We start from the raw sequence: 72,089 nt of genomic DNA, 5'->3' as shown, positions 1-72,089 counted from the left end.
GTAAATCTTGTTTTTCATAAGGCCAATTCTGCTTTTCTATGGTGTAGGAAAGAGAACTGCTCAATGGACAACTTGACAAGGCCTTGAAACTTAAAATGCTGACAGATAGCAGCAAAACCATTCGAGAGATGAAACATCATCTGATCCAAGGACATCATAATATTTTGGTACATAACAAAGGTTACAGACTCTCATAGCACAAAATGTTGTTATTTTGCTTTTTCATGTATCACTGATACTACAAAAACACTTTTTTAATCCTTTCTCTCCTGCTGGCCTTATAGATTATATTGTTGCTTGTTTATATGAATTGTTTTGATTTTAAGCTTAAGTATTTTTATTTGTGCTTTGTGATAGAACCTAATGTTCTGAATGACAAGCTTTCAGAAAGGGCTGAGGTGTTTTATGCAATTTGGCTAACCACTGTAAAATAATGATGACAGGCAGCTTGAAACAAATCTAAATCTTAATGACATTTGTTATTTATGACAACATAAAATTGTGGAAATGTACATCAGGACTGAAAATGTGATTCATTAATAGCACATTCTAGTGCTTTTTAAATTGACTTTCTTTGTAGACTTAACACAAATCAATGGTTATTCAAAATATTTACGATCATATGCTTGTATGTCAGATTGTCTACAGCTTCAGTGGTGCTACATACAGTAATAAGTTATACTGAAGAAAATATTTCAGCACTGTGTCTCCCAAGGGTATACGTGTAGCAAACCGTAATTGAGTACCAGTTTGCATGATGGGTGCGAATCTCCAAAAAGGTCAAATTCTGTTCAGACTCGCTTAGTATTTTAATGGGTGTTTTAATATGTCAGACATTTCTCTCAGGATAGTGATATCTGTACAGAACTAATAAGCTATCCTGGTTAAATGATCTGTGTGGGATGGATTTTTGCGCTAATTTGATCAATTACTTTGTGATACAGAGGTCCCCAGATGAGACAGAAGCCAGTGTACACTCTTTGGCAGATGACGAATCAGTGCAGTCAACACATGCTGTCAAGGTAATGAACACTCTTCTTCTTGTCATTTTTCTTCTTTATCTTTTAAAACAGAGTAACATACAGTTGGCCCCAGAGAGAACTTAAGATGTGTTTCAGTTATATGTTATGCAGTTCAAGTCTGGGAGCAACTGTTAAACTCCCAACTAACTGGATATTTAATGTTTCTTATTATATTTGCGTGACATTAATAGTGGGAAAATCTGGGATTTGTATAAATGTACTGGATAAGTATTTCTGATGTCTGTACTGTAATAACAGTATCACTAGCTTCTTAAAGTTAGGCTTATATGTTTATTTTCATTAAAAAATATGTGTATATATAGAAGTGAGTGACATTTAAACTGCACAACAAAAAACAATTTAATCTGCTTTTTACATCTATGTGAGAACAACATGTTCACTCATATCCTACCCCGCACTTAGTAAGATATCTTCTAGTCTGTAGATCTCCTGCATGACATAAAATCTACATCTCCCATTAATATAGTTGCATATAGGCAGTGAAGATTTCCTCAGAGGCAGCCCTTTCCCTTTGTTTTGCATTTCCCTACTTGACAGAGATCAGGAATTCATCATGGATGCCCTATATAGCAATGTGCTGCACTAGTGCACTATCTACTAATATCTGTTAAACTCCACAAGAAATTGCAATAAAAACAACTTGCACTTGTATAGCACTTTTCACATGGAAGAATATCTCAGAGCACTTAACAAGGCAGTGAGATGGACTAACCAGGAGATGGGAAGAAATTTAGATGGGGAGAGACCAAAGATGCAATCAGAGAAATGGATTTCTATGGGGCTTTTGAAAGAAGGGAGGTAATAAGACAAAATAGTTGACGGAGAGAATTCCCAGAGGACAAATGTGTAATGACTGAATGATGTGGTGAAGTGGAAGGAGCAGGCAACAATTACTAATCTGGAGTTAGAGGAGTGTAAGGTGCAGTCGGGATTTATAGATCGAGGCGATCACTCAGATAGGGCCATGGAGTGATTTGGAGATGAATTGAGGATCGTTAACTCAATTCGCTAGAGGACAGGGAGCCAAAGGAGTTTTGGCAGGAAGGTACATATAAAGTTTAAATCCATATTACCATAAATACATAGGAACAGGAAAAGGCCATTCAGCCCCTCGAGCCCGTTCTGCCTTTCAATTAGATTATGACTGATTTTTATCCTAACTTCATCCAGCTGCCTTGGCTCCATGGGCTAGAAGCTCCAATTTTTTTACATGCTTAATGCCCTCTTAACGCCCATTTTACCACTGAAATGGCGAATAACGCCCATATATCGCTCATTCTGGCACAAAATGGAAACTGACGGGCTTTTTTAGGAGACGTATCGCCGAGCCTTATTTTCCCAATGAGCTTAACGCCTAAAAAAAAAGTCACCGCCCGCCCACTTTTTGGGGGGCGGAATCAGCAAAATGGGCGAATTCAACACCCATAATATCGCCCAGCATTATTTTCCGCAGGGAATTAATGCCAAGATTCAATATTAACGCCTGCTCACTGTTTTTTGTCATAAAGAGCATATTTACCCAAACTAGTGGCCATGGAGATCGCTCATCTTCAATTTCACCATCTCGCACACATATCACCCACAATATCGCTCACTCAAAAAACCGGCCACAAAAAGTGGAACTAACCGGAACGAATGCCAGCGATGTGGCTGGCAATTGTTAAATCCCACTCTTATGTGAGGAGCTGATATCAGAAAGATTTGACTGGAAGAGCGCTGATGTGAGTGACAATGCTGACACACTGCTGTATGTGTGCAGCTCAGACATCAATGGTGCCCATCACCTTGGTGCCAGTTAAAATTTACGTTGATTGATGTTAAGTTGTATTTAACCCTTTTATGGTAAGGAATCACCGGTGTGTAGCGGTCCAGCTATCTGAGACAATGCGCAACAAGGTTATGTTCAAAACCAAAAGTTTAATACCAACATTAGTCTGAAATCATAAGTATCACAGCCAATAACACCCAACTCCCACCCACATCCTAGTTTTTCCACCATTGACATAATTCACATGTTCAACATGACCAGCAACACAGAATACAAAGGCAAAGCAGAAGTGTGGTCCCCAGCCCCCATACATTGCAACAAATAGATGGAGATATAACACAGCCATCACCTGCGCACATGCACCTCACTTTCCTTCCCCCCTCTCCTTCTCCCCACCTCTACCCCTTCCCCTCCTCGCTCCACGGTGCCTGGCCGAGGAGCTCCTCAGGCTTTGCCTCATTGAGAGGGGGGGATGAAGGCAGATGCGGTGGTTGGACGGGTACGGGAGCGGGGGGTGCCAAGGGGGCAACATTCTCTGATGCAGAAGCAGGATCTTGGTCCTTGCTCTCATCTGTCGTTCGCAGTGGTGGTGTGGAACCTAGGGGTGGAGTGCTGTGCTCTGGGACCACTGGGAGGGCTGTGGCAGCAGTGTTCCTGGCTATCGCATCCAGGGACTCCGCCATGCGCAGAATATACTCGGTCATGGTGGCCAGGTGTCAGGATATGCCCCCCTAAAGCTTCGATGAGCTGGTCACCAATATCTACAGTCCTCCTGGACAACTGTACCATCACTCCGCTGTCATGTCGCGCTCGTGGAACAGACCTGCCATGTCCACGAGGCCTCTGCGGGGCGGGGTCAGCGCTGTCCTGGGGACAAATAGAGTGCCCTGTGGAGTGGTGCTTGGGGCCGGTACCTCCAGTGGAGGCGGGAATGACCGGAAGACCAATAGATGGCTTTGGGGTGGCATGGCTTCTGGAGTGTGGCGATGCAGGTTCTTCGAAGTCCGCGCTCTCATCCATCGAGAACAGACCCAGCGGATTAATGGGCGACAATCGGAGCTCCTCAGCACCAGCTGTAATAGGCTCATCCGCCGACTCCTGCCCCGCACCCCCACATTCTGGCCTCTGTGGCCTTGCCTGGGGCTGCACAGCTGGCTGAGCTGCAAAACACAAATGAGGTTGTTAGAGGAGAAACGGGTGCTAGTGTAAAGTCCTTACTCTACAGTATGAAACCACACGAGGCACAATCTGGGGACAAGGTCACTCTGTGACCTGAACACTTTATTCACAGGACTCCAAAAGCAGTGACCCTGCATGGGACCTCCCTTTTTATACCTGAGTGATCAGGTAAGGAGTGTCTCCCACAAGTTCACCCCTTGTGGTCAAGGTGTGCGTCTAGGTTGAGTGTATACAGTAATGCAGTGGTGTTACATTGTGGTTACATACATGACATCACCTCCCCCCACAAAGTCTTATTGGAATCATAGGTTTAGTCTTTCAGGTGGTCTACACTCCCTCGTGGAGCGCCGCAGTTGGGGCTCTGGTTGTTGGACACTGACGTGAGTGTCTGTCACCTGTGGTGATTCCGGCCTGTCCGGGCTGACCGCAGGGACTGTGCATTCTTCTGATTGCTCTTGTTGCTCGTTCACTGGTGGTGTGGTGAGCTCCATCTCATGGTCTTCTTCAGGAACCTCTGTGATGATGCTGAACCTTTTTTTTCTTGGTCCAGATACTTACGGCATATCTGATCATTGTTGAGTTTTACCACGATGACCCTATTCCCCTCTTTGTCAATTACAGTGCCCTCAAGCTATTTGGGCCCCATGGCGTGACTGAGGACGAATACAGGATCATTTATTTCTATACATCTCCCCCTCGCATTACGGTCATGGTACTCATTTTGTGACTTGCGCTTGCCCTCAACTATGTGAATGAGGGACAACCGAGTTTTGAGTGTCCGTTTCATTAGTAGCTCTGCAGGTGGGACCCTTGTGAGCGAGTGCGGTCGGGATCTATAGGCCAGCAGGAGGCGCGATAGGCGGCATTGTAGGGAGGGCCCTTGAATCCTGAGCATATCTTGCTTAATGATTTGGACCGCACGTTCCACCTGGCCATTGGAGGCCGGCTTGAATGGTGCAGTCCTGACGTGGTTGATGCCATTGCCCGACATAAACTCTCGGAATTCGTAGCTTGTGAAACATGGGCCATTATCACTAACCAGGATGTCCGGCAAGCCGTGGGTTGCAAAGATCGCACGGAGGCTTTCCACGGTGGTGGATGACGTGCATGAATTCAGAATGATGCACTCGATCCATTTCGAGTACGTATCTACCACAATAAGGAACATCTTACCCATGAACGGGCCCACGTGGTCAACATGAATGCGTGACCATGGCCTGATGGGCCAAGGCCACGAGCTGATCGGGGCCTCCCTGGGGGCATTAACCAGCTGGGCACAGGTCGTGCACCTGCGAACACAGTGCTCCAGGTCTGAATCAATTCCAGGCCACCAAACGTGTGACCGGGCAATGGCCTTCATCAGCACGATGCCTGGGTGCTCGCTGTGGGGTTCCCTGACGAATGCCTCCCTGCCCTTCTGGGGCATAACTACCCGGCTGCCCCATAGTAGGCAGTCGACTTGGATGAAGAGCTCATCCATCCGCCTGTGGAATGGTCTGACCTCCTCAGGGCATGCTCCGTGTGCGGGCACACAATCCCCAGTCAGGACACATTGCTTCATCAGGGATAGGAGAGGATCTCTGTTTGTCCAGATTTTGATCTGGCGGGCTGTGATGGGGGAGCCTGCGCTGTCAAAGGCATCGACAGCCATGACCATCTCGGCGCTTTGCTCCGCTGCCCCCTCAGTGGTGGCCAGTGGAAGCCTACTGAGCACGTCAGCACAATTTTCAGTGCCAGGCCGGTGCCGGATGGAGTAGTCATAAACAGCCAGCGTGAGAGCCCATCGCTTTATGCGAGCTGATGCGTTGGCATTGACAGCCTTGCTGTCTGACAACAGGGATGTTAATGGCTTGTGGTCCATATCCAATTCAAACCTCCTACCAAATAGGTACTGATGCATTTTTTTTACACCATAGACACATGCAAGCGCTTCCTTCTCGACCATCCCATATCCCCGTTCTGCTTGAGAGAGCGACCTGGAGGCATAAGCCACAGGTTGTAGTTGACCCTCAGCACTGCCCTGCTCCAACACGCACCCAACCCCATAGGACGATGCATCACATGTCAGAACTAATTTTTTGCAGGAGTCGTACAAGGTCAACAACTTGTTTGAACAAAGTAGGTTTTGCACCCAATCAAAAGCCCATTCCTGACAGTCCCCCCAAAACCAATCGCAACCCTTACGCAGGAGCATGTGTAGCGGCTCCAACAACGTGCTCAGGTTCGGCAGAAAGTTCCCGAAATAGTTCAACGGTCCCAGGAATGAACGCAACGCCGATGTGTTGCAGGACCTGGGTGCTCGTCGAATCGCCTCTGTTTTGGATTCGGTGGGCCGAATCCCATCTGCAGCAACCCTCCTGCTCAGAAACTCAACCTCAGGAGCTAAGAACAAACATTTAGACTTTTTGAGTCGCAGGCCTACCCGGTCCAGTCGGCGTAGCACCTCCTCCAGGTTGTGGAGGTGTTCCTCAGTGTCTTGACCCATGTTGAGGATGTCGTCCTGGAATACAATCGTTCCAGGAATGGATTTAAGCAGGCTTTCCATGTTTCGTTGAAAAATCGCGGCCGCTGATCGAATGCCAAACGGGCACCTATTATAAACGAACAATCCCTTGTGTGTGGTGATGATGGTCAATAGTTTAGATTCGTCGGCCAGTTCCTGGATCATATAGGCTGAAGTGAGGTCCAACTTTGTGAACAGCTTGCCACCTGCCGGTGTGGCAAAAAGGTCCTCCGCTCTCGGTAGCGGGTATTGATCTTGTAGGGACACCCGATTGATGGTGACCTTGTAGTCGCCACAGATCCTGACAGAGCCATCTGCTTTTAGTACGGAAATGAGGGGGCTTGCCCAGTCACTGAATTCGACAGGTGAGATGATGCCCTCTCTCAACAGCCGGTCCAGTTCGCTCTCAATCTTTTCCCGCATCACATACGGCACCGCTCTGGTGTCCGGGGTGATGTGTATCACTACTTTAGTGCCTTTGAAAGTCCCGACGCCAGGTTGGAATAGTGAATCGAATTGTTGTAGGACTTGTGAGCATGAACTTCGCTCCACAGATGACATTGCGTGACCATCCCCCCATTTCCAGTTCATCTCGGCTAACCAGCTCCTCCCCAACAGTGCGGGACCATTGCCCGGGACAATCCAAAGCGGTAGCCGATTCACTAACCCATTGTTTGTGACAACCAACATTGCACTGCCTAGCACTGGAATGATTTCTTTCATGTAAGTCCATAATTGTGTGTCAACACGTGCTAATTTGGCTGGCTTCTACTGGCTTTAAGTGGCCATAGCTTCTCAAATTGCTGAACGCCCATGAGTGACTGGCTGGCCCCAGTGTCCAGCTCCATGCGTACAGGGATACCGTTTAATAAAACCCTCATCATCATTGGTAGCGTTTCGGTGTATGAACTGTGAATATTCGCCACATGGACCCGCTGAACCTCAGCGTCCATCGATTTGCCCCAAAGTTCATCCTGCCTCAAAGAACCCACTTCTGGTCCATCCGCCTCATATACTAGTCTGGTTGCAGGCTTCCTGCACATTCGAGCTAAGTGGCCACTGAGATTGCAGTTCCTGCAGACAAACTGTTGAAATCTGCAAGATCTAGCTGAGTGTTTTCCCCCACACCTCCAGCATGAGTTAAAGTTTCCATTGTTGGGAATAAAAGGGCTATGGCCAGGCATTCCGCACTAACTGCCCCTTTGACTGCTCTTAAGTACCCGATTAGTGGGTGTCAATGGCCCCATCCCGGGCCGCATTGTCCACTGTGATGGCGTGAATGTCCGTTCAGCCTGCCTTTGTCTTTGTTGAAGTCCTGCTCTGGGGTCTATTGCTTCGGACTGCCCCTGCCTGCCTGCGGGGCTCTGAGTCGCATTGATGATGTTGACTCCCTGATCCATCGCTGCGTTAGAGGCAGAATTGCGCGCGTATGTTATTTTCGTCTCTTCCTCCCCCGCCATGAAAGTTTGAGCCATCAATGCCGCTGCTTCCAAGGTCAAGTCCTTGGTCTCAATTAATTTGTGGAAAATTCCCATGTGACCAATACCCTCGATAAATAAGTCCCTTAGCATCTCCCCCCTGCAAGTGTCTGTGAACTTACAGAGGCTGGCCAAACGCCGGAGGTCCGCTACGAAGTCCGGTATGCTCTGTCCTTCATGACGTTGGTGAGTGTAGAATCTGTGTTGGGCCATATGTATGCTACTCGCCGGTTTGAGGTGCTCCCCGATCAATTTGCTGAGTTCTTCAAAGGTTTGGTCCGCCGGCTTTTCGGGTGTTAGTAAGTCCTTCATGAGCGCGTAAGTCTTTGGTCCGCAGCTGGTCAAGAGACGAGCCCTTCGCTTGTCGGCCACGGCATCCCCCAGCCATTCTTTCATAACGAAGCTTTGCTGAAGCCTCTCGACAAAATCGTCCCAGTCTTCCCCAACACAATACCATTCCTCTGTGCTACTGGTGGCCATTCTCATGGGTCGTGAATTCCCGTTTCTCGTCGCCAATATAAAGTCCTTACTCTACAGTATGAAATCACACGAGGCACATTCTGGGGACAAGGTCGCTCTGTGACCTGAACTCTTTATTCACAGGACTCCAAAGATGATGACCCTGCATGGGACCTTCCTTTTTATACCTGAGTGATCAGGTAAGGAGTGTCTCCCACAAGTTCACCCCTTGTGGTCAAGGTGTGCATCTAGGTTGAGTGTATACAGTAATACAGTGGTGTTACATTGTGGTTACATACATGACAGCTGGGGTGACAAGGCGAGTCCAGCGCTACACACAGCATATGCACGAGAAAAGTACCACCGCTCTCAAAATCATCGCAGACATCACATTTCATGACCATCAACACATTATGCATTGCAATGATTTTCATTAGGCCAGCATTATTTCTATGACACTTTTAGAAATCATCTATCATATATGATTGGTCGGATATGAGTTGGTGTGGCATCTATTGACTTTACATCATGCAATGGTGTAAGCTTTATTCAAGTGCATCACTTCAGGGTCTGCAGATGTGTCCGTGGCTGTCCGGGTGTGCTTCCCCATGAGTGCGAGCACCCGCTCCTCCATCTCTGTGATGTCGCTGGGGACTGGTGGCCCCCCACCAGTTCACCTCTGCATTGACCTCATCGTCGATAGTTTCTTCTGTAAAAGGTCACAGGACGACATGGCATGAGATCATTGCATGATATCATTGCTAGGTACTGTCACAGACACTGATACAACACATAACCGACAGACGTAATCATGATTATTATGATTATTATCATTTTTTACCTAAAGACGTACACCGTGACCGCAGGCTTTGACTAAAACATTCCCGGTAAAAGTGCAAGACCTCACATCTGCTGATAGTCACGCATGACATAGAAACATAGAAACATAGAAAATAGGTGCAGGAGTAGGCCATTCGCCCCTTCGAGCCTGCACCACCATTCAATAAGATCATGGCTGATCATTCAACCTCAGTATCCCTTTCCTGCTTTCTCTCCATACCCCTTGATCCCTTTGGCCGTAAGGGCCATATCTAACTCCCTTTTGAATATATCAAACGAACTGGCCTCAACAACTTTCTGCAGTAGAGAATTCCACAGGTTAACAACTCTCTGAGTGAAGAAGTTTCTCCTCATCTCAATCCTAAATGGCTTACCCCTTATCCTTAGACTGTGTCCCCTGGTTCTGGACTTCCCCAACATCGGGAACATTCTTCCTGCATCTAACCTGTCCAGTCCCGTTAGAATTTTATATGTTTCTATGAGATCCCCTCTCATCCTTCTAAATTCCAGTGAATACAGGCCCAGTCGATCCAGTCTCTCCTTATATGTCAGTCCTGCCACCCCGGGAATCAGTCTGGTGAACCTTCACTGCATGCCCTCAATAGCAAGAACATCCTTCCTCAGATTAGGAAACTAAAACTGAACACAATATTCCAGGTGATGACCGTTACAAATCAAATTATATAAATACATAAGTACATGTAAATCAAAGTAATACTTACTCTTGCGGATCCTACAGGTCGTTCCATCGTTTGCGGCATTGGTTGCTCTCACTCACCTCGTTGGTCACCGATGAGACCACCTCTGCTATCTCAGTCCATATCTTCTGGTATGCCTTTGGGGTGGGCTTCCCACACCCTCCCTGTGTCAAATCACCCCAGCGTGACTCGACCTCCTGCAGGAGGGAGGCATTTGCCTACTCCGAGAACCTCCTGGCTCTTTTGCGGCCTCCAGTGTGCTCCTCTCCCACCTCACTGGTCTCTCCAGCGTCAGTCTCCATAGCGTGCTGTGATGCCTCCTCCTCTCCCTCCATTATAGAGCAAATTCGGTCAAACATGTGGCTGATGTAAAGGGGGTGTGGTCTCTATGAGGGGGTCAGGTTCCCTTCTGACCAACTTGAGCGGTTTGAATCGCTCCCACTCCCTTGGATTCTGTACTCTGGATTTATTTGGGGGTTGTGACAAAAGTGCAAAGGACACTGATTTGATGCAAAGAATTTTGGCTTTATTACAGTCAAGGTAATACAGGCTTATTACTCTAGTAAGAAAATACAAGGCCAAACTTATAATCACTCTAATAAAGAACAATACAAGGAAAGGTACAATATCAAACTTAAAATCACAAATCACTCTAATAAAGAACCATGCATTACACATTCAAAGGGGGTCACAGTAAATTATACTTCACACCTCCCAATATCTAATTCTAGCTAGGTTAGATTCCAGGGCAGGCAGGGACTATGCTTACCAATCCTTTTGATAGTTAATGGTAGATCGCGGTTGTGTTTTCCCTGATACCACGTTGACTGTGGTCGGTCGCTGCTGCAATGGTGATATTCTTCCTTCCTTCAGGACTTCGAGGCTGGAGAAGTTAGTTTACAATTGTCGTGTTGGCTTCTCTCCTTGCCTTGATGACACAGCGTAGTGTGGTACTAGTCTGTCAGTCAAAATGTCATCTGAGGTGGTAGCAGCCTTGAAGCTACCTAGCAACCAACTAATCTCTGTTGAAAACAGGGGTCAATTATACGATTTTAGTGTTCTAATCTTGCCGCCAAATCTGTTCAAAACCCTTTGTATAATTTTGGCGGGCTTGGTTCTTCTTTGTAATATTTTGTCGGGCTCGTTAAAAGTTGATATGTCTTGGGTGGGTTGATGTTCGAAAACTGTTTCCTGATGGAAATATTTGTTTGGTAATTGCAATGTCCTTTTGTGCATAATCTTTCGCATACAGGCTGGATTGGGCCTCTTTGCGATGTATATGCTGAAATGGTTGACCAGACCCATGTTGATGGATAGCTACCTGTGAGTGATTTTGTGATGTTAATGACTCTTGTGGAGAAGGATTTTCAAATACTCATTCTTCCAGACAGGTTAACTTAGTTCTCACACCCAGGTAGCTTTACTTAATTAGGCTGTCTCTTGCTAATTCGGTGGGTCCGCCCACAGCCTTGAGTTTGTCTTTTAAAATCCCAAATTCTATTAAAGTTCGTAGTTTCTTCCATAAGCACTTTAGAGTTCCAAACTTTTCGGTAGATAGTCCCAAATTAAATTTCCTTTTGAATAAGACCAAACACAGGGATGGTTTCTTGTGAATTTTGCATTCCTTCATTGGTAACAGCTACTTTTTGTTTGCCTACTTGCAGTGAAGCTCTAAAGTCTCCCTCTTTCCTCCCAAAGCAGCCACACCACACCCACACACGCCTTCAGTCCCTCTGAGCTCCCTTTCTCTCTGTCTCCTCTTCTGCGCATGTCATGGTGACCTTTGACCTCCAGAATTGCGGGAATCGAGCGTTGCCATGCCGTTGCTAAGGACGGCCACATTTTATGGCAGAAGGTCAAAAAAAAATTACGTTACCGCCCATTTGATATCGCTGACGGTAACGGCCACTTTCAAAAATGTAAACTAGGTGTTTTGAGAATGGTCGAGAAGCCGGCGATCTGAACACCCTTTTTTGCCGCCCACGCCAGAAATAATGCCCATTTTTGGGCAATAAGCACAAAAGTGGAAGTTCTAGCCCCATATCCCTTAATACCATTGACTAGCAAAAATATGTCAATTGCAGATTTCAAATTATTAATTGAGCTGGCCTCTGCTGCTTTTCTGGGAGTGAGTTCTACACTTCTACCACCTTTTGAGTGAAGAAATGTGGATCCATAAAAAATAACTCGTATGGGAGCAAGGAATGAAAGCGCAAGGAGGTTAGTAGGGAAGACTATTCATGTATACCCTGTAAGTAGGTTCAAGAGAAAATTAGATGCATTTCTAGAGATATAGGAATTGAATGACATGTTAATAGGGCAGGCAGATGCGGTTGATATCTGAAATAGGTTGCCACCATTGAGACAACAACACTACAGTCATTTTCGATGCTCCAGGCCCACACAATTCAAACAAAACAAGAAAATAGGCACAGATAGGACTGAGTTACTTGAGCTTTGAAGGATAGGTTGTCAGAGGCTCCGGGGCTACAAGTTGGTACACCTGCACTTGGCCATCAGGAACAAACAGATCATTAGATCGCTGAAGGTTGACTGCCATCCAATTATAAGTCATCTGGAAAGTTACCTTATTTAATGATCTTCAAACACCAAGGGCTGGATTTTCGGTTGCCTAACTTCTCATTTAGCGGCCATAGGGGGCAATAATGGGAGCGTATGAGGTTATTGACCAGGAGCGCAGCTTTTAGCACCCCGACCGAAAATTCATTAGAGGCTCACAGAAGACGCAAACCATTCATGCCTAGCTGCTGACGATCAGTGCGATCCTGATATATTCCTGGTGCACTGCTTACACATGCGCCCTGGTTGGAAAATTATGTGCGGCCGCCTCATTTAATGGCCACCAAGAACAACTTCTGGAATAAAGTCGGTACAGACTTGCAGAGTCGCTAACTGCTGGCTACTTAAAGGGATGAGGAATCGCTTCCCTTGCAGGTCACAATCAGTGCAACATTTATACACAGCACAGTGGTGAGTCTCCGAGTTTGCAGTGGCAGACAGACATAACAGTTGAGCTTGAGAGAAACTTATTTCTGAAACTTTAATGGAGCCATTACTTGTTCGCCAGTGTCGCATTCTACATGCTCCAGCAAGGCTTTGTGAAGAGAGAAGGGCTATTGGCCATATCGGCAGCCGAAGGAGGAGAGACCCTGAACCTCAGAGCAGGAGACCTTAGCCACTATGGCTTTACCAGCAGCATTGCTCATACCTGGACCTGTCCAAAGAGCAGTGTGTCAGAAGGCTGCGCTTCCGAAAGGAAGTCGTTACAGAGACATGCCATCTCCTATCCTCCAAGTAGATTTGCAGGATCTTGCGGAGGCATCGTTGATGGTATTTCTCCAGCACTTTGAGGTGTCTACTGCATATGGTCAACGTCTCTGAGTCATATTGGAGGGCGGATATCACTACAGCGCTGTAGATCATAAGCTTGGTGCCAGATTTGAGGTACTGGTCTTCAAACACTTTTTTCCTCAGGCGACCGAAGGCTGCGCTGGTGCACTGTAGGCGGTGTTGGACCTCGTCGCGATGTCTGCCCTTGTAGATAGTAGGCTCCCAAGGTATGGAAAATGATCCACATTGTCCAAGGCTGCGCTGTGGATTTTGATGACCGGGGGGTGCAGTGCTGTATTCGGAACTCCTACACGGCAAGCGAGCCCCAGGTGGGCAGAGGAAATGTTTCAAGGAACCTTCAAAGCCTCCCTGATAAAGTGCAACATCCCCACCTGCACTTGGGAATCCCTGGCCCAAGACCACCCTAAGTGGAGGAAGAACATCCAGGAGGGCGCTGAACACCTCGAGTCTCGTTGCCAAGCGCATTCAGCAACAAGCGCAGACAGCGGAAGTAGTATGCGGCAAACCAGACTCCCCACCCACCCTTTCCTTCAACGACTGTCTGTCCCACCTGTGACAGAGACTGTAATTCCCATATTGGACTGTACAGTCATCTGAGAACTCATTTTTAGAGTGGAAGCAAATCTTCCCCGATTTCAAGGGAGTGCCTATGATGATGATGCCATCTCCTGCAGGAAGACCTACAGCCTCACATTGACACCAAGACTGCGCTGCCCGTTGCAGTGAAGGTCACGGTGGCAGTCACCTTCTATGCCTCCGGCTCCTTCCAGGCTGCATCAGGGAACGTATGCAGCCTCTCATAATTTGCAGCACATCGTTTCATCCGCTACGTCACACAGGCTCTGTACAGCCTTCTAATGGACTTCATTACCTTCCCGATGACCATGGAGAAACAGGATGAGCGCACATGGGTTTGCCAGGATAGTGGGCATCCCGAGGGTGCAAGGGGCAATTGACTGCATGCACATGGCCTTGCGAGCACCATTCCAGAATGCAGAGGTCTTCAGAAAGTGATACCACTCTCTAAATGTGCAACTGGTGTGCGACCACTTGCAGCGCAGCCTCGCAGTCAATGCTCGCTATCCTGGAAGTGCACATGATACCTTTATCCTGCAGGCGAGCATTGTTCCTCGACTTTTTCAGCCACCACGGGAAGGCCGAGGATGGCTACTCAGAGACAAGAGATTTGGCCTGGCAACCTGGCTAATGACCCCCCCTCCGCAACCTCACCACAGAGCCGAAGGAACGCTACAGTGAGAGCCATGCCACCACCCGCAACATAATAAAGGACTTTAGGGCTGCTGAAGCATCGATTCTAACCTGGACCACTCTGGAGGCAGCCTTCAATACTCTCCTCAACAGGTCTCACTATTCATTGTGGTGTGCTGCATGTTCCACAACTTGGCCACCAAGTGGACGAGGAGGAGGGGGAGGAGGAGCAGGAGGAGGAACAGGAGCCTGCCAACATCCCTAATCTGCAGTGAGATGGCGATGACCAGCATCAGCCATGGAGGAGGCAGCGTGCCAATGTTGTTGATGACAGGGCTATTCAATGGTGGCTCATAATGGAACGTTTCAATTGAATGGAGTGTGCTGAGAAATGCAGCTAATAATGAACGCGTATTGAGGCACACTAATGCCACCTCTCTGTTACAAGGCAACAGACATACACTAGTGGTTGTAAGAAACGTTCAACGTAACATTTTATTGCAAACACATCCAACAGCGCAGACTTCCCCCAGGTGGATGAATTAACTGTGCAGATAGCTGTTAACGGATATGATGTAATTGGGATTACGGAGACATGGCTCCAGGGTGACCAAGGCTGGGAACTCAACATCCAGGGGTATTCAATATTCAGGAAGGATAGACAGAAAGGAAAAGGAGGTGGGGTAGCCTTGCTGGTTAAAGAGGAGATTAACGCAATAGTAAGGAAGGACATTAGCTTGAATGATGTGGAATCTGTATGGGTAGAGCTGCGGAGCACCAAAGGGCAGAAAACGCTAGTGGGAGTTGTGTACAGACCACCAAACAGTAGTAGTGAAGTTGGGGATGGCATCAAACAGGAAATTAGGGATGCGTGCAATAAAGGTACAGCAGTTATCATGGGTGACTTTAATCTGCATATAGATTGGGCTAACCAATCTGGTAGCAATACGGTGGAGGAGGATTTCCTGGAGTGTATTAGGGATGGTTTTCCAGACCAATATGTCGAGGAACCAACTAGAGAGTTAGCCATCCTAGTGTTGTGTAATGAGAGAGGATTAATTAGCAATCTTGTTGTGCGAGACCCCTTGGGGAAGAGTGACCATAATATAGTCGAATTCTTCATTAAGATGGAGAATGACAGTTAATTCAGAGACTAGGGTCCTGAAAAAGAAAGGTAACTTTGATAGTATGAGATGTGAATTGGCTAAAATAGACTGGCGAATGATACTTCAAGGGTTAACGGTGGATAGGCAATGACAAACATTTAAAGATCACATGAATGAACTTCAACAATTATACATCTCTGTCTAGCGTAAAAATAAAACGGGGAAGGTGGCTCAACCGTGGCTAACAAGGGAAATTAGGGCTAGTGTTAAATCCAAGGAAGAGGCATATAAATTGGCCAGAAAAAGCAGCAAACCTGAGGACTGGGAGAAATTTAGAATTCAGCAGAGGAGGACAAAGGGTTTAATTAGGAGGGGGAAAATAGACTATGAGAGGAAGCTTGCAGGGAACATAAAAACTGACTGCGAAAACTTCTATAGATATGTGAAAGGAAAAAGATTAGTGAAGACAAACGTAGGTCCCTTGCAGTCAGATTCAGGTGAATTTATAATGGGGCACAAAGAAATGGCAGACCAACTGAACAAATACTTTGGTTCTGTCTTCACTAAGGAAGACACAATTAACCTTCCGGAAATACTAGGGGACCGAGGGTCTAGCGAGAAGAAGGAACTGAAGGAAATCCTTATTAGTCAGGAAATTGTGTTAGGGAAATTGATGGGATTGAAGGCTGATAAATCCCCAGGGCTTGATAGTCTGCATCCCAGAGTACTTAAGGAAGTGGCCCTTGAAATAGTGGAAGCATTGGTGATCATTTTCCAACATTCTATCGACTCTGCATCAGTTCCTATGGATTGGAGGGTAGCTAATGTAACCCCACATTTTAAAAAAGGAGGGAGAGAGAAAACTGAGAATTATAGACCAGTTAGCATGACATTGGTAGTGGGGAAAATGTTGGAATCAATTATTAAAGATGAAATAGCAGCGCATTTGGAAAGCAGTGACCAGATCGGTCGAAGTCAGCATGGACTTATGAAAGGGAAATCATGCTTTACAAATCTTCTAGAATGTTTTGAGGATGTAACTAGTCGAGTGGACAAGGGAGAACTGGTGGATGTGGTATATTTGGATTTTCAAAAGGCTTTTGACAAGGTCCCACACAAGAGATTGGTGTGCAAAATTAAAGCACATGGTATTGGGGGTAATGTATTGACATGGATAGAGAACTGGTTGGCAGATAGGAAGCAAAGAATAGGAATAAATGGGCCTTTTCAGAATGGCAGGCAGTGACTAGTGGGGTACCGCAAGGTTCATTGCTGGGACCCCAGCTATTTACAACATACATTAATGATTTAGACAAAGGAATTGAATGTAATATCTCCAAGTTTGCAGATGACACTAAGCTGGGTGGCAGTGTGAGCTGTGAGGAGGATGCTAAGAGGCTGCAGGGTGACTTGGACAGGTTAGGTGAGTGGGCTAATGCATGGCAGATGCAGTATAATGTAGATAAATGTGAGGTTATCCACTTTGGTGGCAAAAACAGGAAGACAGAATATTATCTGAATGGTGACAGATTCTGAAAAGGGGAGGTGCAACGAGACCTGGGTGTCATGGCACATCAGTCATTGAAAGTTGGCATGCAGGTACAGCAGGCAGTGAAGAAGACAGATGGCATTTTGGCCTTCATAGTGAGGGAATTTGGGTATAGAGCAGGGAGGTCTTACTGCAGTTGTACAGGGCCTTGGTGAGGCCACACCTTGAATATTGTGTACAGTTTTGGTTTCCTAATCTGAAGAAGGACATTCTTGCTATTGAGGGAGTGCAGCAAAGGTTCACCAGACTGATTCCCGGGATGGCAGGACTGACATATGCAGAAAGACTGGATCGACTAGGCTTATGTTCACTGGAATTTAGAAGAATGAGAGGGGATCTCATAGAAACATATAAAATTCCGACGGGATTGGACAGGTTAGATGCAGGAAGTATGTTCCCGATGTTGGGGAAGTCCAGAACCAGGGGTCACAATCTTAGGATAAGAGGTAAGCCATTTGGGACCGAGATGACGAAAAATTTCTTCACTCAGAGAATTGTGATCCTGTGGAATTCTCTACCACAGAAAGTTGGTGAGGCCAGTTCGTTAGATATATTCAAAAGGGAGTTAGATATGGCCCTGGACCAGCTCTGGGCTTGGAAGTCCTGGCTGTTGACAGCCCCACCTGAGAATGGGTGGCAGTGGTATGGGATGGCTACAACGGTGGAATTTGCTCGTTCCTTACAAGCCAAAGGGCACGCCACTGATGGAGATTCTAACCAAGTTAGAACAGCACTGCAGTCCTGAGCCCCTGGAAATTGGTGAAAGTTAATCGTTTTGGAATTCTAGATCAATTGATTGATGAGGGTATCAGTGAGTATATTGTAACATTAAAAAAGCTATCCATTCACTGTCATTTTGGAAACTTTCAGGACCGAGCATTGCATGACCACTTTGTTTGTGTGATGAAAAATGAACAATCAGAAGGAAGTTGTTGACAACCCTTAACTTGACTTTTGATTTAGCTTGCCAGACAGCTATGGCGAGGATATGGCCGACCAATACTCTCGAGAATTTCGAGCCATTTCCAGTAATCAGACAACCGAGGTGAATCGCCTTCAGGTTCAAGTAATAGGCAGTTGGGCCCCAAGGCCTCAGCAACTGGCCATGGTAACAGTACAATGAAGTCGTGCTGTCAGTGCCTGGAACTACACATTGCTCAGAACTGTCCATATGTGAAGGCAGAGTGTTTCTTCTGCAAGAAAACTGAGAATCTTGCGAAGGCACGCCGACTGAAGAGTAAACAGACTTTCAATGCTAGAAGTAGAAATTGGCAGACACTACATAGCATTTAAGAGAAGCAACAGAATGAGAAGGTTCTGGAGACACATGTCATCAGGAGCACGTGGGTATCTAACAAAGATTCATGATGTATTGTCATCAAAGTCGACGTTGCAGGAACCAGGGTACCCATGGAAATCGGCACTGGTGCATCCATGATCGTTGTACCAGAATCGCCATATCGCGACAAGTTATGTGATTTTTGACTGGAAAAATCGAAGATAGAGCTGTGAGGCTACTCAGGAGAGCAAATTCCTGTTGTTGGATGTATCACCATACCGGTGAAATACAAAGGCTCAGTTTCAGAGTTTGCCTCTCATAGTAGTGGCAGGAGACAATTCTGCCTTGATAGATAGAAATTGGTTGGGATCACTGAAGCTGGATTGGAATGAGATTTTTCGTGTGGAAATGAACTTTGCATTGAAATATGACGTCATCAAGCAGTATCCGAAGGTGTTCCGTGAAACAGGCAGTCCAATCCAAGACGTCAAGGCGAGTGTCAGAGTGCAGAAGGATACAAGATCAGTTTACTGCAAGCCACATCCCACGCCATACACGTCCAAGGAGAAAGTTGAGCAAGAACTCAAAAGGCTAGAAACTGAGAACATTATCTCTCATGTAGATCTAAGTAATTGGGCTAAACTCAATGTTGTTGTACCTAAGTCAGATGCTAATGCTGATGCTATGTCCAAGTTGTCATCCCCATCACAAGTTACACCTAATAGGGAAAAGATGTTCTATTTTTCATACATTGATGAACTTCCAGTCACAGCTGAAGAGATTGGTAGAGCAACCAAACGTGACTCAGTTATGTCCAAGGTATATGATTACATAGCAAATGGCTGGCCAAGCCAGAGAAAGATATTCATCAATATTCATTTATAGGAATGAATTATCAGTGGATAAAGATTGTATCATGTCGCGTGCAAGAGTAGTTATTCCAAATAAATTCAGGTCCAAATTATTAGGAGACCGTCATGATCAGGACCTGGGAATGTGCTTGACCAAGAGATTTGCACGCAGTTACTTATGGTGGCCAGGTTACATAAAGATATAGAACACATCGTTAGTCACTGAACAACATGTTAATCGGTAAGTAAGAATCCACCATCAGCATTACAACCATGGAAATGGCCTCGCAGGGTGTGGCAAAGGTTACATATAGATTTTGCTGAGCTACAAGGACAACAATTGTTCATTGTGATTGATAGTCATTTGGGTAGAGGTGTTTATGCTGTGAAAAATAACAAGTAAAACCCGAGACTGTTTACGAAGATTGTTTTCTTCATATGGCCTCCCAGAGGAAATTGTGTCTGATAATGGGCCCCAATTTTGCTCAGAAGAATTTGCACAGTTCACGAGCAGAAATGGTGTGAAACATACCAAAGTTCCACCATACCACCCTGTTTCAAATGATGCAGCTGAGTACATAGTACAAATTGTAAAACGTGCCCTCATCAAATAAATGTTGGATCCAAATCCAAAGAAACGGCAGTTGTCATTGGACCACAAACTAGCAAATTTTTGAATTACTTATCGTAATACTCCTCGTCCAACTACTGGTAGAACATCAGCAGAGTTATTTCTCAAATGATAGCCACGAACCAGGTTCTCGTTGTTAAAGCCGAACTTGACACAATCAGAAGAAGAGAAACAATTAAGACAGAAAGAAAATCATGATAGAGGTAGAGTAAGATAGAGAAGTGTGAAATTGAATCAGAAGGTTAGAGTGATGAACCATCACCATAATTGGTTAAAGTGGTTACCAGTAAGAGTAGTGAAAATATGTGGTCCTTGCATATATTTGGTCAAGATGTTTGATCATGGAAAAGTTAAGTTTGTTCACATTGATCATATTTTACCTACAGATGTGGAAGGAGTTGAAAATTGGAATCATTTGATTATTTCTGATAAGTCAGATGGTCTTGTTACAAGTAGAGTGCCAGTAACAAATCCTACATCAGCTGTACTAGAAACAAGTCCACGAGAAAGTCAGAATTTATGTCTGAGTCTGAGTCAGGCAGACAAACAGTCTGAAGTTGTAGATCAAAGCTTGCCTTTAGAGAAAAACTCTCGTCAGGCTTAGCCTAGAATGAGTCTAAGTTCTGCACCAAATTTGGAAAGTTCTGTTTAAGAGCAAAGGTATCTTTTTCGAAATAGAAAACCAGTGGCTAAGTTTGATTTGTAAATATGGAAAAATATGTCCATATCTTTTGTTGTGTAAACCATGCAAGTTATGCATGATGATTATTTTGTTATGATTACTTCTTCAATAAGGTGGGAGAAGTGTAATAGAGCTTCCCGTAATAAACTACTGATGTACTACAACTACTGACGTAAATAATAAAGGATCATGTGGCAAGGTCACATGATGACAGGTTTTCTGTTAAGGAGCCATCTTGTAGTGTGTGCTGTTAGTTATGTCGTAAGAATATATCACACTTTCCTTGTGGACCTGTGTCATAGAAACATAGAAACATAGAAATTAGGTGCAGGAGCAGTCCATTCGGCCCTTTGAGCCTGCACCACCATTCAATAAGATCATGGCTGATCATTCAACCTCAGTATCTCTTTCCTGCTTTCTCTCCATACCCCTTGATCCCTCTGGCCGTAAGGGCCATATCTAACTCCCTTTTGAATATATCAAACGAACTGGCCTCAACAACTTTCTGCAATAGAGAATTCCACAGGTTAACAACTCTCTGAGTGAAGAAGTTTCTCCTCATTTTGGTCCTAAATGGCTTACCCCTTATTCTTAGACTGTGACCCCTGGTTCTGGAACTCCCCAGCAACGAGAACATTCTTCCTGCCTCTAACCTGTCCAATCCCATCAGAATTTTATATGTTTCTATGAGATCCCCTCTCTTTCTTCTAAACTCCAGTGGATACAAGCCCAGTTGATCCAGTCTCTCCTCTTATGTCAGTCCTGCCATCCCGGGAATCAATCTGGTGAACCTTCGCTGTACTCCCTCAATAGCAAGAATGTTCTTCCTCAGATTATGGAACCAAAACTGAACACAATATTCCAGATGTGGCCTCACCAAGGCTCTGTGCAACTGCAGTAAGACCTCCCTGCTCCTATACTCAAATCCTCTAGCTATGAAGGCCAACATGCCATTTGCCTTCTTCACCACCTCCAAACAGAGTCTCCCTCCTCTGCCTTACTTCATCCAGCATCACTCTACAGCTGTATCAGTGAGCCTGAGGGCTCTCTGTCCTCCCACACTTCACAAACTGTATTGTTAACATTTTGTTCAACTGTTGTTGCATTTGGTCTTCCTGGATTCCTTAGCTGCTGCAGGCCTTTAAATTTCACAGCAGCAAACTTGTGCATCTCCCCGCTCCACTACTCCCCCCGCCCCCCCCCCCATCCTACACCCCTGCCACCTCCCCAAATGGATGAGATCCCAATCAGTACCATTCCTGACTATGGATCTTTCCCATAATATTTAAATGAGGCTGACTCTAGAAATTATGAAATGATCAGCCCAATCACAGGAGAGTGAGGGGATGGCGCTCAAACAAATTCTACCTTCTGGCCTAACAGCTCAGCAGCAGATAAGCTGGGTGGCCCTATTGAAAGAACAAGGCCATCCAGGTGAAAAACAGTACATTGATCAACTTTCACGACCCTTCTTTGTAGTGTCCATTTGAAGTCAAGCCGTTTTTGAAGCACTTCAGCTACATCATGGGATCAGGTGTCATTTAATTAAATTCCATGCCCTTAATGAGCCTAAGATCACTAGATCTTTACTAAAGTTTTATTAAATATTAGGCAGATTAGCATGCAGCTTCTGGCCATTGCATTATTGACCTCATTATCTCATGGTTGAGAGAAAGAATTTCCTTTCTATAACATCTTTCGTGTCAACCTTGGTGCACAATGAAAGAAGGCATACCAGTGGAATCAGTAGGCAAAATAACTGGACTGCCCAAACCCACTGTTATAATACAACCATATCTACAGGTCCTGTCACACCTACCTGGCATTGACTGAAGGCAACTGCCCCTGCAGGTTCCAGGTCAGCACATAGCCAGTAGTAGCATCTGTTGCAAGATCTGCAGTTAAGTTCCACCATAGGGATGTCAGTACCAGTGGCAATCAAATGCACCACTTTCCTCAATATTGCTGCCTTCACTTCCTTCCAAGCTATCATAGGGATCATTTGCAGTATTGGTCCATGGCTGACCACATATCTATCAAACAATGCTTTAAAAATTATAAGCCTGTTTCCCTCTGCAGTGTTCGGCACTGGTTTAGTAAGCGACTTATCTCCAGTGGCAATGGTATTGGTGAGAATGCTATTTATAGGCGTGCTTATGCAATGTAGGGCATAGCATCAGGGGCATTGATTTACAGTAACTGAGTCAAATTCTATTTTTATTAAGTTTTGCCCCACCACACTTCCATGGGCTCAATGGCACCACACAATGTTTTATTTAGTGTCTTAGTCTGCTATTTCATCTACCGAGACAGGTTCATTGTAGCCGAGGTCGGTGGCAAGGTCTGAAGCCGTTGCCTGCTCCATCTGTAGAAGTGATTTTCTGTTGATGAGGCTTGTTAAGCCCACCAAGCGAGGTTCCCGACCAATTAAAAGGAAGCACGTCTGATTACATCATTTGATGACGCGTCATCAGACGGTTTCCTTAAAGGGACCATGTCCAAATAGATTTTCGCAGTTGTGCTGTCTCCAGCATTAGCACTGACAAGCACTGCACAAAGGTGCACAGCTGCACCCAGGCTCTCCCACGACTCCCTCTATATGCTTATGGAGGGAATCACAGCATGCAGGGAGGATCTCTTCCCATCCCATGGGCAGAATAGACCTCCCCAGGAGACCAATGCAGCCTGGTTGCACATTGCACAGGAGGGCACAGGGATGTCATCAGGAGAACCTGGCTGCAGTGGTGCAAATGTTTAAATGATCTCAAAAGATCACGAAACATTCCTGCAAAACCACACTCAACCTCATCCTGCTGTGCCACTCATATTCCCATCACTCTGCCTTCCCTACCATACTCCTGCACACCAACTTACTCACACCAACTTATCTTGCACCTCCACCCATTCCTCTCTCTCTAGCTACATTATCACATCCCCACCTCATTAGCCACCACTCACACTCACCATCATACTTGTCCAATCATACCAACTAACAACAACTTGTATTTATATAGCATCTTTAACATAGTGAAACGTCCCAAGGCGCTTCACAGGAGTATTATGAGATAAAAAAGCACACAAGGGTCGACCAATGTTTATGTAAAGTTTCTGTTAATGTGTTGTCAAACATTGAAATCTTTATTTTCAACACTTTGCGTTCTTGGACAGATTTGTGTGCACCTTTGGAAGTGGTTTAATGAATGCTGAGACATATGGGTACCCCCCGCCCCCGCCCCCCACCCTCGCCCCAATGGTGATGAGTGTGAAAGGAATGACTTGGGACATTATAGGTATGCTATATGATATTGGTGTGGGGTGGTGCCAATCTGGCGCATCACGTGACAGTCAGGGTGTACAGTGTCAAGTGAAGTATCCCAGGCAGCAGTGTGGTTGAGTGCTGATGCTCTGTGTCCTATGCAGCATCAGGTGATTGCGGAGAAGGGTTGTGTTGTTGTTGGTACTACAGGTATGCCTGGTGATGCTGGTGTTGGGGCTGATAGTGGTGGGATTCTGAGGACCAAGGTGAGTTTTTTTCAAGGCCACAGATGCTGATGGAATAGATGGCAGGTGAAGTTGAGATGATAGAAGCGATCTGTCAATGGTGAGAGAGGTTGTTCCAATGAGGTGACACTGGATGGAGAGTTTGCTCCAAACACTTGCAAGCTGCATAAAGCTCAATCTGTTTTCCAAATGAAGTCTTCTTCTTTCGTATGGTCGTAGCAAAGCAAATCAAATGTCAATATCCAAGTTGGATGCAACATATAGCAGCTTCTAACCTTGGAAAGGGAACACCTATGAAATGGGAGCTTTTATAGAACATTTGCAGCTGTCACATTAAGAAGTCATCCCATGCTGACAGAAGATTGGAACTCGCTTCTGCAAATGGCAATTAATGCTAGCTCAATTGTTAATTTTAAATCTGAGATTGATACCAAAGGTATTAAGGGATATGGATCAAAGGCCGGTATGTGGAGTTAGGTCGCAGATCAGTCATGATCTCATTGAATGACGGAACAGGCTCGAGGGGCTCAATGTCTTACTCCTGTTCCCATGTTCCTTCCTATGAAAGTTTTGACTAGAAATTTGGCTCTGTACCGATCGATTTTTCGGCGTCTCAGGTGCCGTTTTGTTATGAAAATAGTGTCCGCACACTTCTGGAGCATGCCGCGCTCGACGCCACCTTGGTGAGGGCGGTAGGTTCGTAATGTTGATTTGAAGCCAGCACTGCCATTTTTGTTCTCAACGCTGGACCTAACGTCCTGTCTTAACCTCGCACACCTGAAGATGTGTTCAGCAAAAGCAACGACCCTCCCACCAGTGATATTTAAAGGTTAGTTGCTGATTAATTTCTACTGGCTCTATGTAAGTTAGTAGAAGTGTTTGGTGCTGGCCAGAATTGCTTAAAGTTGGTGAGGTGACAATGAGTGTGCTGCAAGTGGAGAAGGCCTTGGTTCTGACTTTAAGGGTTCTGGTCAGACCATATGTTCCCAGTCATGGGTCATTCCCCTTGGCCTGTAGCATGACAAGGAGATGGAGTAGAGGCAGCGATGAAAAAGACAAACTGCTCGCAGAGGGAGAAGGGGGAGGGGAGAAGGGGTTTCAGCAGGAGGATCGTCTGAGAGCAACTCTCTTACCTCAGCCTGAGCCAGGTGTGTGAGGCGGCTGCGTTTTATAAAGGAGGTGCCCACAGAACTCTGCCACCTCTTGCAACCAGACCTGCAGCCTCACTTCAGGGCAAGGACAGTGCTGCCAGTGGCTGTGGAGATGATCGTGGCCCTGAATTTCTTTGCGTTAGGATCCTTCCAGGCTGGAGCAGGCGACGTCTAACATTTCACAGTTCGCTGTCCACTGCTGCATAAGAGAGCTAACAGATGCATTTTATGCCAAGAGAGGGGAGTTCATTGTCTTCTCCCTGAACAGAGAGAAGCAGGCAGATTATGCATTTGGCTTTGCCAGGATAGCGGGCTTCCCAGTGGTGCAGGGCACCATGCACTGCACGCACGTGGATTTGCGGACACTGCATCTAAATGCTGAATGTACCACAACCGCAAAGAGTACCACTCACTGAATGTGCAGTTGAGTGACCAGCCCAGTATCCTGGCAGCAGTCACAATGCTTCTATTCTGCGCCAGTCTGCTGTTCTTTCAGTCTTTGAGCCATGATGACAAATCGAAGGATGGTTACTGGGCAACAAGTGCTATCCGCTGACCACCTGGCTCATAACTCTGCTCCACAACCTAAACACATGTGGGCAGCATGCGTAAAATGACAGCCATGTAGCTACACGGCATCTGATAGAGCAGACCATTGGTGTCCTTAAGTGCTTCCGCTGCCTGGACCGCTCTAGAGGAGCCCTGCAGTACTCACCAGAGCAAGAATCATTGTTGTCTGCTGCATGCTCCACTACCTCGCCACCATGAGGGCACAGCCTTTGCCACCAGTCATATGGTAACCAGCTGTGGAAGAGGAGAAAGCAGAAGGGAGGAGTCAACACAAACAGCCATTTCTGCCTGGGCTGTCCATGATCGACTCATCCGATTGTGGTACCAGTGAACACATCCCCAATTTCCCATTCAACAATAGTCCCACACCTTATCTTCCCTCCATTACTGACCATCACAGTGCCCTCTTGACCACAATGCTGAAATAAAAACCAACACAAAAGCAACATTCCAATCCAATGTTATACATCCAATATTAAATAACAATGTCAACTTATGCATTCCCTTAGTGCCTGTATTCCATGTGCCTTTGTCTGTCCTAGTGTTCCTAAGAAATGCTACCCCAGTGGCTGCAGCATGGGGGGTGGAAGGCTGCTGACTTTCAGTGGGGAACATTGCAGATGGCCTTGCAGGATGACCTCGAGCACCACTGGGCGGACTGCACCACCTTGGCATGGGCGGCAGCAGTCTGGGCTGGCTGGCTGACAGGCAACAGTTGGAATGGCAATGGTGGGAGGACAAAAGCGGTCATCCTGAGAGTGGACAGCAGGTTTGTGTTCCATGGAGCTGCTGCCACTTCCCTGGGGAGGTGCTTCAGCAATCAATTGTTGGACTGCTGTGACACCCCTTTCCACATTGGTAAATGCAGCCACTATGGCAGCAGTCTGAGCCTGCATGGCAGAAATCTGAGCTCCGACTGCAACACTCGGAGGCTGCTGTTTGTGCTGCAGTGGAAGCTGTGACTTCAGCCATCAGACTCTGAATCATGGTTGGGTCCACAAATGTACTAATCGAGTTGGCCATCACTTCCATGCGGCAATTCATGGGTTCCAAGCTCTGCACAAAACCCTGTGCCAAGTTGGTGTCGGACTCCTCCATGCTCCTTGACATTGCACTCAGGCCTCCTGGCAGGCCTGCCAATGCACCAAGTATTTCACCCGTCAGCATTCTTCTGTAGGCTACCCCATCAAAGTCCTCATCTGAGTCCTCTGCAACAGAACTTGTGTGCAACCTCACCCTTGGGAGCTGGCACCTGCGCCAGTCTTTCCCCCTGCTCTGGCTGCAGGCCACTCATGCCCGGTGATTCACCATGTGCAGACCCAGCCTCTAAGCTACCCTCTAAAGTCTGCACAGTGCCAGTATCTGAGCTGGCGACTGCGAGTGTCGGATCGAATGATGTTATTTCTTCTTCCTCATCACTCTCCTATCCATTTTCTTCTTGCACTACTGCCTGGCCAGGTTGGATTTCTTCGGTATCTGCAATGAGAAAGGCGCAAGTGTAGGGTTATGGTGAGGGGTGGGAAGGAAGGCAAGAGATGCAAGCTTACACCATGTGCAGCTCGTAAATCAGAAGAGATTGTGGGATGAGGAGGAATTGGGATATGAGAAGGAGGATTACATATAAGGATACCAGCCCTGCTTCTGGCCAAGGGCTCAGTGATGCTCATCCCAATAATGGCCAGCACTGTGTCCTCCATGGGATTAGGTTATGCAGGCATGCCTGTCCCACGCTGGTTAGGTCCTGCTGGCGCCAGTTGTGAGCCACCTTTTCCTGCAAGAGAAAGGGAAGTGTAAGTGAGTGTGGTGCAATGTGTTTAGATGACATGCCTGAAATGGTTGAATACTGACAGTGCATGCAAGCTGTGAGATGTGGATGCGAGGCTTGCAGTAGTGGTAAGTTTATGAGAGTGAGGAGAAGCTATGAATGTGAGGTATGAGATCTGTTTGGTGGAGATTGTTGGTAGGTGAGTGATGGAGTGTGGTGCATTGAACAGTGTGTGAGGCTAGTGGTGCAGATGGTGGGATACGGCATTTGAAGATGAATTCACCCACCGTGACCACAAGTGTGAGGTCATTAAACTTCTTCCTGTATTGCGTCAAGGTCCTCGGGGCTAAACTACTGGCATTCACCACAGCAGCTATCTACTCCTATTGGACTTTGCACATTTGCGTGGAAGGCCTCCTGGCCCCTGTGGAAAGAGGACCTCTCTCCTTGAGTTGACCTCCTGCAGCAAGGCCTCCAGTACTGCATCGGAGAACCTTGGCACATGCTCTCTCCCCTGTTGTGACATAATTGGTTTTTTCCTTCTTTCACTCTCTTCCGCAGCCAGTTGAATGAGCTGCTGCAGGCAGAATGCACCTACCCTTTAAGAGGTGCAGACTGCCTCTAAGAAGTGCAGGATAGCTTTAATTGGCACTAGCCTCACACGAACTTGGATCTCCTGCTGAGCATTCAGCCACTCAGCAGTGCCTTCAGCACTGGGTTGAATGCCACAATCATGCCAATCAGCAGGCAGCACTAAGTTTGCATGTTGCCTGCATTCCTTTGAACAGGCGTGGGCTGATCGTGCATTGCGATCCCGGTGCCAGTTTTCAGTAGCAAATGAATTTCTAGGCCTCTGATTCTCAGAATTGGCCTGTGTCAAGGGAGAATTACTCTTGGATCCAAAGTGACATTAACAGAAGATGGGAGAAGGAGGCTGGCAATGTCAACATCTTTGTTTTGCATGACCTTTATAAGGAGGACCATTTTACAATGGGCTAACATTTTGAGATGCGATAGGCTCAGAGAGCATATCATTCCTACCTCGTCATCTTGGATAGGGCCTGTCTTTGACACCTCCATGCAACTATAGATACTGTGACCAATCTCTGCCATCTGCTGCATTCTGACTAACAGACCACATCCATTCCTTGTACCATTCTTCCTGTTGCTGGCAAAGACCAGAACCACCTTGTTCTTCTATGTCACAGGATCTTTTCAGATGCCTGTTGAGGGCATCTGCCTCATCGGCCAATCAAATGTGCATCAGTGAAGTGACAGCTGTTATTTTTGTAAGGGTAATACCTTTATCACTTTATCCAGTTGAATGGAGGCATCATCTGTACAGGGTGCACAGCTTTCATCTGATTAGCAGGGTTCCCTCGAGTGCAAAGAGTCACACATGATAGCCAGGGAAGCATTGTGTGGTGGTCATGGTGCCCACGCTATATGAAGGAGAGGAATCATTGAGTGAATGCCCTGGGAGAAAACACCATGAAGGCTGGAAACCTCCATACTTTGAGCTATGGTGCTGAAACCCCTTGGCAGTACTTCCGCTACCTGGCATACAAGCAGTTTTTTTTTCATAACTGGGCCCCTAAAATCCTCTTCTCCGTCCTCGTCAGCAGCGCCGTCTGGTGAACTGTCTCCTGGTCTAGTCCTTACCACCATGACTTGATCATGTGCTGGGTGCATCACCATGTGCAGACCCTTCTAACTCACAGCTGTCACTCTCTAACCTAGCCAGGGTGGTAATCTCTGTGCTGGTGCTTGACAGTGACAGAATGTGTGATTGCGCCTCTTCAAAAGGATTCTCCTCCTTTGAGAATGATTTTTCGGGGAACTGTGGTTGTTGAGAAGGATCTATAGGAAAGATAAAATGGACAATGGTTAGTTTGGCTCTGAGACATGTATCATAATGCATCTTGATGTAGTCAAGCTGGCTGTGCATTTTTCTGTGTTTCAGGAATGGGTACAAGTATAAGTTCTAGCCTCAAAATCCCTGAAGCGCACAGCTCGTGCAGAGCTACTTATTTCGAAATAAAAACAGAAAATGCTGGAAATTCTGCCATTCGCACCCTATCTAGACTCACCTTTTGTTTCGTAACCTGTGCTATTACCATCTCAATTCAGCCCATCAATCCCTTTGTCTCTCAAATTTATTCTGCCTTCCACCCGATCACAGACCTTCACTTTTGTTCTTTCCTCCCCTCCCCCTTTCAGTGCCCCTGCACTTCCTTAAGAATCGATTACATTTCGAACTACAGATATTGCCAGTTCTGACGAAGGGTCTTCGACCTGAAACGTTAACTCTGTTTCTCTCCACAGATGCTGCCTGACCCGCTAAGATTTCCAGCATTTTCTGTTTTTATTTCAGATTCCAGCAGCTGCAGTATTTTGCTTTTGTATTCGCACTAATTTTGAAAGCTTGCTGCTCCAGCTTCGATATGGTCCTCCCCTGGTTCTGCTCTTCTCCATGGTATTGTTTGCTGTTTTCTCCTGCAGAGAGGGAGGGCCAGAGTTAGTGAGTGTCTTCTGCATGCCTGCTGGAAATTGTGATTAAAAAGGTTTCCAGTTCAGCCAAAATTCAGATGGGAAACCTACCTGTCAACTTTAAATGAGGTCCAGGAGTTAAAATCGCCCAGGCCTTAAGTTTTCTTGCAGCAAATGCATTTCAAAAATTGGATTCATTAAGAATCGTTGATGTATATTGTTAGCCTTCTTATATAAATGGGGAATACATGCATTATACAAAATAAAGGAAACATAAATTAATTCTGAGAATTTTGCAGTAACTTACATAATGATTATTATATATGTGTACAGCCACCAGAGGGCTCATTCCCCGGAGTCCCAAGAGATCCCATAATCCCTTGGGAGCACAGGTATTTAAGAAGGCTTCACAGGTTGGAGAGACTCTCTGGAGACCTCCAATAAAAGACTAAGGTCACACTTTACTTTGAGCTCACAGTGTTCAGTCTGACTCTTTCTCCATACACAACAACTGGCGACGAGATACAGAAAGCGAACCCAAAGATGCAGAGAACAGTGGGCATCCTGGAAAAATTTTCGGAGGAAGATGATTGGGAAACTTTTGTGGAGCGACTCGACCAATACTTCTAGAGCTAGATGGGGAAGAGAGCGCTGCCAAACGTAGAGCGATCCTCCTCATCGTCTGTGGGGCACCAACGTATGGCCTCATGAAGAATCTGCTCACTCCAGCGAAACCCACGGAGAAATCGTATGACGATTTGTGCACACTGGTCCGAGAGCATTTGAACACGAAGGAAAGCGTTCTGATGGCGAGGTACTGGTTCTACACCTACAAAAGGTCTGAAGGCCAGGAAGTGGTGAGTTATGTCGCCGAGCTGAGACGCCTTGCAGGACATTGCGAATTTGAAGGACATTTGGAGCACATGTTCAGAGATTTTTTCGTACTTGGCATTGGCCATGAAACCATACTTCGCAAACTTTTGACTGTAGAGACCCCAACCTTGAATAAGGCCATAGCAATAGCCCAGACGTTCATTGCCACCAGTGATAATACGAAGCAAATCATGCCGCAGACAAGTGCTGCTACAAGTACTGTGAACAAAGTGATGTTGTTTTCGAATCGTAACATACAGGGCAGGTCACACTTACCTGCAGCTGCACATCCGCAGATGTCTCAGAGTCCACCATCAAGGGTGATGAATGCAAGGCCATTAACACCTTGCTAGCGCTGCGGGGTTGATCATCGTTTCCATTCATGCCGATTCAAAGGATCCGTTTGCAAGGTCTGTGGAACAATGGGACACCTGCAGCGAGTGTGCAGGCGAGCTGCTAAGCCTGTTAAACCATCAAACCACCACGTTACAGAGGAGGACAGATCCATGGAGGATCACGACGAATCAGAGCCTCAGGTAGAGGAGGCAGAAGTACATGGGGTGTACACATTCACCACGAATTGTCTCCCGATAATGCTGAATGTTGAACAAAATGGACTCCTGGTGTCGATGGAGCTGGACACGGGCGCGAGACAGTCCATCATGGGCAAAGAAACTTTCAAAAGGTTGTAGTGCAACAAGGCCTCAAGGCCAATCTTAACTCCAGTTCGCACGAGACTAAGAACTTACACTAAAGGACTGATTCCTGTAATCGGCAGTGCTACCGTAAAAGTCTCCTACGATGGAGCAGTGCACAAGCTACCACTCTGGGTGGTAGCGGGTGATGGTCCCACGTTGCTCGGCAGGAGCTGGCTGGGAAAGATACGGTGGAACTGGGACGACGTCCGAGCGCCATCGCCCACTAACGACATTTCGTGTGCCCAGGTCTTAAACAAATTTCCTTCGCTGTTCGAACCAGGCATCGGGAAATTCCAAGGAGCAAAAGTGCAGATCCACCTAATTTCGGGGGCACGACCCATCCATCACAAGGCGAGAGCAGTACCGTACATGATGAGAGAAAGGGTAGAGATCGAACTAGACCGGCTGCAACAAGAGGGCATCATTTCACCGATCGAGTAGAGTGAGTGGACCACTCCTATTGTCCCAGTCCTCAAGGGAGACGGCACCGTCAGAATCTGTGGCGATTACAAAGTAACTATCAATCGTTTCTCCCTGCAGGACCAATACCCACTACCAAAAGCTGACGACCTCTTTGCAACACTGGCGGGAGGAACGACGTTCACGAAGCTGGATCTGACTTCGGCCTACATGACGCAGGAACCATAGGAATCATCAAAGGTCCTCACCTGCATCAAAATGCACAAAGGTCATTTTGTTTATAACAGATGCCCGTTTGGAATCCGATCAGCGGCGGCAATATTCCAGAGAAACATGAAAAGCTTACTGAAGTCGGTCCCGCACACCGTGGTCTTCCAGGACGACATCTTGGTCACAGGTCGGAACACAGTCGAGCACCTGCAGAACCTGGAGGAGGTTCTTAGTCGATTCAACTGCGTGGAGCTCAGGTTAAAATGCTCGAAATGTGTTTTCCTGGCGCCTGAAGTGGAGTTCCTGGGGAGGAGGATTGCTGCGGACGGCATCAGGCCCACTGATTCGAAGACGGAGGCAATCGAGAACGCACCGAGGCCACAGAACGTGACGGAGCTGCGGTCATTTCTGGGACTCTTGAACTAATTTGGTAACTTCTTACCGGGTCTCAGCACCCTGCTAGAACCACTACATATCTTACTACGAAAAGGGGCGAATGGGTTTGAGGCAAAAACCAAGAAAATGCCTTTGTAAAAGCGAGAAAATTGTTATGCTCAAACAAATTGCTTGTGTTGTATGATCCATGTAAGTGTTTGGTACTAGCATGTGATGCGTCGTCATATGGTGTCGGGTGTGTATTGCAACAAGCTAATGATTTCAGGAAACTGCAACCGGTTGCTTATGCATCCAGGAATCTGTCTAAGGCTGAGAGAGCCTACAGCATGATTGAAAAAGAAGCATTAGCGTGTGTCTATGGGGTAAAGAAAATGCATCAATACCTGTTTGGGCTAAAATTCGAATTGGAAACTGACCAAAAGCCATTTATATCCCTGTTTTCCGAGAGTAAAGGGATAAATACCAACGCATCGGCCTGCATCAAGAGATGGGCGCTCACATTGTCCGCATACAACTATGCCATTCGCCACATGCCAGGCACAAAAAACTGTGCCGATGCTCTCAGTAGGCTGCCATTGCCCACCACGGGGGTGGAAATGGCGCAGCCCGCAGATCTAGCCATGGTTATGGAAGCAATTGAGAGTGAGCAATCACCCGTCACTGCCCGGCAGATCAAAACCTGGACAAGCCAGGACCCCTTATTATCTCTAGTCAAAAGCTGTGTGTTTCACGGGAGCTGGTCCAGTGTCCCAGTGGAAATGTAGGAAGAGATATAGCCGTTCCAGCAGGGCAAAGGTGAAATGTCTATTCAGGCAGACTGCCTTCTGTGGGGCAATCGATTAGTGGTCCCCAAGAAGGGCAGAGACACCTTCATCAATGACCTCCACAGTACCCACCTAGGCATCGTAATGATGAAAGCGATAGCTAGATCCCACGTGTGGTGGCCCGGTGTCGATGCATTCACAGATGTAATACATCCTCGCAGTTAAGCAATGTACGCAGGGAGGCGCCGATAAGTTTATGGTCTTGGCCCTCCAAACCGTGGTCTACGGTACACGTCGACTATGCAGGCCCATTCTTTGGTAAAATGTTCCTTGTGGTTGTAGACGCGTACTCCAAGTGGATTGAATGTGAGATAATGTCGGCTTATACGTCCGCTGCCGCCACTGACAGCCTGCAGGCCATGTTTGTCACACACGCCCTACCCGATGTCCTGGTGAGCGACAACGGGCCATGTTTTCAAAGAATTCATGACCCGTAACGGGATCAAACATGTCACATCTACCTCGTTTAAACCAGCGTCCAATTGTCAGGCAGAGAGAGCAGTGCAAACCATCAAGCAAGGCTTGAAGAGGGTAACTGAAGGCTCACTGCAAACTTGCGTATCCCAAGTCCTGCTTAGCTACCACACAAGACCACTCTCACTCACTGGGATCCCATCTGCTGAACTGCTCATGAAAAGAGCACTTAAGTCAAGGCTCTCGTTAGTTCACCCTGATCTACATGAACAGGTAGAGAGCAGGCGGCTTCAAAAAAGTGCCTACCATGATAGCGCAAATGTGTCATGTGAGATTGAAGTCAATGATCCTGTATTTGTTTTAAATTATGGACAAGGTCCCAAGTGGCTTCCCGGCACTGTCGTGGCCAAAGAGGGGAGCAGGGTGTTTCGGGTCAAACTTTCAAATGGACTCATTCACCAGAAACACTTGGACCAAATCAAACTCAGATTCACGGACTACCCTGAGCAACCCACCTTGGACCTTACTTTTTTTGATACCCCAACACACACACCAGTGGCAACCGACACCACGGTTGGCCATGAAGCAGAACCCCTCATCCACAGCAGCCCTGCAGGGCCCAACACACCAGGCAGCCCAGCAAGGCCAACTGCACAGCAGCCCAGTGAAGGCCCAACAAATGATTCAACAACACCAGCTTTCACACCGAGACGATCAACCAGGGCATGAAGGGCCCCAGATCGACTCACATTGTAAATAGTTGCACTGTTGACTTTGGGGGGGAATGTTGTTATATATGTGTACAGCCACCAGGGGGCTCATTCCCCGGAGTCCCAAGGGATCCCATAATCCTTTGGGAGCACAGGTATTTAAGGAGGCCTCACAGGTTGGAGAGGCGCTCTGGAGACCTGCAATAAAAGACTACGGTCACACTTTACTTTGAGCTCACAGTATCCAGTCTGACTCTTTCGCCATACACAACAATGATGTCCTTGCATCACAGACAATCTGCAGGTTTACAGAATGGAATTTCTTCTGGTTGATGCAGACCAACAACTTACAGGAGGCTCAATGCATCTACAGTGAAACATATATGCATTTTGGAAATTTGAAAAAATTTCAGAAGTTCTGCTTTCTTAACAATTGTTTGGAGAAGGGAGAATTAGCTTTTGGGAATAAGTGAAAAATAAATAGCAGTTAATAAACAAGTGCAGGAGCTATTAATATTAATGCAGACAGAAATATATAACTTACAAGAAACTAATCTGTCGTGCTTTCACTGTTAATAAGCAAGGGAAGGAACTACTTAAAATATTTACTTATCTCCACAAATGCAAATGCACTTTAATACATTAAAGTGATGCCTTTGTAATTGACATCTATGCTAATTGGAATGGCTGGCGTTAATTGCCCAATATAGGCGGTTGCAGGATAAATGGTGGGGCCTGTACTACCACTAAACCAAACTGATATTAGCAATTGTTAACTATGCTAATCATTTGCTGCTGGCACAAAAACTGCTCACAAATACAATTTTAAAAACCCCATATAAAATTGAAACAGTAGATTTTATTAGCAATAAAAGATGGATGATTTGAAGAAAGTAATTCAGCCACTGAATCAGGTGACAGCTGTGAAAGCAATTAACTTTGTTTTGGGTATTAATAGTGTCCTTTTGAATTACTCCAAAGTATGAGTGATTATTATACACTTTTTACTGCAGTAGTTGCTTGTACTCAGAGACTGAAAACTCCCAGCTCCCCCAGTCTTTTTGGGCTATGCAGCCACGGCAGTTGAGACAAGGGACAACCCAATGCTGTTGTTAGCTGTGCACTAGAATATCACCACAGGAATGATTTTCCCATGATTTTCTTTCCCCTTGGAAAGCAACTGAATTGCATGGATCATTGAACCTGCATTCCTTTACCATGGTGCAGCTTGTTGGAGCACCACTGCTATTACTGCAGTACTATGCTGCCTTCCAAATAGCCATTACATACAGTCATGTTTGTTCTTTAATTTGATGAGATAGCCTTTGCACATTATAGTTCTGTATTTTATCTATTATTTCTATCTGTAGGGATTTGCCAATACAAACTAAACTTCATTAAAATGGCACTCTTTTGAAATTGTAGTATAATATATAGGCCCCGAACTTGGTGGAAGCTAAGCTTCGCCCAAGTGCTGCCCAAAGGACCGCTGAGATCCTGACGGTATATTGGGCGGAACTTTCATGAAAAGGTCCTGGAAAGACTGCCTAGCAGCAAAAAAAGGACTTACGTCATGAATCTGGGTGGCAGCGGGCGGGAGCTCCCATTCTCGGCAGCAAATGCAATCCTCGGCAAAGTATCGCCGAGGATTGATTCGGGCCCAGGGAGGGGGGAACAGATAAAATTTAAAATTTCCCCAAAATTAAAAAAAACACCGGAAAACCTTAAGGGAACCCCATCCACCTGAATCGCTGGAAAAAAAATAGAACAGAAGTTTACTAACCTTTCTTTGCAGGTCTTCATACTTACCCTTGAGGTTAGACCTGCCTCCGCGCGGCGGTCCTTCCCCCTGCTGCAGCGGACTCCCGCCCGGACCAAACTGGCAGCTCAGCAGGCGGGAGGACACTTACACGCATTGCACGGCAGCGGGCATCAGCAGACGGTCCCCAGCGGTCTTCCCTCCACGCCGGCGGTAGGCCTCCACCAAACTCGCTCGGAGGGGAGACCGCCCAGAAAACTCGGCGCCAGCAGGCGGTAAAACCACCAAGTTCGGCCCCATAGGCTTTCACACCAGTGATGAATCCTTATTATTGTCTTAAATTATTTCTCACAGTTAGTAATTGAACATCCCATACTATATTTTTTCTAATATTGGGGCTAAATGTAGTGACCATTCAAAAATGATCAAATTATTGCCCTGAACACCTCCCACTGATTTTATCTTCAAATAAACATCACGTTGAACCGACATTGCTGCATGTTTTGATTATATAACCTTTAGGATTCGATTTTCAGCTTTTAGAATTTTGGGGCGTTAATGATGACAGGGCGGTCCTGATACTGCCTGGAAAAAGTTTGTGCCTCAGTCAGCAACATTGGGCAGCTGGGCCTTGAGTGTGGGGCGGAGCGGTAAGGGAGACATTGCACACCTGTCTTAGGGCAATAGGCCATCTGAGCATGTAAAAATCCCGAGCCAAACAGCCGGCCTGGGAATGCTCTAAGAGAGGCCTGGGGAGAAAAAAAAACCTGAAAAAAAACCCACCAATAATATTCCCAATGCATAGCCCACACCAGCACAACATAAATTGCAAAAAAAAGAAAAAAACAATCACACTTACCTGAGGTGGACATTACTCACCTCACTGCAGCTGGTCTAGGTCGGACCGCCCGTTTTCACAGGTGGTCTCAGCAGGACACGCTGTGGGGCGCTACGGGTCAGACGGGAGTCAAAAATCGAGCCGGTGTCACAACCAGGGGCATTGCACACCGGCTTGCCTCTTCTGGACAGTAATGCGCTGAAAGCTGTCCGCCTGCCTAGAAGAGCACACTGTCGCCATTGCCGCCCCTCCGGGGCGAAAGCACAGACGGCCAGGAGCGGAAAATCCAGCCCTTTTACATTTGTTTAATACTCTGTGAATGAAATGTTTATAAATCAAATTTAATTCAGCAAGATTTATTCTGTAAAATTCTCAAAATACAGGGCAAACGCAAGTCAGCATTCCAAGGTAATTTGAAATAACAAGACCACATGGTACTCTGATTATTTCAGATTTATTAGAATTGCAATTTTTAAAACATGTTTTCACTTTCATTAATTTTTTAATTTATTCCCCAGTCAAAAGGATGGATATACCCGTGGTGCTTGGCTTCTGTGAGAGGCCTTTAGCTGGAATATTCAATTCATATCACTGATCAGTTGAAAGTAATTCTTTCACCCAAGAATACACTTATGTTACATGCCTTTGACTTATATCTATAACTTTTATTTTATTTGTGCAAATATTAGTCTGATACTGGTGAAATCCGTGATCATGCAGAGCTGGATACACTCATCGAAGAAGAAGTCAGACCAGTATGCTCTGATTCACATTTAGCTTTGGATGAACAAGACCAAATACAGGAATTGTTTGCTAAAAGTTCCTCATCACAAATGGCTGATCAGGGTAAGAACAATACATCATCACCTGCTCTTTCTATCTTAGTGCAGCAAAATAATTTCTGATTGGGTTAATCATACTTTTGTATGTTGTTTTTGTTTGGGAAATTTAACTTCAAAGACACTTTGCATGGTTAGTTTAATTGCTATGTACCAGCCCTTTCTTCTCTGCCATTGCATCTAATGACATTCTTCCATCAGATCAGTCCACCACCACCTTCCCAGGGCAACTAGGGATGGGTAATAAATGCCGGACTTGCCAGTGACATCCACATACCAAGAATTAATTTTTTTTAAGTCTGAAATTTAAAATTCTTCTCTTTAATTCCATTCATGGCCCTCCCTACCTCCAAAACCGTCTCCAGCCTTATCTTTAACTGCTCTAACAAACTCTCCATTGGTCTGACTATGAGCTCATAGGCATCTCCCTCTCCTTTTATCCCTCCATTAGTGGCTATGCCTTCAGTTGCCTAAGTATTACTCTGGTATTCCCTTCACAAACTGCCATGGAAAAATACAAGCCTCACAGACATAGTGACCTAGAAATTTAATCACGCTTCACCATTTTTTCAGCTGCTAAACAGTATTTGCTGTAGCCATTTCTATTGTTTCCTGTTGTCTGCAGCCGGAGTGCAGCATCCTTTTAAGAGGTGCTGGCTGCCTTTAACTGGCATCAGAGATGCCCGATCTCCGGCTCACCATACAGCCAATAAATTTCACAGGTAGCGATGGCTGCACACCTGACTCATGATAATGAGCCTATGGCACAAATATTATCTGCTGTCGAGGTCAGGACAGCCAGAAGGCAGGGAAAGGAGGGCACAACTGATAGGAATGTAGGAACAGGAGTAGGCTATTTAGCCTCTCGAGCCTGATCTGCCATTCTATAGTATATGTAGGCACCTTTAGTAATGACTTCACGAGGCAGGGTATGATACTTCAACTGTACAGACCTGTAGTCCTTTATTTGCAGCTCCTGAGTGATGACAACAAGCTGTGAGTTCCTTTTTATACTGGGTTATCTGCCGTGTGCAGGAAACCCTTAGGTCTCCCGCAGCAGCACCCTCTGGTGTACAGGCAAGGTGTGTACAGTGTAAGGGTACATTCAGTGTTACATAACAGTGTTATAGACATCACACAGTAAACAGGCATGCATACACAACAACACTTCCCCCCTAAGCATTTTTCATATCCTTATTGTCATGTCCAGGGGAGGTGATCAGTGGTGGGCTATGGGAGGTTGTGGTGAGGGTTGTGTGGTTGCCAGGTGTGACCCCTGTGCTTGAGGCTGACCTCGTACGTTTCCCCTCCCTCACACACAGACCATATGGGCGTTACTGTTGTGGGATCCCTCGGGGTGGGGGTAGCCACGGCAGCAATGGGTGGTGTGTATACACTGTGATGTGGGTAGTTGTGGGCAGGGCCACAAGACTGGGTGGGCTCCTTGTCCACCAATTGGGATGAGGGTCAGGTCACCCCAAAGTTTGCCAGGGAAGATGGAGGGTATTGGCCTCATGCTCCTGGTGTTGGCCTGATGATCAGGGGGCTGTAGGGCTGGTCTGGTGCAGGTTGCCATTGGTGGTGGCTGGGCTGCCCATTGACCACTGTCCCTGTAGTGGGTCTGCTCCCACTGGCTGTGTGTGTGTCCTGCAAGGGGCATCACATTCGTTCCAAAGGTCCAGGCTACATGGTCAGGTAGCCTGCTGGACCTGGGGGTCTCCCACAGGGGGATTCCATTGGCATCAGCATGGTCCCTGTAGGACCCAATGTCCTTTGGCAGTGTCCTACCGGTATATATGACACCTTGGTTCTGATCACAGATAGGCGAGCCTGCATTATACATTCGAGCATTTGCATCACTTTTGGGTGTCCTGGTTTCAACAGACATGGTTACATTAGACATTTCACAATCTCTATCATCACTGTTAAGCATAATAAACTTGTTCTTAACCTTACTGACACCTGCATTCATATCATTAGTCACATTAGTTAAACCAGCATCACAATTCATGGTTACATTGCATACATTTTCATACTTGCACCCTTTAATTGCATCTTTAGCTTTAAAGTCCATGAACTCAAATAGTTGAAACTTCCCCTTTAAATTTTTTGGGTTACCGGTCTTCTTTAAGGGAGCCTTCAAATCCGATTGGCCGCTCGATGTCTCATGATGCTCCTCCATGTTCACTCATGGCATGGCGGAGGCCATTTTGATTACAGGTTCTGCTGCTTGTGGTGCTGCAGCCATTTTCTGGTCTTGCAGCAGGTAGGCTGTGGTGCTCCTTTCTTCCACAGGTTCGACCCTGAACATCGGGAATCCATTTCTTTCGATGCCGTTCACCTCTTGGAGTGCTGCCCCGGCCCGGAAAGTGGAGTTTGGATCCTCGGTCTCGGAGATTTTGCCGGGGTGCTATGGGCAGTGGACAGTGGAATCTCCGGATGTAGCGATGGATCCATGTTCGAGGTCGATTGCCGGAGCCCGGAGGCCTGGGAGCAGCTTCGCTTGGACAGGCTGCCGTTGTGGTCGATTGGCGGGATTCATCCAAAGTTCTTCAAAGGTCGCTTGGCTTATCACAGACTGGCTCGCCCCTGTGTCGCTCTCCATAGAAACTGGGACCCCGTCGACGTCTACTTTCATCGCCCACGGAGAACTTTCGGTGGAGCAGGTATGAGTTCCATACTCTTCTTCCAGGGGTTGAGCAACTTCATCTTCCTCTGTGTCGGAGCCTCGGTGATCAGCCAACTCATCATAGACGCAGTGAGTAAAGCATGTTCTGCACATTCTCTGAAGGTGCCCTTTCTCTTTGCAGCCTTTGCATGCATAGTCTTTGTAATGGCACTGGTGGGCCCTGTGGTTTCCTCCACAGCGCCAGCGTGGGGCTATCTGGTTTGCCCCATGTGGCGGACTCAGGGTTGCTGGACTCGGGACAGCATTTCTGTCTTTAGAAGTATCCATGCGGTGCACTGCATTTGCCGGTTTAGAGTCCTGGGTCTGTATTCGCCTGGAGTCGCTGGCCGAAACCATGTAGGCCTGGCTCACTTGAATTGCTTTCTGCAGGGTGACCGTGATATCAGCCGAGAGCAATTTGTGTAGGAGGCCTTCGTGGCCGATTCCGATGACAATTATGTCCCTTAGTGCTTCATTAAGGTGGTTGCCAAAATCACACGGTGCAGCTAGTCTTCTTAAGTGTGCAGCATACTTGGCAATTTCTTGGCCCTCAGGTCGCCGGTAAGTGTAGAACCGGTACCTGGCTCTGAGGATGCTTTCTTTCGGTTTTAGTTGTTCCTGTATGATTGTTACAAGTTGCTCATAGCTCTTGGTGGTTGTCTATTCCGGGGCGAGTAAGTCCCTGACGAGACCATAGATGGTGGGCCCACAACTGCTAAGCAGGATGGCCCTGCATTTGTTCGGTAGTGTGGCCGGTGTGTCCCTATCCAGGTCGTTGGCTATGAAGAAGTGTTCCAATCTTTCCACAAAAGCGTTCCAATTTTCCCCCTCTGTAAATTGCTGAAAGTTGCTGAGATTAGACATGTTGAGCGTGTAGTTCGTGACCTTGTACTCCCGTCACCAGTTATAGTATATGTAGATACCTTTAGTAATGACTCCACGAGGCAGGGTATGATACTTAAACTGTGCAGACCTGTAGTCCTTTATTTGCAGCTCCTGAGTGACGACAACAAGCTGTGAGTTCCCTTTTATACTGGGTTACCTGCCGTGTGCAGGCAACCCTTAGGTCTCCCGCAGCAGCACCCTCTGGTGTACAGGCAAGATGTGTAAAGTGTAAGGGTACATTCAGTGTTGCATAACAGTGTTACAGACATCACACAGTAAACAGGCATGCATACACAATAATTCAGTCACAGTGCTTTCAATAAATATAGTCACCAGAATCATGTCACATGTCTGTTCCACCTCTGCCCCCTCACTATCAAAGACTTCTGCCAAGTTCTTTCATAAAATATAAATCTACATTTCACCTACCAGCTTCCAAACCCGCAAACATTGAAACATAAGCAGAAATAAACTCAGAACTTTATGTACACAAAAAATGTTTGCAATCACCAAAAAGTTCTAAAACATTCCAATCATCCTATCCACAGCTAATATACACAATGTGCTTACTCTTTATACCAGCTGCCTTACTTGTTCAAGCTCCTAATAAGAACATAAGAATTAGGGGTGGGAGAAGGCCATTCGGCCCCTCGAGTCTGCTCCGTCATTCAATAAGATCATAGCTGATCTTCTACCTCAACTCCACTTTCCTGCACTGTCACCATACCACTTGATTCCCTTAATATTCAAAAATCTATCGATCTCTGTCGTGAATATCATCATCATAGGCTGTCTCTCAGAATCGAGGAAGACTTGCTTCCACTCCTGAAGTGAGTTCTTTGGTGGCTGAACAGTCCAATATGAGAGCAACAGACTCTGTCACAGGTGCGACAGATAGTTGTTGAGGGAAGGGGTGGGTGGAACTGGTTTGCCGCACATTCTTTCCGCTGCCTGCATGCTCTCGGCATTGAGACTCGAGGTGCTCAGCGCCCTCCCGGATACACTTCCTCCACTTAGGGCGGTCTTTGGCCAGGGACTCCCAGGTGTCAGTGGGGATGTTGCACTTTATCAGGGAGGCTTTGAGGATGTCCTTGTAACGTTTCCGCTGCCCACCTTTGGCTCGTTTGCCATGAAGGAGCTCCAAGTAGAGCCCTTGTTTTGGGAGCCTCGTGTCTGGCATGCGAACTATGTGGCTTGCTCAACGGAGGATGCTGATGTTGGTGTGTCTGTCCTCCCAGGGGACTTGTAGGATCTTGCGGAGACAGCGTTGGTGATATTTTTCCAGCAACCTGAGGTGTCTACTGTACATGGTCCATGTCTTTGAGCCATACAGGAGGCCGGGTATTACTACAGCCCTGTAAACCATGAGCTTGGTGGCAGTTTTGAGGGCCTGGTCTTCAAACACTCTTTTTCTCAGGCACCGAAGGCTGTACTGGCGCACTGGAGGGGGTGTTGGATCTTGTCGTCGATGCCTGCTCTTGTTGATAGGAGGCTCCCGAGATATGGGAAGTGGTCCATGGTGTCCAGAGCCGTGCCGTGGATCTTGATGACTGGGGGGCAGTGCTGTGCGGCGGGGACAGGCTGGTGGAGGACCTTTGTCTTACGGATGTTTAGTATAAGGTCCATGCTTTCGTATGCCTCAGTAAATACGTTGATTATGTCACGTAAGAATTAGTGGCAGGAGTAGGCCATTTGGCCTGTTGATCCGGCTCCATCATTCAATAAGATCATGGCTGATCTTTGTTATGTATGCAAACCTCACCAATGTGTAAGACTTGCCACCAGGGGGCACACCTGTGGGAGACCTAAGGGTCCCCTGTGCACCCTGACAAGCAGGTATAAAAGGCAATCCACCATGCTGCTTCCTCACTTTGGAGTTACATTAAAGAGACCAAGGTCACAATGGTTTGAGCTTGCAACACAGTCTTGTGGAGTTATTCTGAACATAATAATCTTCGACTGCAACTCCACCTTCCTGCACTGTCACCATATTCCTTGATTCCCTTAATATTCAAAAATCTAGCGATCTCTGTCTTGAATATACTTAAAGACTGAGGGCCGAAATTGCCCCTCGATTAAGAGTAGGTGCACTTACCGATCTTTAAGATTTTTCTCTGCCCCAATCCATGGGGTGGATCTTGCGCTGATATTCACCTCTTTGTTTTGTATTTCCGGTCGGGGCGGTGTTGAAGGGCGGAAGTGCCCTTGGATCGGGTTGGCCACCCCAACGGGTCATCAGTGCTGCGCTGACGTGCCGTGCCACGTCGCGCTGCCATGTCCCTTCAGTTAAAGGGGAGGGCCGCTGCGAGCTCTGCAATAAGTTTAGTTAGGCCAACTGGGCCACCAGGAAGGGTTTTGGCCAGGCCCAATGGCCCGGTACCCAAGAGGGGGCCACCTTTGTCGGGCCAACCTCAGAGTCGGCCTGAAACTTAAAATAGAATGGAGGCGCCGCCACGCGCCCTCCCCTTTATGGGCGGACGCGCCGTCCAGGCACACACAGCTTCCCGTAAGGGAAAGCTGTCAGTGGCACCGGTCGGCGGCCACTCCGCTCCCATGGGGCAATTTACCACAGGGGTTGGAAAGGTGGTCACCGCTGGTCAGTAGGTGGTCGGCGCGTGCCCAATAAGCGGCAGCACGGGCGGTGTGGAAACCCGTTCCCACCACTCCTGGTCCAGGGGCAATTTAGGATGGGTCGGTCCATCCATCTGCCCCCTGTTAGAGGTGGTAATGGAGCTTAAGGAGGGGAAAATTTCGGCCCCTAAGCCTCCACAGCCCTCTGGGGTAGAGAATTCCAAAGATTCACCACCCTCTGAGTGAAGAAGTTTCTCCTCATCTCAGTCCTAAATGGCCAATCCCTTATTCTGAGACTGTGACCTCTGGTTCTAGACTCTCCAGCCAGAGGAAACATCCTCACTGAATCTACCCTGTCAAGCTCTGTAAGTATTTTGTATGTCCTCATAGGACAATCTACCCATCCCAGGGATCAGTCTGGTGAACCTTCATTGCACACCCTCTATGGCAAGTATATCCTTCCTTAGGTAAGGAGACCAAAACTGTACACAATTCTCCAGGTGCAGTCTCACCAGAGCACTATATAATTGAATAAGATGTCTTTACTCTTATACTCATATCCTCTTGTAATAAAGACCAACATACCATTTGCTTTCTTACTTAATCTGCTACTCCTACAAGGCACTCCCTGTGTGAGATGAGGTTGAGTGGTAGTTGGCTGAGATGGCTCCCCTGAGGGTGACTCTTGTCTCAGAGAAGCTGGTGTCAGCTTCTAGCAGCTGTTCTGTTGCAGTGGGAAAGGGTGCAGAGCCGATGTTTGATGCTCCATTGGAGGCGGGGTGGGGGGGTCCTTAAGACAGCAGGGTCAATGCTAGTTTCTGGAGAGACAGCAACATCTGCAATGTCTGCGCCCACTCCTTCCAGCCCACTGCTGCAGAGCACAGGCTCAGGGGAGAGACTCGTCAGGAGTAGTATAGACCAATCAGGGCTTGGAAGCCCTGTGAAACTGTCCTGATACTGCAGCAATCTCCCAGACTGTCATAGTCGCCAAGGTGTTGTGCAGGTTGTAGGAAACCTGCTGCAATGTGTTGCAGATGCAAGTAGTGGACTCCTCCCACTTGTCCATCATCTCAACCATATACATGGTATTGATGCTCCCTAAGGAAGGATAGACAGAAAGGAAAAGGAGGTGGGGTAGCGTTGTTTGTTAAAGAGGAAATTAACGCAATAATAAGGAAAGACATTAGCTTGGATGATGTGGAATCTGTATGGGTGGAACTGCGGAATACCAAAGGGCAGAAAACACGAGTAGGAGTTGTGTACAGACCACCAAACAGTAGTAGTGAGGTTGGAGATGGCATCAAACAAGAAATTAGGGATGCGACCAATAAAGGTACAGCAGTTATCATGGGCGACTTTAATCTACATATAAATTGGGCTAACCAAACTGGTAGCAATACGGTGGAGAAGGATGTCCTGGAGTGTATTAGGGATGGTTTTCTGGACCAATATATCGAGGAACCAATTAGAGGGCTGGCCATCCTAGGCTGGGTGATGTGCAATGAGAAAGGACTAATTAGCAATCTTGTTGTGCACGCCCCTTGGGGAAGAGTGACCATAATATGATAGAATTCTTTATTAAGATGGAGAGTTACACAGTTAATTCAGAGACTAGGGTCCTGAACTTAAGGAAAGATAACTTCGATGGTATGAGACGTGAATTGGCTAGAATAGACTGGCGAATGATACTTAAAGAGTTGACGGTGGATAGGCAATGGCAAACATTTAAAGATCACTTGGATGAACTTCAGCAATTGTACATCCCTGTCTGGAGTAAAAACAAAACGGAAAAGGTGGCTCAACCGTGGCTAACAAGGGAAATTAGGGATAGTGTTAAATCCAAGGAAGAGGCATATAAATTGGTCAGAAAAAGCAACAAACCTGAGGACTGGGAGAAATTTAGGATTCAGCAGAGGCGGACAAAGCATTTAATTATGAGGGGGAAAATAGAGTATGAGAGGAAGCTTGCTGGGAACATAAAAATTGACTGCAAAAGCTTCTATAGATATGTGAAGAGAAAAAGATTAGTGAGGACAAATGTAGGTCCCTTGCAGTCAGAATCAGTTGAATTTATAATGGGGAACAAAGAAATGGCAGACCAATTGAACAAATACTTTGGTTCTGTCTTCACGAAGGAAGACACAAATAACCTTCCGGAAATACTGGGGGACGGAAGGTCTATCAAGAAGGAGGAACTGAAGGAAATCCTTATTAGGCGGGTAATTGTGTTAGGGAAATTGATGGGATTGAAGCCGATAAATCCCCAGGGCCTGATAGTCTGCATACCAGAGTACTTAAGGAAGTGGCCCTGGAAATAGTGGATGCATTGGTGATCATTTTCCAACAGTCTATCGACTCAGGATCAGTTCCTATGGACTGGAGGGTAGCTAATGTAACACCACTTTTTAAAAAAGGAGGGAGAGAGAAAACGGGTAATTATAGACCGGTTAGCCTGACATCAGTAGTGGGAAAAATGTTGGAATCAATTATTAAGGACGAAATAGCAGCGCATTTGGAAAGCAGTGACAGGATCGGTCCAAGTCAGCATGGATTTATGAAAGGGACATCATGCTTGACAAATCTTCTGGAATTTTTTGAGGATGTAACTGGTAGAGTGGACAAGGCAGAATCAGTGGATGTGGTGTATTTGGACTTTCAAAAGGCTTTTGACAAGGTCCCACATAAGAGATTGGTGTGCAAAGGTATTGGGGGCAATGTACTGACATGGATAGAGAACTGGTTGGCAGACAGGAACCATAGAGCCGGGATAAACGGGTCCTTTTCAGAACGGCAGGCAGTGATGAGTGGGGTACCGTAAGGCTCAGTGCTGGGACCCCAGCTATTTACAACATACATTAATGATTTGGATGAGGGAATTGAGTGTAATATCTCCAAGTTTGCAGATGACACTAAGTTGGGTGGCAGTGTGAGCAGTGAGGAGGACACTAAAAGGCTGCAAGGTGACTTGGACAGGTTAGGTGAGTGGACAAACGCGTGGCAGCTGCAGTATAATGTGGATAAATGTAAGGTTATCCACTTTGGTGGCAAAAACACGAAAGCAGAATATTATCTGAATGGCAGGAGATTAGGAAAAGGGGAGGTGCAGCGAGACCTGGGTATCATGATACATCAGTCATTGAAATTTGGCATGCAGGTTCAGCAGGCGGTGAAGAAGGCAAATAGTGTGTTGGCCTTCATAGCTAGGGGATTTGACTATAGGAGCAGGGAGGTCTTACTGCAGCCTCACCTGGAACATTGTGTACAGTTTTGGTCTCTTAATCTGAGGAAGGACGTTCTTGCTATTGAGAGAGTGCAGCAAAGGTTCACCAGACTGATTCCCGAGGACTGACATATGAGGAAAGACTGGATTGACTGGGCCTGTATTCACTGGAGTTTAGAAGGATGAGAGGGGATCTCATAGAAACATATAAAATTCTGATGGGACTGGACAGGTTAGATTCAGGAAGAATGTTCCCGATGTTGGGGAAGTCCAGGACCAGGGGACATAGTCTAAGGATAAGGGGTAGGCCATTTAGGACTGAGATGAGGAGAAACTTCTTCACTCAGAGTTGTTAACCTGTGGAATTCCCTACCGCAGAGAGTTGTAGATGCCAGTTCATTGGATATATTCAAGAGGGAATTAGATATGGCCCTTACGGCTAAAGAGATCAAGGGGTATGGAGAGAAAGCAGGAAAGGGGTCCTGAGGTGAATGATCAGCCATGATCTTATTGAATGGTAGTGTAGGCTCGAAGGGCCGAATGGCCTATTCCTGCATTCATTTTCTATATTTCTATGTTTCTACCACAATGGGAGCCTCATTAATAAATGAATAAATGCAAATTGGACCTCTCCATGATGGACATGAGAACCTAATGGAATTCTAACATGCTCCTGAGCAGAACATCAATTGTCAGAAAACCAGTGACGTCCATTAAGTTAAGTAGTGCTCCTTCGGGCCCCACAAGGATACCCTGAGCATCCCATCTCTGTCCCCCAACCGCAATAACCTCCAGACCCCTCTTCACCACTTACCTTATGTCAGGGACCGTTACCGCAATGGTCTCTTGCCACCCGAAATCCTGCAGTTGATCAGTAGTGATTCCCAGCAGCACTTTTTCAGGACTCCTTGTGGGCCAGAAGGAGCAGGAGTGTTCCCTGGCCGCTCATGGAAGCCTTCGGCTTCCCCCAGCCCCAATTGCCAGCCTCCACTCTGCCCAGCCCTCCCAATTAAATTCAGTAAGGCTCAGGAGTTAAATTCTTCCAGGCCTTACGCTGCGGGGGGAGTTGGCCGGTGGGGGGAGATGATTTGCTGCTTGCTACAGCCCTTGCCCGCACAAATCACACCTGCCATTACAATCCAGGCTAGAAAATCAGCCATCACTTGGAAACCTTTATTACAGCACGGCAAAAAATGTCCTCACTGCCATAGGTATTCCAGTAGCTTTTTTAAATTAATACACCCGCACACCCCTTATCTTAAGTATAGAAAATTGTTTTGATAATACTAAGATTGACTCCCACTGCCTGAAACATGTTGGAATGTTGATGATACAATTGCAAAACCAGTAGTAAACTTCACATCCCAACTCATTTCAGAAGGAAAAAGCCTTTGCAATTCTTTGTGACCAGTGGATTCGCTCACATAAAATCGTAAAAGTTTATATGACAAATCAGAAGTAATAATTCTATTAATCATGCAGAAGCTGTGTACGTATTCCATTCAGAAATAAAATCAATGGAACTTTCAATAATGACAATTACAATTTGCTGGAGTGTAATTGTCACTATGTAGTAAGCCATGTTCAGGATGTTGCTGCTGGAAGGAACTGTATCACTCTGTTTTCTGCTCTTCCCTATATATGCTGCCCCTTTTCAGCCCCCTTCACATCTTCCCATTTGTTGTGTATGGAGAAAGAGTCAGACTGAACACTATGAGCTCAAAGTAAAGTGTGACCTTAGTCTTTTATTGCAGGTCTCCAGAGTGCTTCTCCAACCTGTGAAGCCTCTTTAAATACCTGTGCTCCCAAGGGATTATGGGATACCTTTGGACTCCAGGGGATGAGCCCTCTTGTGGCTGTACAGAGTAAATACAAGTATACATACATAACAACACTCCGCCCCCCACCCCCCGCAGCCACCCCCACCCCCCGCTCCCAAAGTCAATAGTGTAACTATTTACAATGTGAGTCAATCTCGGGTCCTTCTTGCCCTGGTTGATCGTCTCGGTGTGAAAGCTGGTGTTGTTGAATCATTTGTTGGGCCCTCGCTGGGCTGCTGTGGATGATGGGTTCTGCTTCGTGGTCAACCGTGGTGCCGGTTATCACTGGTGTCTATGTTGGTAGATCAAAAAAGGTAGGGTCCAAGGTGGGTTGCTCAGGATAGTCCGTGAATCTGAGTTTGATTTGATCCAAGTGTTCCCGGTGAATGAGTCCATTTGAAAGTTTGACCCGAAACACCCTACTCCCTTCTTTGGTCACGACAGTGCCGGGAAGCCACTTGGGACCTTGTCCATAATTTAATACAAATACAGGATCATTGATTTCAATCTCGCGTGACACATTTGCGCTATCATGGTATGCACTTTGTTGAAGCCACCTGCTCTCTACTTGTTCATGTCGATCAGGGTTAACTAATGAGAGCCTTGTCTTAAGTGCTCTTTTCATGAGCAGTTCAGCAGGTGGGATCCCAGTGAGTGAGTGGGGTCTCGTGCGGTAGCTAAGCAGGACTCGGGATAGGCGAGTCTGCAGTAAGCCTTCAGTTATCCTCTTCAAGCCTTGCTTGATGGTTTGCACTGCTCTCTCTGCCTGACCATTGGATGCTGGTTTAAACGGGGCAGATGTGACATGTTTAATCCCGTTACGGGTCATGAATTCTTTGAACTCATCACTGGTAAGACATGGCCCGTTGTCGGTCACCAGGACATCGGGTAGGCCATGTGTGGCAAACATGGCCCACGGGCTTCCAGTAGTGGCAGCGGAAGTGCTAGCCGACATTATCTCACATTCGATCCATTTGAAGTAAGCGTCGACAACCACAAGGAACATTTTACCAAGAACGGGCCTGCATAGTCGACATGTACCCTAGACCACGGTTTGGAGGGCCTAGACCATAAACTTAGTGGCGCCTCCCTGGGTACATTGCTTAACTGCGAGTATGTATTACATCTATGAACCCAGGACTCTAAGTCCGCATCGATACCGGGCCACCACACGTGGGATCTGGCATTCGCTTTCATCATTACGATGCCTGGGTGGGTGCTGTGGAGGTCATTGATGAACGTGTCTTTGCTCTTCCACTACTCGATTGCCCCACAGAAAGCAGTCTGCCTATATAGACATTTCATCTTTGCGCCGCTGGAACGTCTTTATCTCTTCTTGCATTTCCACTGAGACACTGGACCAGCTCCCGGTGAAACACACAGCTTTTGACTCGAGATAATAAGGGGTCCTGGCTTGTCCAGGTTTTGATCTGCCGGGCAGTGAAGGGTGATTTCTCACTCTCAAATGCTTCCATAATCTTGGTTAGATCTGCGGGCTGCGCCATTTCCACCCCCGTGGTGGGCAATGGCAGCCTACTGAGAGCATCGGTGCAGTTTTCTGTGCCTGGCCTGTGGCGGATGGCGTAGTTGTATGTGGACAATGTGAGCGTCCATGTCTGGATGCGGGCCGATGCGTTGGTATTTATCCCTTTACTCTCGGAGAACAGGGATATAAGTGGTCAGTTTCCAATTCGAATTTTAGCCCAAACAGGTATTGATGCATTTTCTTTACCCCATAGAAACACGCTAACGCTTCTTTCTCAATCATGCTGTAAGCTCTCTCAGCCTTAGACAGACTCCTGGATGCATAAGCAATCGGTTGCAGTTTCCCGAAATGATTAGCATGTTGCAATACACACCCGACACCATATGACGACGCATCACAATCTAGTACCAAACACTGACATGGATCATACAACACAAGTAATTTGTTTGAGCATATCAATTTTATCGCTTTTACAAAAGCATTTTCTTGGCTTTTGCCCCAAACACATTCATCCCCTTTTCGTAGTAAGACATACAGTGGTTCTAATAGTATGCTAAGACCCGGTAAGAAGTTACCAAAGTAGTTCAGGAGTCCCAGAAATGACCGCAGCTCCGTCACGTTCTGTGGCCTTGGTGCATTCTCGATTGCCTCGGTCTTTGCATTGGTGGGCCTGATGCCGTCTGCCGCAATCCTCCTTCCCAGGAACTCCACTTCAGGTGCCAGGAAAACGCATTTTGAGCATTTTAACCTGAGCCCCATGTGGTTGAGTCGACTAAAAACCTCCTCCAGGTTCTGCAGATGCTTGACTGTGTTCCGACCTGTGACCAAAATGTCGTCCTGGAAGACCACAGTGTGCGGGACCGACTTCAGTAAGTTTTCCCTGTTTCTCTGGAATATCGCCACCGCCGATCGGATTCCAAACTGGCATCTGTTATATACAAAAAGTCCTTTGTGCGTGTTGATGCAGGTGAGGGCCTTCGATGATTCCTCCAGTTCCTGCGTCATGTAGGCTGAAGTCAGATTCAGCTTCGTGAACGTCTTTCCTCCCGCCAGTGGGTATTGGTGCTGCAGGGAGAAATGATTGATAGTTACTTTGTAATCACCACAGATTCTGACGGTGCCGTCTCCCTTGAGGACTGGGACGATAGGACTGGCCCAGTCGTTGAACTCGATCGGGGAAATGATGCCCTCTCTTTGCAGCCGGTCTAGCTCGATTTCTACCCTTTCTCTCATCATGTATAGTACTGCTCTCGCCTTGTGATGGGTGGGTCGCACCCCCGAAATTAGATGGATCTGCACTTTTGCTCCTTGGAATTTCCCGATTCCTGGTTCAAACAGCGAAGGAACTTTGTTTAAGACCTGGGCACACGAAGTATCGTCAGCGGGCGATAGCGCTCGGACGTCATCCCAGTTCCAGCGTATCTCTCGCAGTCAGCTCCTGCCGAGCAGCGTGGGACCATCGCCCAGTACCACCCAGAGTGGTAGCTTGTGCACCGCTCCATCGTAGGAGACCCTTACGGTAGCACTGCCAATTACAGGAATCAGTTCTTTCGTGTAAGTTCTTAGTTTCATGCGAACTGGAGTTCAGGCTGGCCTTGAGGCCTTGTTGCACCACAACCTTTCGAAAGTCTTTTTGCCCATGATGGACTAGCTCGTGCCCGTGTCCAGCTCCATTTCCCATTTAGCTCAATATTCAGCATTATCAGGGGACAATTCGTGGTGAATGTGTGCACCCCATGTACCTCTGTCTCCTCGATCTGAGGCTCTGATTCATCGTGATCCTCTGTGGATCTGTCCTCCTCTGCAACATAGTGGTTTGCAGGTTTAACAGGCTTTGCAGCTCGCCTGCACACTCGTTGGAGGTGCCCCATTGTTCCACACCCCTTGCAAACGTACTCTTTGAATCGGCATGAATGATCACCCCCGCAGCGCCAACAAGGTGTTAATGGCCTTACATTCATCAGCCTTGATGGTGGACTCTGAGACATCTGCGGATGTGTAGTTGCAGGTTTGTGCGACCTGCCCTGTACATTACAATTCGAAAACAACATCACTTTGTTCACAGTATTGTAGCAGCACTTGTGTGCTGAGAGATTTGCTTAGTATTGTCATTGGTGGCAATGAACGCCTGGACTATCGCTACGGCCTTACTCAAGGTTGGGGTCTCTACAGTCAAAAGTTTGCCAAGTATGGTTGCGTGGCCAATGCCAAGTACGAAAAAGTCTCTGAGCATGTGCTCCAAATGTCATTCAAATTCACAATGTCCTGCAAGGCGTCTTAACTCAGCGACATAACTCGCCACTTCCTGGCCTTCAGACCTTTTGTAGGCGTAGAACCGGTACCTCGCCATCAGAATGCTCTCGGACCAGTGTGCACAAATCGTCATACGATTTCTCCGTGGGTTTCGCTGGAGTGAGCAGATTCTTCATGAGGCCATATGTTGGTGCTCCACAGACGGTGATGAGGATTGCCCTTCATTTGGCAGCGCTTTCTTCCCCATCTAGCTCGTTGGCCGCGAAGTATTGGTCGAGTCGCTCCACTAAAGTTTCCCAATCATCTCCCTCCAAGAATTTCTCCAAGATGCCCACTGTTCCCTGCATCTTTGGGTTCGCTATCTGTATCTCGTGTATGGAGAAAGAGTCAGACTGAACACTGTGAGCTCAAAGTAAAGTGTGACCTTAGTCTTTTATTGCAGGTCTCCAGAGTGCCTCTCCAACCTGTGAAGCCTCCTTAAATACCTGTACTCCCAAGGGATTATGGGATCCCTTGGGACTCCAGGGAATGAGCCCTTTGGTGGTTGTACAGAGTAAATACAAGTATACATATATAACACCACTCCTGCCAAATTTTCCTCCATGTTGCCTACTTTTTCATTTGGCAGCCCGGCCGAACTCGGGGGCATAATTGTCGGCCTGACATGGCAGTCAGCCAACAAAAAAGAAAACAGGGCGGCAGCGGCAATGCATTCTCCCCTTTAATGGGAGCCGCACCGCCATTTCAGAAGGCCACAGCCTTACTGCACCATCTGAAAAAAGCAACTTTTTGCACCGCAGGGCGGGAGGAAGATTTTCTCGGCGGAATTTAGCCATCGGGGGGGAACATCGGCGGTGCGCACTCTGATGATGCAATGAGGACGGATCAGCAGCAGCGGAGCGGTGGGGGGTTGGTGGGCGGGGGGGGAGCAGGTCACTGCTGGGATAACGCAGGAGCAGAAATTTGATAATGGCGGCCATTCCACAAAATTTTGGTGGCCATTGCACTCCGCAGCATGACCTCCGATTTCTGGTCGGTAACAGGCCTTAAGGAAAGGGGCAATTTCGACTCCACTTATTCTTGTACTCCAACCCTTTAGCAATAACGCCAACATGCTTTTTGCCTTCCTAATTGCTTGCATGCTAACTCTGTGGGCTGGATTTTTAGTCTTTTGCCGCCCCTCTTAGTGCCCCGGAGCGGCGGCCATAGAGGTAAAAAGCACTTGCGTCCAGCCGACCAACTTTCAGTGCCCCGCCGGCACATTTGGTGGCGGGTTTGCGGGGGTGCGCAGCAGTACCGCCCGGGAGAGGGGAGCCGGTGTGCAACGCCACTGGTTGTGACACCAGCTCGATATTTGGATCGCGCCCACTCCGTAGTGCCCCATAATGCACCCTAGTGGTAACGCGAGTGAAAGCTGACATTCCAAGCTGTACCGGCCGATGTGATTGAAGAAATGTCTGCCTCAGGTAAATATGATTGTTTTTATTATTTCTATTTTTGCAATTATGTTTTGGTCGCATCAGTAATGAATTGGGAATGTTTTTGGTGTTTTTTTTTCCAGGGGTCTTTTCTCCATGGAAGCCTCTGTTTGGGTGCTCCCAGGCCGGCTGTTTAGCTCTGGATTTTCAATGTCTCAGCCGGCCGAGCGCCCTAAAAGAGGTGTGGAGCGCCTCCCTTAGCCCGGTGCTCCAAACTCCAGGCCGAGCTGAAGAATTTTGTGGCGGTAGGCACAAACCATTTGCCGGAGAAAAATGTACCGCTCCGCCCGGGACAACGCAGCAACAGAGGCGCGACCAAATTTCTCCCCTTGTGCTTCTTGTACTAGAACACCGAAATCTCTCTGAACACCAACATTTAATAGCTTCTCACCATTTTTTTTCTTCCTACCAAAGTGAATAACCTCACATTTCCCTACATTATTGTCCACTCACTTAACCTGCCTATATCCCTTTGCAGGCTCTTTGTGTCCTCCTTACATCTTACTTTTCCACCTAGCTTTGTATCATCAGCAAACTTGGATACATTCCACTCAGTCCCTTCATCTAAGTCATTAATATAGATTATAAATAGCTGAGGCCCAAGCACTGATCCTTGCAGCACCCCACTAGTTACAGCCTGTCAATCTGAAATGACCCATCTACTCTCTGTTTTCTGTCTGTTAACCAATCCTCTATCCATGCTAATACCTTACCCGCTACCTCATGTGCCCTTATCTTGCTTAACAACCTTTTATGTGGCACCTTATCGAATGCCTTTTGGAAATCCAAATATACTACATCCAGTGGTTCCTCTTTATCTACTCTGCTGGTTACATTTTCAAAAAACTTTAATAAATTTGTCAAACATGATTTCCCTTTCATAAAACCATGTTGACTCTGCCTAATCATATTATGATTTTCTAAGTACCCTGTTACCACTTCCAGAATGGATTCCAGCATTTTCCCATAGGACTGATGTCAGGCTAACTGGCCTGTAGTTCCCAGTTTTCTCTCTCCCTCCTTTCTTGAATAGCTGGGTTACATTTGCTACCTTCCGATCTGCTGGGATCTTTCCTGAATCTAGGGAACTTTGGAATATCGCAACCAATGCATCCACTATCTCTGCAGCTACCTCTTTTAGAAGCATAGAATGTAGGCCATCAAGTCCAGGGGATTTTCTCAGCTTTTAATCCTATTAGTTTCTCAAGTACTTTTTTTCTACTGATATTAATTACTTTAAATTCCTCGCTCTCATTAGCCCCTTGGTTCCCCACTATTTTTGGTATACTTTTTGTGTCTTCTACTGTGAAGACAGATATTTGTTTAAGACCTCTGCCATTTTCTTGGTCCCCAATATAATTTCTCCTGTCTCAGCCTCGAAGGGACCAACACTTACTTTTGCTACTCTCTTCCTTTTTACATAATTGTAGAAGTCCTTGTAATCCTCTTACTATCCTCAACATTGTCCCTCAACTTGACACTTCCAATACGCCACTGATCTTTTCCCTCTCAGATTTTTTTGGCGAAAACAGCTGCTGAGTAATTCCTGCCTCTATTTTGAGAGCCCATTCTTGCCCCTTTTTAAGTGTAGGGACAGGGTTCCCCAAATGGGGACATAGAAACATAGAAACATAGAACATAGGTGCAGGAGTAGGCCATTCGGCCCTTCGAGCCTGCACCGCCATTCAATGAGTTCATGGCTGAACATGCAACTTCAGTACCCCATTTCTGCTTTCTCGCCATACCCCTTGATCCCCCGAGTAGTAAGGACTACATCTAATTTCTTTTTGAATATATTTAGTGAATTGGCCTCAACAACTTCCTGTGGTAGAGAATTCCACAGGTTCACCACTCTCTGAGTGAAGAAGTTTCTCCTCATCTCGGTCCTAAATGGCTTACCTCTTATCCTTCGACTGTGACCCCTGGTTCTGGACTCCTCCAACATTGGGAACATTCTTCCTGCATCTAACCTGTCTGAACCCGTCAGAATTTTAAACGTTTCTATGCGATCCTCTCATTCTTCTGAACTCCAGTGAATACAAACCCAGTTGAGCCAGTCTTTCTTGATATGTCAGTCCCACCATCACGGGAATCAGTCTGGTAAACCTTCGCTGCACTCCCTCAATAGAAAGAATGTCCTTCTTCAAGTTAGGAGACCAAAACTGCACACAATACTCCAGGTGTTGCCCTGTACAACTGTAGTAACACCTCCCTGCCCCTGTACTCAAATCACCTCGCTATGAAGGCCAACATGCCATTTGCTTTCTTAACCGCCTGCTGTACCTGCATGCCAACCTTCAATGACTGATGTACCATGACACCCAGGTCTCGTTGCACCTCCCCTTTTCCTAATCTGTCACCATTCAGATAATAGTCTGTCTCTCTGTTTTTACCACCAAAGTGGATAACCTCACATTTATCCACATTATACTTCATCTGCCAAGCATTTGCACACTCACCTAACCTATCCAAGTCACTCTGCAGCCTCATAGCATCCTCCTCGCAGCTCACACTGCCACCCAACTTAGTGTCATCTGAAAATTTGGAGATACTACATTTAATCCCCTCGTGTAAATCATTAACGTACAAAGTAAACAGCTGGGGCCCCAGCACAGAACCTTGCGGTACCCCACTAGTCACTGCCTGCCATTCTGAAAAGTACCCATTTACTCCTACTCTTTGCTTCCTGTCTGCCAACCAGTTCTCAATCCACATCAGCACACTACCCCCAATCCCATGTGCTTTAACTTTGCATATCTCTTGTGTGGGACCTTGTCGAAAGCCTTCTGAAAGTCCAAATACACCACATCAACTGGTTCTCCCTTGTCCACTCTACTGGAAACATCCTCAAAAAATTCCAGAAGATTTGTCAAGCATGATTTCCCTTTCACAAATCCATGCTGACTTGGACCTATCATGTCACCTCTTTCCAAATGCGCTGCTATGACATCCTTAATAATTGATTCCATCATTTTACCCACTACCGATGTCAGGCTGACCGGTCTATAATTCCCTGTTTTCTCTCTCCCTCCTTTTTTAAAAAGTGGGGTTACATTGGCTACCCTCCACTCCATAGGAACTGATCCAGAGTCTATGGAATGTTGGAAAATGACTGTCAATGCATCCGCTATTTACAAGGCCACCTCCTTAAGTAGTCTGGGATGCAGTCCATCAGGCCCTGGGGATTTATCGGCCTTCAATCCCATCAATTTCCCCAACACAATTTCCCGACTAATAAGGATTTCCCTCAGTTCCTCCTTCTTACTAGACCCTCTGACCCCTTTTCTATCCGGAAGGTTGTTTGTGTCCTCTTTAGTGAATACCGAACCAAAGTACTTGTTCAATTGGTGTGCCATTTCTTTGTTCCCCGTTATGACTTCCCCTGATTCTGACTGCAGGGGACCTACGTTTCTCTTTACATATCTATAGAAACTTTTACAGTCTGTCTTAATGTTCCCTGCAAGCTTCCTCTCGTACTCTATTTTCCCTGCCCTAATCAAACCCTTTGTCCTCCTCTGCTGAGTTCTAAATTTCTCCCAGTCCCCGGGTTCGCTGCTATTTCTGACCAATTTGTATGCCACTTCCTTGGCTTTAATACTATCCCTGATTTCCCTTGATAGCCACGGTTGAGCCACCTTCCCTTTTTTATTTTTACGCCAGACAGGAATGTACAATTGTTGTAGTTCATCCATGCGGTCTCTAAATGTCTGCCATTGCCCATCCACTGTCAACCTCAAGTATAATTCGCCAATCTATCCTTGCCAATTCATGCCTCATACCTTCAAAGTTACCCTTCTTTAAGTTCTGGAACATGATCTCTGAATTAACTGTTTCATTCTCCATCCAAATGTAGAATTCCACCATATTATGGTCACTCTTCCCCAAAGGGCCTCGCACAACGAGATTGCTAATTAATCCTCTCTCATTACACAACACCCAGTCTAAGATGGCCTCCCTCCTAGTTGGTTCCTTGACATATTGGTCTAGAAAATCATCCCTCATGCACTCCAGGAAATCCTCCTCCACCGTATTGCTTCCAGTTTGGTTAGCCCAATCTATATGCAGATTAAAGTCACCCATGATAACTGCTGCACCTTTATTGCATGCACCCCTAATTTCCTGTTTGATGCCCTCCCCAACATCACTACTACTGTTTGGAGGTCTGTACACAACTCCCACTAACGTTTTTTGCCCTTTGGTGTTCTGCAGCTCTACCCATATAGATTCCACATCATCAAGCTAATGTCCTTCCTAACTATTGCATTAATCTCCTCGTTAACCAGCAATGCTACCCCACCTCCTTTTCCTCTTATTCTATCTTTCCTGAATGTTGAATACCCTTGGATGTTGAGTTCCCAGCCCTGATCATCCTGGAGCCACGTCTCTGTAATCCCAATCACATCATATCTGTTAACATCTATTTGCACAGTTAATTCATCCACCTTATTATGGATACTCCTTGCATTAAGACACAAAGCCTTCAGTCTTGTTTTTTTAACACCCTTTGTCCTTTTAGAATTCTGATGTAGTGTGGCCCTTTTTGTTTTTTGCCTTTGTTTACTCAGCTTTCCACTATTGCCTTTTACCTTTCTACCATCTGTTTCTGACTCCATATTACTTCGCCCTGTCTCGCTGCATCGGTTCCCATCCCCCTGCCATATTAGTTTAAACACTCCAGAACTGCATTAGCAAATGTTACCCCTAGGACATCAGTTCCAGTCCTGCCCAAGTGCAAACCGTCCCTTTTGTACAGGTCCCACTTCCCCCAGACCTGGTTCCAATGTCCCAGGAATTTGAATCCCTCCCTCTTGCACCACTGCTCAAGCCACATATTTATTCTAACTATCCTGCTCCCTCTTCTCTGATTAGCACGTGGCACTGGTAGCAATCCAGAGATTACTACCTTTGAGGTCCTACTTTTTAATTTAACTCCTAGCTCCCTAAATTCAGCCTGTAGGACCTCTTCCCGCTTCTTACCTATATCATTGGTACCTACATGTACCACGACAACTGGCTGTTCACCCTCCCTCTCCAGAATGCTCTGCAGCCGCTCTGAGACATCCTTGACCCTTGCACCAGGGAAGCAACATACCATCCTGGAGTCTCGGTTGCGGCCGCAGAAACTCCTATCTATTCCTCTTACAATAGAGTCCCCTATCACTATAGCTCTCCCACTCTTTTTCCCGCCCTTCTGTGCCATGAACCTAGCTGCTGGTGTCTTCCCCTGGTAAGTCATCTCCCCCAACAATATCCAAAACGGTATATCTGTTTTGGAGGGAGATGACCGCAGGGGACTCCTGCACTACTTTCCTGCTCTTGCCTTGTCTCTTGGTCACCCATTCACTATCTGTCCTCACCTTTACCTGCGGTGTGACCAACTCACTAAATGTGCTATCCACAACATTCTTAGCATCGCGCATGCTCCAGAGTGAGTCCATCCACAGCTCCAGTGCCATCATGCAGTCTGTCAGGAGCTGCAGCTGGACACACTTCCTGCACACATAGTAGTCAGGGTCACTGGAAGTGTCCCTGATTTCCCACATAGCACAGGAGGAGCATGACATGGGTCCGAGCTCTCCTACCATGACTTAACACTTAAATTAATTTACTTACTAAAATTTACTTAAACACCAAACAGCTACTTAGTAGTTCACTGCCAATTAAACCAATCTAAAAGTCAGTCTAAAAGAGAGTTATACTTACCAGTCAAACAGCCAACCACTTACCAGCTTGGCTGTGACGTCACCTCTTGATTTCGCACCCCTCTATCTTTGTCTGCAGCTGGTTGGGCTGGTCTCTGGGCCTCCGTCTCCTACTCTCGCATTTCTGGGACAGGAGCGAGGCAGAGAGTAAAAGACAAATGGTGTAACAGGCAGGGAGCTGCAGGAACCAAGCAAATCTGAACACAGCCGACAGCAGGTGGGGAGAATGGGATTGCGAGCCAGGACATTTCAAGTAGGTATTAATTGACAAAAGAAAGGGGCATTATTGATGAAAAATTAGGCCATTAAAATGTCTGTTGCTTTGAAACTATTTTCAGTCTTTTAAAAAAGCATAGTAGTGGCAGAGGAGTGGAGAGTTGTGGCTGGGAGGTGGAATAGTGTCACCTAGTGTAGATAGGCCTGCAATTATGGCATGACAGGCAGATGTTGACATTGAGTTTTTCCATTATAAACATTGATAAAAAAGCGTGACTCAAAAATCTGACAAAGGAAATGGGGGAATTTTAACACCCAAAAATAGGTGGGTTTGGGTCAGGTGGGATATTAAAATGTTAAAAATCCCAAACCCAAACCCAACCCATCTCGAACCCACCCAATTGTGGTTTTAATGGAGGCAGGATGGGGTCGGGCAGCCAACCCGCTCCCAGAAGGCGGGTCGCTCATTTAAATATTATAATGAGACTGCTTGCCTAAGATTTTACCTCCATTTTAAATTTAATGCTGACTGGTCAAATTCGGCATGAGAAAAAAACATTCTTCCAGAAAGCAAAACTGCTCCTTCCCCCCCCCGCCCCCCCGACCACCTCCACTGCTCCCTCCCCACTTCCCTTTAAATATTGGAGCAATTTTATTGTGGACAGTAAATGGGTGCAAGGCTTTTAGGGGGCAATTTTCAGCAGTGGGCTCAACCATTAATGATCCTCCGAGGGGGTCTTGAGCTGCGATGCCGGTTTAGCTGGCATTTAGCACAAAATAGCATCGGGGTAAAGGAGTTGAAGCATGTGCTCGGAACAACTGCCCGTAGGCTCGTTAAGGAGCTAATTGGCACTGAAAATGCCTGCTCGTGCTCATTCCTGGCCGGCCTCCTGCATTCTACACTACGTAAACTTGAGGTCATCCAAAACTCAGCAGCCAGTGCATTAACTCGCACCAAGCCACAATCACCCATCACCCCTGTGCTTTCTGACCTACTTTGGCTCCCAGTTAAACAACGCCTCGATTTCAAAATTCTCATCCTTGTTTACAAATCCCTCCATGGCCTTGCCCCTCCCTATCTCTGTAATCTTTTTCAGCTTCACAACCCCACAAGATGTCTGCACTCCTCATGTTCTGGCCTCTTGAACATCCCTCATTATAATTGCTCAACCATTGGTGGCCGTGCCTTCAGCTGTTTGGGTCCTAAGCTCTGGAACACCCTCCCTAAACCTCTCCGCCTCTCTACCACTCTTTCCTCCTTTAAGACACTCTTTAAAATCTACCTCTTTAAAGGTTTTGGTCATCTGCCTTAATTTCTTCTTTTGTGACTCGGTGTCAAATTTATCTGTTTGACTTGTAACACTGCTGTGAAGCACCTTGGAACGTTTTACTACGTTAAAGGCGCTATATAAATAAAAGTTATTATTATAAGTCTGCACAGCATTTTGGTGGCTAGTGCTTGTCTTAACACTGTCTCCTAACAGCGACCAGCTGTTTGGGAGTAAACACGGCGTTGATGTTGATTTTATGTACTTACTTAAAGGGATACTCACCATGTTCACTTGCTGCTGGAGCTGTGACGACGACCTCTGCAACATATCAGGAAACTTTCTGGGACACTTTGTCAAGACATCACCAACACTTGAGCAACATTTATTCTATAAATTCTCTGAGGGCTTCACCTAAAAAGAGTGCTGTGCTACTCTACCTTTTTGGACAGATTATAGGAGTCACCAGGAGAAAGGGAGTACTTGGTTATGAGCATCTTGCTAGGGGTCCCCCTTGGTCTGGATGAAGAATGGGAGGAGGACATGAGGCCCAGCAGAGCAGCACTAGCTGCTGCAGTAAGGAGAGGTGGTGTCCTTCCACTTTGCGGGTACAGGACATCCCTCCTCCTCTGGACTTCCTCCACCAGGACCTCCAGCGCCGCGTCCGAGAACCTGTGCACCCACTCCCTCAATCCCTGACCTATCTGCAAACTGCCAGCCACCACACTTGACACCTTCTGTGGACGTGGATGCAAGGAGCCCACATATACTGCTGCACGAAAATTGTGTCTAATCAGCACTTGAGTGCAAAACCAGCAAGTTTCTGGTTTCGCACCTCCAGGCAAGTTCAAATTAGCACTTTATATTAGCATCTAATCAGCAATTAGGACCAAAATTGCATGTAAATCCGGACTTTCAAACAGGTGTGTCTTATTAGCACGGTATCTATTTAGCGACTGTTTTCACCCTTTTACCAAAATAAACCCCTTAATATTTTACTAGTCAATCTTATGTGACATTGCACAGAAGCAGTGGACATTCAATGTAGTTTTTAGGTCAAGTAGGTTGAATAATTTGAAGAAGGGGAGGAAAGGGTTGGAAGAAGATGAGGAGGAGTATGAGAGGAACAGAGGGGAATAGAGGATACAGGAGTTAAGCAAGTACTTCAAAGGGGAAGTAGGCTGATTTCCCCCTTCATTCCTTCCCCTCTTGTCTTTCTCTTGCTCTCTTCCCTTCTGTGTTCCCTTCTCCCCTTCCTCCCCTCCTTCCCTTCTTCCTCCTTACTCTTCTACCCCTCCCCTCCTTCTCCCCTCTCTTTCCCACCTCTGCCCCAACCCTTCCCCCTTCTCATTGCACAGGGGGCATCAGGACATATGCTAGAGAAACTTGATGCACATAGGGGGAGATCTGGAAATACCTGGTCGGGGAGTTGCGTGTTAAGGCTGAGTAAGAGAGATGGAGACTGAGGAGAGAAACTCAGAAAGGCAGATAGACAAAGAGATTTGCAAAGACGGAGATGGGGCAAGACTGAGACACAGACAGACTGAGCCTGAGAAAAGAGAAACTATGCTGAGAAACCCCTTTACCTCTGCACTTCCAGTGAAGTAATGCTGGCGGAGTAGGAGCCGCTCTAAAGAATATCCCGGTCTATGTATGACAGACAGGGAAGATGGGAGTGAAAGTGTGTAAGAGACATACAGAATACTCGACAAAATGAAAGAAAAAAAGGGGGGGAAGGCATACATACAGAAAGAAAAAGAGAGATAAACACATACACTAGGAATTTCCTCACGGGTTCTCCCACTCAGCCACCATAACATCAGTGGAAGATCGGTGGATTACGTATCTATCTGGGGTTTCCGCTAGTTGCCCATTGAAGTTATGGTGATCAATTGGGAGAACCCTTGAGGAAATTCCTGGTGATAAACCATGAGAGATGTACAGCAGAGAGACAGAATCAAGGAGAGACTTACATAAGGGGAGATAATCAGAGACAAACCTAGAGATACACAGTCAACAATAAAAATGTGTGAGTGCCAAATGGAGAGAAATAAAGTGGAAACAGAAAATATGGAAGACAAAGAAATATAGAGAGAGGGAGTGAGAAAGAATTAGAGAGTGGAAAACAAATGGAGAAATTGGGGGTAATTTTAACCCTCAAAAATGGGTGGGTTTGGTTTGGAGGGGAGGTTAAAAAGTTAAAATACTGAAACAGGAACACAACAAGCCTCAAACCCATCCATTTCCAGTTTTAACAGACGCGGGATGAGAGGCGGGCGACCAATCTGCTCTCAAGACGGGTTGGTTATTTATATATTTAATGAGGTTGTGTTGCCTCATTTTAACAGTAATTCTATTTTAAACTACAGTCGACAGGATTTCCTTGGCCTTGGGAAACCCGACAGGTGAAAGGAGGTGAGAAGGGCTGAGTCCATGAGGCCTTTCAGCACTGCTTGTGGGCCAGAAGGAGCAGGAGTGTTTCCTCCAGACTCATCAAGCTTACCAGTAAACCCCACCCAACCCCACCTCGCCCAGCGATCTGTCTGCTCCCTCCCCCCCCCCCGTGATCGGAGCTCCCATGACCATCATCTGCACCCCCCCAACCACCATTTACCCCAACCCCTGCGATAGAACCCCCCTCCCAACCAACATCTGCCCCACTCCCTTGCGATCGGCCATCCCCCCAACCACCATATGACCCCCCCCGCGATCAGACCCACCCCAACCACCATCTGCCCCAGCCCCCTGCAATCGGAACCCCCTCCCCAACTACCATGTGCCCACCCGCCCATGCGATCAGACTCCCCTCCGACCACCATATGCCACTGCCCCCCACAATCTCTCCCACCCCTTCACTAGACCTACCTGCTCTCAGCACGGCTGCGGCCTTGTACTGCAGGTGGAAACCTCCATAAAGGACATTCGGGAAACCTATACTTGCGAGTTTCCCATTCCTAACTTCATCCCCGTTGCACGGAAGGTGCCTCAGAGATAATATCGGGGTAATTAATACAGGGCCAGGCGTGTTTTTCGTTCTTTGTCTAAGAGCAATGTTACTGAAGATTAACTATAATCAAGGCAAATGTGGCAAAAATTTACAAAAATGGATGGGATGAAAGTGTATCTATTACATTAATTAGCCAGAAGTTTCTCTCAGAAAAGCACAAGGAGTGAAAATTTCTATGGGCTTTCTCCCAATCTCCCATTGTAACTTTGGTAAAAGATCAGCGGGAACCTTGGAAAAATATCATAACTAGTTACTTTTACCCATTTATGTTAGTTCTCCAAGGGTTCTACATGGACGAACCCCTGTGGATATTCCAGGCAAAGCAATTTAAATAATAATACTGATAAAAGTTAAAGCACAAATGAATAGAGAAACTGACAGGGAAAGTTGTACTCTCGAGTGAATATCATGGGATTTGTCACAGGATATCATAACACAACAAATCATTTACTTTATTGCATAGTGGACTATATTTGGTGTTTCACGGTATAATACTCCTGTCATTATAAAACAGTATATCATCTGATAAACCCTGAGCAATGACATAAGATCCTCTAGTCTATATCTCAAAGTCTTGGACCTAGAAATTGGCCTCCTTAGTGCCTCCCATGATTGCCTCCGTGGGGTTGATAACAGGGCACTAATGACTTACCGACCGGGCACGGCAAGATGAACGACTCCTGCTAACTTGACTGAGAGGTTTGTGGCGGCAGTAACACTTTGTGCCACTATCTCCTGTGCCCGGAGATCGTGATGTCATTGCTGTGCGCATCACCCCGGTAGTGACCCGAACCCGAATTTCGGTTCCGCCCCTTGCAGCATCGGCGAACGATAACACCGACAGCTGCAGATGGCGTTGTTTGGGAGGCCAGGAGCTTCCGAGGCGCAAATAAAAGGGGATGTTGGCATGGGTCAGTGAAAAATTTTGGCAACACATTTTTTTTGATTGCTCCAGGGCCGTGATTGATCAGCCCGGCACCCTGCTGGAGTGCATGCGGTTGATGGGACCAGATTACGTCAGGGACCAGCCAACTGCAGTGATGGCCCTTCCCTTTACTGGTGCCTCCATCCTTAGCACTCCAGGAAGGGAGCAGAGTGCTTGATTTAGCACTCCATTTCCTTCCTGGAGGGCAAACAGCGAATTTAGAAAAAGCTGGGAATCATTAGCGCCTACCACCAATTTTCCCAGCTTTCAAACGTGAGCACCCCAAAGAGGATGATACTGAATTTCTCCCCCTTTATTTAGTATGACAGTCACATTTGAATGTGTCACATATTTGCACCTGCTCAACAAACTTATCATAACTGGACAACCTTAATTTACCTCAGCAAAAGCAATTAGTCTCTAATTGATATCAGAATGTCTCTATTTAGATCACTTCCCCATGGCAAATAAACTTTGGTTCCCTATGGACAAGCCACGTTAAATGCACCAAGATCTTAACAGCAGACAGTTTTCCTCAAGGCAGTCTTTTACAACTATTAGGAAGAGGTTATCAAGATGTAAGCACTTCCTTAATACAGTGTGTGTTACATGGTATAATGCTCTTGTCATCATAACCCACTTATAGAAGATCTGTAAGTTCATTAAAACAACTATTTGCTGATTAAAGACATAAATAAATAAGGCTCACTGTAAGCCTAAGCATAATTCCCTGCATAATTATTCAATTAGGTGCTTTACTGACCATGTCAATTCAGTTGAATATTTTAGTTCAGCACTGTCATCAATACCCATGGATTAAAAAGCACATTGAAAACAGAAATTTGGAAATGAAAGAACATTAGTTAATGATTATTTATAGTTGTTTCATTTTCAAAATGGATACTATTGGCTGTTCACGTGTCAAGTTATTATTTTAATATCAATAATATTTAAAAGACAGTTTCAAAATTATATTCACTCAGCAAAGACCATAATGAGTTGGGAAATGAGACAATGTAACTAAGATGTGTCAGTTAAAGAGAGATTGTATTCTTGAAAAAGTTATTTGCAACCTTTTATTTTAATTTGGGGTATAGAAAAGTACAATGCATCATTTTTTGCAAATGAAGGTCAACTCATCTGATTAGTCAGTGACCAAGTCATAAATGGAAGATTAGCAACAGTGTCAGCAGGCTCTGCTCATGGTCTGTATCAAAATACCCCTCTGTAGCTCTTCCCCAGTAGTAATAAAGAAGCTTGCACAAGAAATCCCCTTTCCCCATGCAAGGGAATTGAAACCTGCCTCTGGTTATTTACTAATTCCATAGAAATTTGGAATCATATGATTGAGTTGCTTAAATATGGTCCGAGGTAATTAAACTGGGAGCATTAGTTTAAAATACATTGATTTTCAGAATACTAATTCAACCAAGGAAAAAAAAATAGATAACTTGTTGCAGTTTGGCTCCATGATAGTACTCTCATGTCAGCTTGACTTAGTGGTAGCATTCTCACCTTTGAGTCAGAAAATCATAGGTTCAAATTCTGCTCCAGAATTTGAGAATATAATCTAGGCTGACACTTCAGGACAATATTGAGGTTACGCTGCATTGTTGGAAGTGCTGTTGTTCTGATGAGACATTAAATTGGAGCCCCATCCAATATTCCCTCTTATTTTTGTTGGGTGCGCAGCCCCTTTAAAGACTGCGTGGGCCATTCACAGTTTCGAGCATGTTTTACTTTGAAAAAGCTGGTCATGGGCTGCTTATATGTACAGATAGACATAAAAGATCCCACGGCACTTTTTCAAAGAAGAGCATGGCATTTTCAAAGTGTATTGGCCAACATACATTCATCAATAAACACCACCAAAACTGGTTATTCATCTCATCTGTGTTTCTTGAACCTTGCTGTTCAGAAATTGGCTGCACTTATTGCACATAAAACAACAGTGAACACACTTCAAAAATTATTCGTTATCTGTGAAGCATTTTGGGATGTCCTCTTCCATCTAACGTAGCCCTCTAGCTAAATGGTCTTTGATAAGACCAATTAATTTTCAGAAAACAGATTTATTTGCTCGACATAAATCCCTTAATCATACGTGCTAACCTATAAAATGTTGAAAAGCTGATGAACTGATTAAAAATTTGACAACTCAAAAATAACAAAATACCACTGAAAAACAGCACTGAATAAAGTCCTATTACCAGGCAGTCTGCGACTGAGTAAATGTAATTCATTTTTATTGCTTTGGATTTCAGGATTTTATTAGTGTTTAGTCATGTGAATTCTCCATGTGGATTTGGATGAATAATGATTTAGAGTTGAATGCCAGAGGAGAAATGAAAGTAGCTGCCCTCAACATCAGGGCAGCAGTTGACCTAATATAGTACCAAGGTGCCGAGCAAAACTGAGGTCAATGAGGTTCAAAGGGAAAACCCTCCAGTGGCTGGAGTCATATCTGACATACAGTAAGATCGTCATGGTTTTCAGAGGGCAATCATAGTGGCCCCCAAAACAATGCTGCATGGGGCTCCTCAGGGTAGTGTCCTTGGCCCAAACATCTTTCGTTGCTTCATCAATGAACTCCCCTTCACCATAAGGTCAGGAGGGGTGGAGCTGTTCACTGTTGAGCTTTTCAGTGTTCAGCTTCATTCACAAACATGCCAATTATGAAGTATCCCATGCCAGCATACAGAACAAATTGGATAACATCCAGGTTTGGGCTGACAAGTAGCATGTAAAAATTGTGCCATCTAAATGCTAGGTAATAACCCTCTCCAGCAAGAGGAGGACCCAACCATCAACATCTTGAGGGTCGTCATAATAATAATAATAACTTTTATTTATATAGCGTCTTTAATGTAGTAAAACATCCCAAGGCGCTTCACAACAGTGTTACAGACAAACAGATAAATTTGACACCGAGTCACAGAAGAAGTTAAAGCCAATGATCAAAAGCTTCTTTAAAGAGGTAGGTTTTAATGAGCGTCTTAAAGGAAGAGAGGTAGAGAGGCAGAGAGGTTTAGGGAGGGAGTTCCAGAGCTTAGGGCCCAGGCAGCTGAAGGCACGGTCACTGATGGTTGAGCAGTTATAATGAGGGATGTTCAAGAGGCCAGAATTTGAGGACTGCAGACTTCTTGTGGGATTGTGAGGCTGAAAAAGATTACAGAGATAGGGAGGGGCAAGTCCATGGAGTGATTTGTAAACAAGGATGAGAATTTTGGGAGCCAATGTAGGTCAGAAAGCACAAGGGTGATCTTGACGGTGCGGGTTAATACACGGGCTGCTGAGATTTGGATGACTTCAAATTTACTTCAAGTAATGTGGAATGTGGAAGATCGGCCAGGAGTGAGTTGGCATAGTCTAGAGGTAACAAAGGCATGAATAAGGGTTTCAGCAACAGTAGAGCTGAGGCAGGGGTGGAGGCGGGCAATGTTATTGATCACTGACCAGAAAATTAACTGGACCATCCATATCCTTGGCTATAAGAACAGAGCAGAAACCGAGCACTCCACAATAAGTGACTCACCGCTCATCACTTGTCTAGATAGGTGCAGTCATAATAACACACAAAGAGATCAACACCATGCAGGGCAAAGCAGTCGACTTGATCAGCATGCCTGCTACTTGGCTCAATCTTCACCTCTTCACCACTAGTATATTGTGCCTACAGCATATACAATCTACACACTGCTCTGAAGCTGCATTTTGATAATAGATGACATTAATAGTTGATGTTTTTGCACCTTATTATTCAGTGAATGATTCTTTTTATGAATGACCCGGTGCTTTTTTTAATGGTCACAATCCATGGAAGTGATATAGTGTAATTCCTTTGCCATTACAGATTTATGCTACTTTATCAAACGGGTCATTTAAGCCATCTTAAAGGTCATTTTGGCATTTGAACTACACATATATGTCCTGACATGGAGCAAATATGTCAAGAATTAAATATCAAAATTGAAACTGGAACGTGGGGGCACTTTTTGTCTTAGTAGCGCCTTGTTTACCAAAGTCACAAGAGCAGAACCACCTGCTCAAATTTTCAAGTGGACCTCAATTTAGGGAACCAGAGCTCTCGCTAGAAATGGGTGGGGACTTGATGAATATATGGAAATCAGGGTCAAAGTCCCAAACACCATTTTTTCTGTTCTTCAAACCACCCACAAACCATGAGCAGAACAAGTCAGGGGGCAGCCATTTAGAATCATAGAATCATAGAATGGCTATAGCACAGAAGGAGGCAATTCGGCCCATCGAGCCCATGCTGGCTATCTGCAAGAGCACTTCAGCAGTATTTAAAGATATCCTCAGCTGCTGTCAGGTAAAATGCTGGGCAGTTTCGGGAGACATTATGCGTGTACTAAAAGATGATTTTCTTTTCATTCCTGGGATGTGGGCATTGCTTGCAAGGCCAGCGTTTATTGCACATCCCTAATTATCCTTGAGAATATGGTGGTGAGTCACCTTCTTGAACCTCTGCAGTCCATGTGGTGAAACTGCTTGTAGAATGTGACGAACTCTTAAAGGCCTTCTGGCCTTTTTCCACATGTGAGTTCTGGCAATTCCATTCTAGTAAAAGGAGGAGGAAGGAGCAAACAAAGCTGCAGCTGTAGGAAGAGCAAATTGATGGAGCCTTGTTTGCAAGAATACTTGCTCTCCCAACATAGACCCAGGACAACATATCTGCACTTCTCTGAGGTTCAGTTCATAAGGAGTCTTCTATAGAGAGACTGTCACAGATTTGTGTCTCCTCCTGCAACTAGACCTGCAATCAGCTACCACTGCTGGCACAACATTGCATGTTGCAGTCATGATCCCTGCAGCCCTGAATTTCCTTGTCTCCTGCTTCTTCCAGTTTGCCTTAGGGGAAATCAGTAACATCAGTCAGTCTATAGTTCATACTTGCATTAAGCAGGTGACTGATGCCATATTTTCTAAAGCAAGCACTTCTATTACTTTCCCAGGAACATCCAGAAGTAACAGGATAGGATTCTGTGGTATGTACAGATTGCAGGCTCTCCCCAAGAACAGGGTCTCATTGACCGCACCCATGTTGCCATGCGTGCTCCTGCATGTGACCCCAATGCTTTTAGGAATTGCAAGGACATCATGCAGCACATCATGTAGGTATGTGCCTGCTTTTCTGGCAACTGCTATGATGCTTTTGTACTGAAGCAATTCTTCAACCTCCCACACTGGCTGAAAGACTGGCTGTTTGGGTACAAGGACTATCCCTGTACACTTGGCTCATGACTCCTCTCAGGAATCCACACCTAGCAGCCAAACTGTGCTATAATCAGATCCATGGCTCAACTAGAGCAGACCATTGGACCCTTCAAACAATGATTCCGATGCATGAACAGCTGGTGGTGCCCTGTAATACAGCTCACAAAGAGTGGCCCATTTGATAGTGGTTTGCTGTATGCTGCATAACTTTACTCTGCACATAGGACAACACATGGAATTACCATTGTATGAGGACCTTCAGCATGACGAGGAAGATGACACAGAAAATGCTGAGGAAGCGAGAGGGCTCCAACACCTGCTTGCAACCAGAGCTCTTCAGCAAGTTAAAGGCTGGCTGCTTGGAGACAAGGGTTATCCCCAGCATGCTAGGCATATGTCTCCTTTTAGTTATCTGCAGAATTCTGCTACAGGCTGACCCATGGGTCAACTAGAGCCCTCATCTAGCAGACCATTGGAATCATCAAAGAACAATTCAGATATTGAGATAGATAAGGGAGTTTCTTGCAATACAGTCCACTGAGAGTGTTCCATATGCTAGTAGTTTGCTGTATGCTGCATAACTTTTCTCTGCAATGTGGACAATCCATGGAGCCGCCATTGTAGGCGGGTCTTCAACATGATGAAGGAAAGAACACTGATGACATCGAAGATGGCAATGAAGCAGGAGGGGCAGCAGTTGCCTGCAGCCAGAGTTGTTCTGCAATAGTTAAGTGAAGACAACTTCAGCTGAACAAACCCTACCCCATTGCATTATCAGTCATGTCCAAAATCTGTCCCAGTCCTTCCAATCTCAAATAAACTACAGCCATCTAAAGACCAATATTGATATTAATGCCAAATAATATTGTAGGGTCACCTGCTGCTACATGAACACTCTCTGCATACAGTGTACAAAGATTGTTTTTAAGTTTACAGCCTTATACAATGTCTAACTGTTTTCAAATCCCTCCATGGTCTCTGTAACCCCATCCTGCCCAACAACTCTCCAAGATATCTGGGCTCCTCCAATTCTGGCCTCTTGCACATCTCTGATTTTAATCGCTCCACTATTAGCAGCCGTGCCTTCAGTTGCCTTGGCCCTAAGCTCTGAAATTTCCTTCCTAAACCTCGCCACCTTTCTACCTTTCTTTCCTCCTTTAAGACACTCCTTAAAACCGACCTCTTTGGCCAAACTTTTGGTCATCTGCTCTAATATGTGTCTTGGTATCAAATTTTGTTTGATAATG

The sequence above is a fragment of the Pristiophorus japonicus genome, chromosome 1, assembly GCF_044704955.1.
Source record: "Pristiophorus japonicus isolate sPriJap1 chromosome 1, sPriJap1.hap1, whole genome shotgun sequence".
In the NCBI taxonomy this organism is placed as follows: domain Eukaryota; kingdom Metazoa; phylum Chordata; class Chondrichthyes; family Pristiophoridae; genus Pristiophorus; species Pristiophorus japonicus.
Note: the sequence above shows the minus strand (reverse complement) of the source record.